This window comes from Mytilus edulis, chromosome 13, assembly GCF_963676685.1.
Source record: "Mytilus edulis chromosome 13, xbMytEdul2.2, whole genome shotgun sequence".
NCBI lineage: Eukaryota > Metazoa > Mollusca > Bivalvia > Mytilida > Mytilidae > Mytilus > Mytilus edulis.
The window spans coordinates 48,809,057-48,881,145 of NC_092356.1; the positions used below are offsets into that span (position 1 = coordinate 48,809,057).

The window sequence follows — 72,089 nt, forward strand, 5'->3', positions numbered from 1 at the left end:
AGTATGAAATAATATACGAGTGTGTACAGTAAATGTACCTGTGTGTCATGTTCTAAATTGCCGAGTCTTTAACTTTTGAAAGCCGTAAAATTTATCAACAGTCCGTAATAACTTTTCTTGGGATGTTTTCACTTAGACCACAAACACAGAGAGGTATTTGTTATTCACATGATTTTACTTCCGAAAACAATGTTACCAATTTATAGATAGTACTTTACAAGCAATATTTATACATCTGAAAAATGTCGCCGGTAATTTGAAGCGATAACGTCGAAATTGTCTGCCAGCGACGTCGTGCACTTTAGCGCTAACGTTGAGGTTACAAAGGGGTGACGCAATTTTTTAGGATTAATCGCGATTATCATGGAATCCAGCACGGTGACCTATATTTTTTATTTGAGATTTGGAGAAAGCATGACAAAATGCAGTTTATACAGAAAAATGATAAAAATGACATTTTCAGAAACAGTTTTTTTTTCATTTTTTTAGGTTTAGAAAAATACCACTTTGAGCATCTGGTCCGCAATGTCAAGCAAGACTTGAATAATTTTATAGTTATTCGTGTAGTGAATTATTTTTTTCTTTATTGCCACTTATCACAGCTTCAGATTGAACCCGATCTTAATAATTTACGACGAAGAATATCTGCTCCAAAAATTTTATAACATTGCCTAATTTTTTTACAAAATTGCACAAATCCCCAATTTTCAGCCTCAATTTTCTCGAAAACAAGCACGGTGACCTATGTTTTATTTTGTGTTTTATTTTATAACTCGCCAAGGCCTACAACATATTTCAAAATTATAAAAATGACATTATATCGAGAAACTGTATCGGATGCCCTTAAACTGTCCTACCATTTTCTTTAAAGCATTAGGGGATGGAAACTTGATATTTATTCTGGGTATAGGTCTGCATCATGGGGGTTGCAGAACCCAATGTCCGTGATACCAGGGTGTCATCTTGGCATAATTAGGGGGGCTCAAAGATGGGTGGGGTCAATTTTTTTTTTGTATTTCATCAATTTTCTGCTGTAAATAGAGTAGATGGTATTATATTTTCTTTTATGAATATTTAGAGACACATGTCAGCTTCAACTTGGAACTAATTTTATTTCAGTAGGGGGTCTCCTTGGCATAATTTTAGGGGGGTGAATTTTTATGGAACATTCCAGAACATCAATGTCAAATTAGTTCTAGAGACATTAAATGGTACATGATTGTATATAATTATGGAGGGAACACATTACAGTAAGGGTTGGACTTTGGAATATTCAAAATGGCCGCCGTTACCATGGAAACAGCAAAGATATGAAAAACTTCAAAATGCTTCAAAATTATTGAAACTTATAACAAATGTTGCCTAATGTATGTAGACTAAACTTTTGAGTTTGGAATTTTCAAAATGGCCGCCGTTGCCATGGAAACAGCAAAAATGTCCAAAAATTTCAAAATGCTTCAAAATTGATGAAACTTAAAACAAATGTTGCCTACCATATGTGAACATTACTTTTGACTTCAAAATTTCCAAATCCATTCGATTTAATGAAACTTTACACATAGGTAATTTGGCATCATTGATACCGCAGAACAAACGATTTGGGGTCCGTTTTGGTGACTTTTGTGTTAGCATCCTAACACAGGATTACTTGTTATGGCACCCTCAACGGAGTTGGGGTGACGTATTGTTATTCTACGTTTCTTTTTTTTTTCTTATTATTATTTTTATTATTTTTCTTCCACACATTTTGTCCAGGAGTTTTATGGAAATCCATTGGACCAAAGTTGAATGAACTCTTTTATATTGAGGACCCTTAGGTTAAGAGTTGCAGGCACCATGGAATGGTTCAAGATGGCTGCCGTTTCCATGGAAACAGAACAAATGTGAAAAAATCCAGTTTTTTGTTTTGGTGAACTGTTTGGATATGCTTTATCTCAGAATCATTATGTTTTAATAGAATGTAGGTGCCCAGTATATACAGGTGTTGGATGATTTTGGTGATCATTGGAACTACTATGTTGCCATGGAAACTACACCAAAAATTTCGAAATTCTCAAAATGCTCTAAACTTCAGGAAACTTCACAGTAACGATGAGCAACATTGGAAGATGTGGAATTTGGCGTTGGAATTTCCAAAATATCTGTTGTTACCTTGGAAACAATGCAAAAAGGTCAAAACTTTGAATTTTCACAGAACATTCCAGAACATCAATGTTAAATTTATTCTAGAGACATTAAATGGTATATGTTTATGGAGGGCAAAAAATTGCAGCGGGGGTTTGACTTTGGAATATTCAAAATGGCCGCAGTTACCATGGAAACAGCAAAAATATGAAAAACTTCAAAATGTTTCAAATTTAAGGAAACTTATAACAAATGTTGCCTAGCTTATGTAGACTTGACTTTTGAGTTTGGAATTTTCAAAATGGCCGCCGTTACCATGGAAACAGCAAAATTATCCAAAATTTCAAAATGCTTCAAACTTAATTAAACTTTGCAAAAATGTTACTAGACATCTGTAGATGCACTATTTGACTTTGGAATTTTCAAAATGGCTGCCGCTCACCTGGCAATGGGGGAAGGGTGCCATCCGTTATTGCTAGCAATTACAAATCTAGTTATGGCACCCTCAACGGAGTTGGGGTGACGTATTGTTATTCTACGTTTCTTTTTTTTCTTATTATTATTTTTCTTCTTGCAACAAATTTTGTCCAGGTGATTTCTCGAAATCCAATGGACCAATGTTGATGGAACTCTTCTATAGTAAGGACCCCCATGTGCAGAGTTGCAGTAAGCATGGAATGGTTCAAGATGGCTACCGTTTCCATGGAAACAGAACAAATGTGAAAAAATCGTGTTTTTTGTTTTGGTGAACTGTTTGGATATGCTTCAACTCAGAAACATTATATTTTAATACAATGTAGGTGCCCACTATATACAGGTGTTGGATGATTTTGACACTCATTGGAACTACTATGTTGCCATAGAAACTACACCAAAAATTTCAAAAATATCAAAATGCTCAAAACTTAATGAAACTTCACAGTAACGATGAGCAACATTGGAAGATGTGGAATTTGGCGTTGGAATTTTCAAAATATCTGTTGTTACCTTGGAAACAATGCAAAAAGGTCAAAACTTTGAATTTTCACAGAACATTCCAGAACATCAATGTTAAATTTATTCTAGAGACATTAAATGGTATATGATTATGGAGGGAAAAAATTGCAGCGGGGGTTTGACTTTGGAATATTAAAAATGGCCGCCGTTACCATGGAAACAGCAAAAATATGAAAAACTTCAAAATGCTTTAAATTTAATGAAACTTATAACAAATGTTGCCTAGCTTATGAAGACTTGACTTTTAAGTTTGGAATTTTCAAAATGGCCGCCGTTACCATGGAAACAACAAAAATATCCAAAATTTCAAAATGCTTCAAACTTAATGAAACTTTGCAAAAATGTTACTAGACATCTGTAGATGCAATATTTGACTTTGGAATTTTCAAACTGGCTGCCGCTCACCTGGCAATGGGGGAAGGGTGCCATCCGTTATTGCTAGCAATTACAAATCTAGTTATGGCACCCTCAACGGAGTTGGGGTGACGTATTGTTATTCATCGATTCTTTTTTTCCTTATTCTTCTTCCACACATTTTGTCCACGCAGTTTCTTGGAATTGAGTTGACCAATGTTGATGGAACTATAACACAATGTGCACCAGCATGTGCAGTTGTGCACCTGACTTTGGAATGGTCAAAATGGCTGACGTTTCCATGGAAACAGCAAAAATCCGAAAATATTCAAAGTGTTCCAAACTGGACGAAACTTCACTTAAATAGTAACAGGCATGGCTTGAGCTGCATTTTGATCTTGAAATTTTCAAAATGGCTACCGTTACCATGGAAACAGCTAAAATATCAAAAATTCTAACTCTGTCGTTATATGACCCAACTGGATGAAACTTAATGAAAATGTTACCCAGTATGCCAAGATGCCAAGACGATATTTGGAAACTCCAAAATGGCCGCCGTTGTCATGGAAACTGGGGACAAGTTTAACATTGACCCTATGGAAAAATGCATAAAATCAGCATTTTCTCAGAGAGTATTGCACCAAAGTAAATGAAACTGTATTGATATATAACATGACATGTGGCAATGAGATGTCTGCTTTTAGAATTTTGGAATTATCTACTGTAACCATGGTTGCAGCACAAATGTTCAAAATTTCCAAAAAAAAAATAAAGTGCTGCAAACTGCATGAAACTTTACAGGAATAGTAACTGACATGTCCAGAGTTTCATTTTGAAGTTGGAATTTCCAAAATGGCCACCGTAACCATGGAAACAGCAAAATTGTCCAAAATTTCAAAATGCTCCAAACTTAATGAAATTTAACAAAAATGATAACTTGCATGTGTAGATGCACTCTTTGACTTTGGAATTTTGAAATGGCTGCCGATCGCCTGGCAATGGGAGGACGAGGGTGCCATCCGTTATTGCTAGCAATTACAAATCTAGTTATGGCACCCTCAACGGAGTTGGGGTGACATATTGTTATTCTACGTTTCTTTTTGTTTTTTTTATTTTTATTATTATTTTTCTTCCACACATTTTTGTCCAGTCTGGAACTCTAATGTGAATGGACCCAAGAAGATGGAACTATAACATAATGTTAACCACCATATGAAGATTTGCTTTTTGGGGTTGGCATTTTCAAGATGGCTGCCGTTACCATGGAAACGGAACAAATGTGAAAAAATCCAGTTTTTTGTTTTGGTGAACTGTTTGGATATGCTTTATCTCAGAATCATTATATTTTGATACAATGTAGGTGCCCACTATATACAGGTGTTGGATGATTTTGGTGATCATTGGAACTACTGTGTTGCCATGGAAACTACACCAAAAATTTCGAAATTCTCAAAATGCTCCAAACTTCAGGAAACTTCACAGTAACGATGAGCAACATTGGAAGATGTGGAATTAGGCGTTGGAATTTCCAAAATATCTGTTGTTACCTTGGAAACAATGCAAAAAGGTCAAAACTTTGAATTTTCACAGAACATTCCAGAACATCAATGATAAATTTATTCTAGAGACATTAAATGGTATATGTTTATGGAGGGCAAAAAATTGCAGTGGGGGTTTGACTTTGGAATATTCAAAATGGCCGCCGTTACCATGGAAACAGCAAAAATATGAAAAACTTCAAAATGCTTCAAATTTAAGGAAACTTATAACAAATGTTGCCTAGCTTATGTAGACTTGACTTTTCAGTTTGGAATTTTCAAAATGGCCGCCGTTACCATGGAAACAGCAAAATTATCCAAAATTTCAAAATGCTTCAAACTTAAAGAAACTTTGCAAAAATGTTACTAAACATCTGTAGATGCACTATTTGACTTTGAAATTTTCAAAATGGCTGCCGCTCACCTGACAATGGGGGAAGGGTGCCATCCGTTATTGCTAGCAATTACAAATCTAGTTATGTCACCCGATCGACAATGTCGGGTGACATATTGCTTTTCCTCTGTTTCTTTGTTATTATTATTCTTCTTATTCTTCCAATGATTTTTGTCCGGCAGATTTTTTGGAGTCAATGGAACCAATCTAAGTGATAGTCAACTATAATGAGGAACACAAAATTTCGGGTTGCATTAGGTCATAGAACAATTAAAAATGGCTGTCGTTACCATGGAAACGGAACAAATGTGAAAAATTCCACTTTTTGGTTTTGGGGAATTATTTGGAGATGCTTTAACTTAGAATCATCATATTTTGATACAATGTAGGTGCCGGGCATATACTTGTTTTTGATGATTTTTGGCATTCATTGGAACTACTATGTTGCCATGGATACTACACCAAAAATTTCCAAAATATCAAAATGCTCCAAATTTAATGAAACTTCACAGTAATGATGAGCAACATTGGAAGATGTGGAATTTGGCGTTGGAATTTCAAAAATGTCTTGTGTTACCATGGAAACAAGGCAAAAATGGTCAAAACGCTTTAAAAACCTTAAAAAGTGGCATTTACTTCCTTAAAATGGTAGGTCAAATCCATTGAAACTCTTATGGTATGTTCCCTCCCATGTACCAATGGGGTATCTGCCATTAGAAATTTGGAATGGTCTGTGTTACCATAGAAACCAGCCAAAATGTCAAAAATTTCTAAAATTTCAAAATGCTCAAAAGGAAATGAAACTTAATATGATTGTTGACTGTCAAGTCTGCATGAGACTTTTGGAGTTGGAATTTCCAAAATGGCCACCGTTGCCATGGAAACTGCAGAACTGTCAATATTTTCAAAATGCTCCAAACTTAATGAAACTTAATATTATTGTCAACTGGCATGTATAAATGAGACTTTTGACTTTGGAATTTTCAAAATGGCTGCCGTTGACATGGAAACAGCAGAAATGTGAAACTTTTGACAATGCTCTTATTGTACTGAAAATTTACAGAAAGATATATCGCAATTTATAGATCTGCATTCACTGTTAAGTTGTTTTGAAATTGCTACCGCTTAGTGGCAATGGGGGGAAGGGTGACATCCGCTATTGCTTGCAATGGCAATTCTAGTTATTTTTATTATTCTTCCACACGTTTTGTCCATCGTGTTTCTAAGAATTGAGTGATCCAATGTTGTTGGAACTATAACATAATGAGGACCCCCATTTGAAGTTGTGCACCTTGCTATGGAATGGTAAAAGATGGCCGCCGTTTCCATGGAAACAGCACAAATGCGAAAAAAATCAAAGTGGTCCAATCTGGAAGAAACTCCACAGGAATGTTAACTGGCATGTGCTGATTTCCAGTTTGACTTTGGAATTTTCAAAATGGCTGCCGTTACCATGGAAACAGCTAAAATATCAAAAATTCTAACTCTTTCGTTATAACATCCAACTGGATGAAACTTTATGAAAATGTTCTCCAGTATGCCAAGATATCAAGACAATATTTGGATAGTTCAAAATGGCCGCCGTTGTCATGGAAACTGGGGCCAAGTTTTGCATTGACCCTATGGAAAAATGCATAAAATCAGCATTTTCTCAGAGAGTAGTGCACCAAAGTTAATGAAACTGTATTGATATATAACATGACATGTGGCAAAGAGATGTACGCTTTTAGAATTTTGGAATTATCTACTGTAACCATGGTTGCAGCACAAATGTTCAAAATTTCCAAAAAATTTAAAATGCTGCAAACTGGATGAAACTTTACAGGAATAGTAACTGACATGTAAGGAGTTGCATTTTGAAGTTGGAATTTCCAAAATGGCTGCCGTAACCATGGAAACAGCAAAATTGTCCAAAATTTCAAAATGCTCCAAACTTAATGAAATTTTACAAAAATGATGACTTGCATGTGTAGATGCACTCTTTGACTTTGAAATTTTTAAAATGGCTGCCGCTCACCTGGCAATGGGGGGACGAGGGTGCCATCCGTTATTGCTAGCAATTACAAATCTAGTTATGGCACCCTCAACGGAGTTGGGGTGACGTATTGTTATTCTACGTTTCTTTTTTTTCTTATTATTATTATTATTTTTCTTGCAACAAATTTTGTCCAGGTGATTTCTCAAAATCCAATGGACCAATGTTGATGGAACTCTACTATAGTAAGGACCCCCAGGTGCAGAGTTGCAGGAAGCATGGAATGGTTAAAGATGGCTACCGTTTCCATGGAAACAGAACAAATGTGAAAAAATCCAGTTTTTTGTTTTGGTGAACTGTTTGGATATGCTTTATCTCAGAATCATTATATTTTAATACAATGTAGGTGCCCACTATATACAGGTGTTGGATGATTTTGGTGATCATTGGAACTACTATGTTGCCATGGAAACTACACCAAAAATTTCGAAATTCTCAAAATGCTCCAAACTTCAGGAAACTTCACAGTAACGATGAGCAACATTGGAAGATGTGGAATTTGGCGTTGGAATTTCCAAAATATGTGTTGTTACCTTGGAAACAATGCAAAAAGGTCAAAACTTTGAATTTTCACAGAACATTCCAGAACATCAATGTTAAATTTATTCTAGAGACATTAAATGGTATATTATTATGGAGGGCAAAAAATGCAGCACTGGTTTGACTTTGGAATATTCAAAATGGCCGCCGTTACCATGGAAACAGCAAAAATATGAAAAACTTCAAAATGCTTCAAATTTAAGGAAACTTTTAACAAATGTTGCCTAGCTTATGTAGACTTGACTTTTGAGTTTGGAATTTTCTAAATGGCCGCCGCTCACCTGGCAATAGGGGAAGGGTGCCATCCGTTATTGCTAGCAATTACAAATCTAGTTATTATTATTTTTCTTGCAACAAATTTTGTCCAGGTGATTTCTCGAAATCCAATGGACCAATGTTGATGGAACTCTACTATAGTAAGGACCCCCAGGTGCAGAGTTGCAGGAAGCATGGAATGGTTCAAGATGGCTACCGTTTCCATGGAAACAGAACAAATGTGAAAAAATCCCGTTTTTTGTTTTGGTGAACTGTTTGGATATGCTTTATCTCAGAATCATTATATTTCACTACAATGTAGGTGCCCACTATATACAGGTGTTGGATGATTTTGGTGATCATTGGAACTACTATGTTGCCATGGAAACTACACCAAAAATTTCGAAATTCTCAAAATGCTCCAAACTTCAGGAAACTTCACAGTAACGATGAGCAACATTGGAAGATGTGGAATTTGGCGTTGGAATTTCCAAAATATCTGTTGTTACCTTGGAAACAATGCAAAAAGGTCAAAACTTTGAATTTTCACAGAACATTCCAGAACATCAATGTTAAATTTATTATAGAGACATTAAATGGTATATTATTATGGAAGGCAAAAAATGCAGCACATGTTTGACTTTGGAATATTCAAAATGGCCGCCGTTACCATGGAAACAGCAAAAATATGAAAAACTTCAAAATGCTTCAAATTTAAGGAAACTTATAACAAATGTTGCCTAGCTTATGTAGACTTGACTTTTGAGTTTGGAATTTTCTAAATGGCCGCCGCTCACCTGGCAATAGGGGAAGGGTGCCATCCGTTATTGCTAGCAATTACAAATCTAGTTATTATTATATTTATTCTTCCACACTTTTTTGTCCATTCTATTTCTCGTAATTGGCTTGAACAATATTGATGGAACTATACCATAATGTAGACCACCACATTCTATAGTGCAGTGGGGTATGGCACCATCAAGATGGCTGCCGTTGCCATGGAAACGACACAAATGTGAAAAATTTCTGTTTTTTGTTTTGGTGAACTGTTTGAATATGCTTAAACTCAGAATCATCATATTTTAATACAATGAAGGTGCCCACTATATACAGGTGTTGGATGATTTTGGCACTCATTGGACCTACTATGTTGCCTTGGAAACTAAACCAAAAATTTCAAAAATATCAAAATGCTCCAAACTTTATGAAACTTCACAGTTACGATGAGCAACATTGAAAGATGTGGAATTTGGCGTTGGAATTTCCAAAATATCTGTAGATACCATGGAAACAATGCAAAAAGGTCAAAACTTTGAATTTTCACAGAACATTCCAGAACATCAATGTTAAATGTAATCTAGAGACATTAAATGGTATATGATGGTATATATGATAATGGAGGGAAAAAATTGCAGCGGGGGTTTGACTTTGGAATATTCAAAATGGCTGCCGCTCGCCTGGCAATGGGGGAAGGGTGCCATCCGCTATTGCTTGCAATGGCAAATCTAGTTATTATTATTATACTTCCACCTAATTTTGTCCGCCCGCTTTCTCAGAGCCAAAAGTACCAATCCGAATGATGGTGCACTATAACAAGGAACCCTGACTTCCCAGAGTCTGTGCATCTTTGGAACTAAAAAATGGCTGCCATCACCATGGAAACGGAAAAATGGTGAAAAAATATAATTTTGGAGTTCCTTGAATTATTTGAGAATGTTTAAGCTTAAAATCTTTAATACAATGTAGGTGCCCACTATATACTGGTTTTGGATGATTTTGGCACATTTTTGAACTGCTATGTTGCCATGGAAACTACACCAAAAATTTCAAAAATATGGAAAAGCTCCAATTTTTTTGAAACTTTAGCATAACGATGAGCAACTTTGGTAGATGTGGAATTTGGCGTTGGAATTTCCAAAATGTCTGCCGTTTCCATGGAAACAATGCAAAAAGGTCAAAATGCTCCAAAAACTTCCGGGTTTGGTGAATAACTTTGGTATGCTTGAACTTAAAATCATCAATTTTTTATGCAATATGGTTGTCCACTATATACAGGTTTTGAATGATTTTGATAATCATTGGAACTAATATGTTACCATGGATACAGGAGCAAAAATTTCAGAATGCTTCAAAATTGATGAAACTTGATATGATTGTTAACTGTCAAGCCTAGATATGACTTTTGAAGTTGGAATTTCCAAAATGGCCACGGTTGCCATGGAAACTGCAAAAATGTCAAAAATTCTCAAAATGGTTTGAACTTAATGAAATTTGATATTATTGGTAACTGACAAGTTAAGATGAGACTTTTGACTTTGAAATTTTCAAAATAGCTTCCGTTGCCATGGAAACGGTATAAATGTGAAATACTTTAAAATGCTTTGAATATACTGAAAATTTACAAAAAGATGAATAGCCATGCATATTTGTGCATTTACTGTTAAACAAGTTTGAAATGGCTGCCGCTTAGTGGCAATAGGGGGAAGGGTGACATCCGCTATTGCTTGCAATGGCAATTCTAGTTATGGTTAATGTTTATTTGTCATACAATTTCAATAACCAATGACTGGTAAGATCGAAGTCATCATTCTTTTGAAACCGATCTTCCAAATAATTTAAATACAAGGAAAAAGTAAAATCACAAAAAAACTGAGCTCCGAGGAAAATTCAATCGTAAAGTCCCTAATCAAATAGCAAAATCAAATGACAAAACACATCAAACGAATGGACAACAACTGTCATATTCCTGACCTGGTACAGTCATTTTCAAATGTAGAAAATGGTAGATCGAACCTGGTTTTATAGCGCTAAACCTCTCACTTGTATGACAGTCGCATCAATTTCAAAACACTGTCGTTAATTTATATAAATTAAACTCTCATCTATATTTTGTCATTGTATAAGATAATTTCTCAGACTGTTGATGACGTTTTGACACTAAATTTGTGAGATGTGCACTGATTGATACTTTAGTCTGGAAGAACATGATTTATTCATTAGTTGTTTGTTGACGTTCAACTAGCTTTCAGTACTATTATATCGGTGATGTGTGTCCATTAAAGTTTCGTGTTAGTTGTTTGCATGTACATGTGCGTCGTTCCGATCTAATGAATTAAGTCCTTTGCAACTAATGTTTACAGTTTATTCTTATGTTGATGCATAAAAATTAGTTGTATTTCATTTTATCCTCACCACTGAGGACTCGAGGACTAATTATTGCTTCAGTTCACAAACGTTGGATTATTAAGAACCATAGATTTATCCAATCAAGCATAAACCAGGGATTTCTAAACTATACAAATCATTGTTTATTCCATTCGTTATCTTGACCGGCGTACAAAAAGGACGATGAGGGGTATACATTAAATGAGCAAATATTAATTCCAGTACATGTAACTGAATCTATTTTCTGTCATATGCAGTATAATCAGATTAATAAAGATGTTTGGAGTGTTACAATATTTCAGTCGATATGATGTAGTATTTATTCGATAAAATTTTGTTTTTATTTTTTCATTTTTTTTTATATGTAGGCTAACTATATAGTTTAAATAATTCCGCTTCAGCTACCAGTTATTTATGTACTTATTTCACAAACATACATAAATTAGATTACAACCTTGAATATTAGATATGAAGTTCACGATTAATAGTATCAGATTTTATCTGCCTATATAATACTATACTAGAACACACCCGCGAAATCGCGGGCATTCAGACGGTAGTTTAAAGTATATAAAGTGTTGTTGAAAGAATTTTGTAAAATATTGAATGACTGGAGAATTTCAGAAAAAGTATCTATCATAAGTCATATATAGGTTATTTGGGACAGGAAAATGCTTTTTTTTTTATCCTTCCTCCTTTATTTTCAAAATTCCCAATCAATTTCAATATGAACAGTTTTCATTTAATATGTTATGAACATTTAAGTAAGGAGCCTGTAATTCAGTGGTTGTCGTTTGTTTATGTGTTACATATTTGTTATTTTTCGTTCACTTTTTGTACATAAATAAGGCCGCTAGTTTTCTCGTTTGAAATGTTTTACATTGTCAGTTCGGGGCCTTTTGAAGCTGAGTATTCGGTATGGGCTTTGCTCGTTGGTGAAGGTCGTACGGTGACCTGCAGTCATATTGGTTTCTTGTGGAGAGTTGTCTCAACATGGCAATCATACCACATCTTCTTTATTTTGTAATCAATGAATTTTGTAAAAGATTTAATGACTGGAGAATTTCAGAAAAGGTATCAAAAGTTCACATGAATATTTTTAGCGCTTATCTGTATAATATGAACATTCATTACTATACAAATATAGTGTATTTACTTTCAATTCTAAGTTTACTAATCGATCCATGGTGGTCATTGATATAGTATACAGACCCTCTCTATTTAATAAACTCTTATTTATGTACTTATTTCACAAACATACGTAAATTAGATTACAACCTTGAATATTAGATATGAAGTTCACGATTTATAGTATCCGATTTTATCTGCCTATATAATATTGTGGAAGGGTGAAATTTAAATGGTTTGTATGTATAGAGTTTTAACTTTCAGAATTGTACTTTGATCTATATGATGTTATGTTTTTCTGTATAATAAAATATCCATTGGAACGTATTTATTGGATTTGTTTACTTATTTACAGAAAAGAATCTTATGTCAATAATAAAAGAATAAAGCATGCTGTTTTGTTTATCTTTATATGCTAATTAAGGTGATGACCTGAGTTCTGGTATGTGAACCCTTTAAATGCCTATTCATAGTACTGATGGTCAGTATTGGTCACTTTGTCTATTCTCATTGGTCAGTTATATCACATGTATATGTGTGGAGGGAAATCTTTTTGTTCTTTGAAATTCTTCTTATGGATTTACTCAGCATGAAGGCAGACATTTTGAACTATTCATACTAATTCATATTCTGATGTCCATTTGAGTCTTTATACTCAGCCACTGTGTTAATTTGTCACCATATTATTCATTTAGGTATTTATGATTACTCACATATATTTAATTGTCATTTTATTAGTAATTCTAGTGTATTTGAAATGAGTGATTGATTGACTGACGGCTAATACAGCTAAATTGATAAAATGGTTAAAAACAATAAAAAGTATTAAAAACGTTTATGAGTTAATATTTAAAACCATAAGATATTAATATAAACTATCTGAGTAGTATTTTTCATTAAACTAGTAAATATAAATTAAAAGTAAAGTTTCATGTACAAAATGTGTATTAGTGTAATTGTTCATTTTTGTGGCACAATAGTTATATTCGTTATTTTATATTCAGGAGTTACTATCATGATGATGTATTGTTGATTCCATCCCATGAGGGGATATTGTGTTTGACCTTCGCATCTAAGTGTGAGGTAAGCATTGAGTTGAGTTTTATATGTTTGCTATCAATGCTTATTATTTTGTTTGCTTATGCTTATTTTTAAATTGCTTTGCTTTTGCTTAACATTAGCTATTTAGTTTGTTTCGTGTAGAATCTAGTTTTTGCATGTAATTATATTTTTAAGACATTATAATAATTGAATAGTTTGTTAAATCAATAAGCAACTTAATTCAATTAGAGTACATTGATATTTTGTTAGAATAACAAAATAAGAGAAAGATTAAGAAATTTAATTGGAAATTCATTGAGTTCATATTGTACTCATGTTATCATTTTTGAACCATTGGTTATAATTTTATATTTAATTACAGGGTCTTTTGTTTACAACCTTTTCGTAACATAATAAAGAATCCAAAACCTGAGGAGTGTTTTATTTGTGTTTAAAGCCAAGAAAACCACTCGACAACAATAATATACTAGAACACACCCGATTTTTGGTTTTCTATCTATTCCAATATGAACAGTTTTCATTTAGTATGTTATGAACATTTAAGTAAGGAGCCTGTAATTCAGTGGTTGTCGTTTGTTTATGTGTAACATATTTGTCATTTTTCGTTCACTTTTTGTAGTTTCTCGTTTGAATTGTTTTACATTGTCAGTTCGGGGCCTTTTGAAGCTGAGTATTCGGTATGGGCTTTGCTCGTTGGTGAAGGTCGTACGGTGACCTGTAGTCATATTGGTTTCTTGTGGAGAGTTGTCTCATCATGTCAATCACACCACATCCTCTTTTTTTTGTAATCAATGAATTTTGTAAAAGATTTAATGACTGGAGAATTTCAGAAAAGGTATCAAAAGTTCACATGAATATTTTTAGCGCTTATCTGTATATTATGAACATTCATTACTATATAAATATAGTGTATTTACTTTCAATTCTAAGTTTACTAATCGATCCATGGTGGTCATTGATATAGTATACAGACCCTCTCTATTTAATAAACTCTTATTTATTTACTTATTTCACAAACATACATAAATTAGATTACAACCTTGAATATTAGATATGAAGTTCACGATTAATAGTATCAGATTTTATCTGCCTATATAATACTATACTAGAACACACCCGCGAAATCGCGGGCATTCAGAGCGTAGTTTAAAGTATGTAAAGTGTTGTTGGAAGAAATTTGTAAAATATTGAATGACTGGAGAATTTCAGAAAAAGAATCTATCATAAGTCATATATAGGTTATTTGGGACAGAAAAATGCTTTTTGTTTTTTTTTATCCCTCCTCCTTTTATTTTCAAAATTCCCAATTTTTGGTTTTCTATCAATTTCAATATGAACAGTTTCCATTTAGTATGTTATGAACATTTAAGTAAGGAGCCTGTAATTCAGTGGTTGTCGTTTGTTTATGTGTTACATATTTGTCATTTTTCGTTCACTTTTTGTACATAAATAAGGCCGCTAGTTTTCTCGTTTGAATTGTTTTACATTGTCAGTTCGGGGCCTGTTGAAGCTGAGTATTCGGTATGGGCTTTGCTCGTTGGTGAAGGTCGTACGATGACCTGTAGTCATATTGGTTCCTTGTGGAGAGTTGTCTCAACATGGCAATCATACCACATCTTCTTTTTTTTGTAATCAATGAATTTTGTAAAAGATTTAATGACTGGAGAATTTCAGAAAAGGTATCAAAAGTTTACATGAATATTTTTAGCGCTTATCTGTATATTATGAACATTCATTACTATATAAATATAGTGTATTTACTTTCAATTCTAAGTTTACTAATCGATCCATGGTGGTCATTGATATAGTATACAGACCCTCTCTATTTAATAAACTCTATGACCGCCGGGGATAGTAAACTTTGTATATGTATGTTCAAAGTATACAGAAAAACGCAAACCGGAAGTCTAATCTGACTTAAAATTTTGTCCAATGACGGGACAATATCCGGATGCCTTTTTTCTCGTTTTTCTCCCAAAATAACTCAATCTGAATAATCATATGAATGGATGACAAATGCGACTATGCACTGTACCTATAGGACACAGAGGTGTGTTGATAAATTTATTGTGGAAAGGAGAGAAGCGACACCAAAGATGAGGTCTTCTCGTTTAATAGTATAGAGAAAATTTTGTCCAATGACGGGCCTTTTTTCTCGTTTTTCTCCCAAAATAACTCAATCTGAATAATCATATGAATGGATGACAAATGCGACTATGCACTGTACCTATAGGACACAGAGGCATGTTGATTAATTTATTGTGGAAAGGAGAGAAGCGACACCAAAGATGAGATCTTCTCGTTTAATAGTATAGAGAAAATTTTGTGCAATGACGGGACAATATCCTGATGCCTTTTTTCTCGTTTTTCTCCAAAATAACTCAATCTGAATAATCATATGAATGGATGACAAATGCGACTATGCACTGTACCTATAGGACACAGAGGCGTGTTGACTAATTTGTGGAAAGGAGAGAAGCGACACCAAAAATGAGGTCTTCTCGTTTAATAGTATAGAGAAAATTTTGTCCAATGACGGGACAATATCCTGATGCTTTTTTTCTCGTTTTTCTCCCAAAATAACTCAATCTGAATAATCATATAAATGAATGACAAATGCGACTATGCACTGTACCTATAGGACACAGAGGCGTGTTGATTAATGTATTGTGGAAAGGAGAGAAGCTACACCAAAAATGAGGTCTTTTCGTTTAATAGTATAGATACACACACTATAACGTTTTTGATTAAGACTCAAAGTAATTCGTCAGATCGTCTTTGATTCCTGTTACTTTTCCGAGCTTTTTCTGTAGCATAAGAAATTACATATCATATTTGGGTTTACTTCAGTTTGAGCGAATTTTGCTATAGCTGTAGCACTTTGAATATGAAAATACTTCAAAATCTGTTTCTGTGGTGTCTTCTTTAATGCCTGGCGCAAATGATTAAATATTCGGAATACGGTAAAGCATCACGTTCGAGTTTCGTATTGGTTGAGCATTTTTTTTTGTTTGTTTTGTTCACACATCGTTGTCAATATAAAGGAACTGATGCGACTGTCATACAAGTGAGAGGTTTAGCTAGCTATAAACCAAGGTTCAATCCATCATTTTCTATACGAGAAAATGCTTGTACCAGTTCAGGAATATGACAGTTGTTGTCCATTCATTTGATGTGTTTTATCAATTGATTTTTCCATTATATTACGGACTTTCGTTTTGAATTTTCCTCGGAGTTCAGTATTTTTGTGATTTACTGTTTTCATCAGAGACAACTACATGTGTGTATCGTAAAAGAGGACATTGTATCTAATAATAACGATAAAGGTCATATTAAGATCAAATAAACATAAGGTTGGTACCTATAAATACGTTTAAACCCGCCGCATTTGTTTGCACCTGTCCTAAGTCTGGAATCTGATGTTCAGCAGTTATCTTTTGTTGATGTGGTTCATAAGTGTTTCTCGTTTCTCGTTTTTGTAAAATATATACCATGTTATTACGAGTAAGAATTATTCAACAAACGAATCCGAAGGATGAGTTTGATTAAATATGTTAATGAGTAAGACACTGGTGTATATAATTTGTAACATAAATATAATGATTGAAAGCTTGAACTAATATAATAAATTGATCACGTTACCTCTTTTATCCAATGAGATGAAAGCTCGCGCAAGTCAGTTTTGCGGCCCGTGTTTGATTGTATAATGCTTGAATGATATGTCAAATACAAGTGGAGGTGTTAATTTTAACAACAGTATTTTTATGGTCCTTTATTGCTTGCTGTTGGATGTGAGCTAAGGTTCCGTGTTGGAGACCGTACTTTGACCTATAATAGTTTACCTCTACAAATTTTGACTTGGATTGAGAGTTGTCTCATTGTCACTCATACCACATCTTCTTATATCTAATTATTGAACAGTACTATATTGAAATTGAAAAATAATTAATAACAACATTACAACCTCAAATTATCAACAACGTTGCAAATAATTATGCTAATTTATGTAAATACATATTAATTGTAATAGTTATAGAACAAATATGAGTATTATATACCAATAAAACACAAGTCGCAAAAAAAAGAACATATAATGAAAGAAAACAAAAAAGGATCATATAATGAAAAGAAAAGAAAAAAGGAACATATTATGAAAGGAAACAAAAATGGAAAAAAAATAATGAAAGGAAACAAAAAAAGGAAGATTTAATGAAAGGAAACAACAAAAGGAAGATATAATGTAAGGAAACAAAAAAGGAACACATAATGAAAGGAAACAAAAAAGGAACATGCATATTATCAAAGGAAACAAAAAAGGAACATATTATGAAAGGAAACAAAAAAGGAACATATTATGAAAGGAAACAAAAAAGGAACATATTATCAAAGGAAACAAAAAAGGAACATATAATGAAAGGAAACAAAAAAGGAACATATTATCAAAGGAAACAAAAAAGGAAGATATAATGTAAGGAAACAAAAAAGGAACACATAATGAAAGGAAACAAAAAAGGAACATATTATCAAAGGAAACAAAAAAGGAACATATTATCAAAGGAAACAAAAAAGGAACAAATAATGAAAGGAAACAAAAAAGGAACATATTATCAAAGGAAACAAAAAAGGAACATATTATGAAAGGAAACAAAAAAGAAACATATTATGAAAGGAAACAAAAAAGGAACATATAATGAAAGGAAACAAAAAAGGAACATATTATCAAAGGAAACAAAAAAGGAACATATAATGAAAGGAAACAAAAAAGGAACATATAATGTAAGGAAACAAAAAAGGAACACATAATGAAAGGAAACAAAAAAGGAACATATTATCAAAGGAAACAAAAAAGGAACATATTATCAAAGGAAACAAAAAAAGGAACAGAATATGAAAGGAAGGAAACAAAAAAGGAACATATAATGAAAGGAAACAAAAAAGGAACATATAATGAAAGGAAACAAAAAAGGAACATATTATCAAAGGAAACAAAAAAGGAACATATAATGAAAGGAAACAAAAAAGGAACATATTATCAAAGGAAACAAAAAAGGAACATATAATGAAATGAAACAAAAAAGGAACATATCATCAAAGGAAACAAAAAAGGAACATATAATGAAAGGAAACAAAAAAGGAACATATTATCAAAGGAAACAAAAAAGGAACATATAATGAAAGGAAACAAAAAAGGAACATATTATCAAAGGAAACAAAAAAGGAACATATAATGAAAGGAAACAAAAAAGGAACATATAATGTAAGGAGACAAAAAAGGAACATATAATGAAAGGGTAAAAAAGACAACAACAGGTAACCAAACAATACACAGAACTTACAAGATTGAATAACACGAACCCTACATGTGATATTTATAATAAATTATATTTTGTCATTTTGCTATAGATTTTTTTTTATTATGGTTAATGTTTATTTGTCAAACAATTTCAATAACCAATGACTGGTAAGATCGAAGTCATCATTCTTTTGAAACCGATCTTCCGAATAATTTAAATACAAGGAAAAACTAAAATCACAAAAAATCTGAACTCCGAGGAAAATTCAATCGTAAAGTCCCTAATCAAATTGAAAAATCAAATGACAAAACACATCAAACGAATGGACAACAACTGTCATATTCCTGACCTGGTACAGGCATTTTCAAATGTAGAAAATGGTAGATCGAACCTGGTTTTATAGCGCTCAACCTCTCACTTGTATGACAGTCGCATCAATTTCAAAACACTGTCGTTAATTTATATAAATTAAACTCTCATCTATATTTTGTCACTGTATAAGATAATTTCTCAGACTGTTGATGACGTTTTGACACTAAATTTGTGAGATGTGCACTGATTGATATTTTAGTCTGGAAGAACATGATTTATTCATTAGTTGTTTGTTGACGTTCAACTAGCTTTCAGTACTATTATATCGGTGATGTGTGTCCATTAAAGTTTCGTGTTAGTTGTTTGCATGTGCGTCACTCCGATCTAATGAATTAAGTCCTTTGCAACTAATGTTTACAGTTTATTCTTATGTTGATGCAAAAAATTAGTTGTATTTCATTTTATCCTCACCACTGAGGACTCGAGGACTAATTATTGCTTCAGTTCACAAATGTTGAATTATTGAGAACCATAGATTTATCCAATCAAGCATAAACCAGGGATTTCTAAACTATACAAAATTAATAATTGTTTATTCCATTCGTTATCTTGACCGACGTACAAAAAGGTCGATGAGGGGTATACATTAAATGAGCAAATATTAATTCCAGTACATGTAACTGAATCTATTTTCTGTCATATGCTGGAAAGGTATTCAGTGAACGTGTGTAGGTAAAGAAAACATACACATTTGTTTCATGTTAAATGAAATCGACATTACGTAAAATATGACTGAAACACAAATAACATTTTTTTTTATCTCCTTTGATATAAACCTTGAGGGATTTCAAACGACATTATTTACACGTTAGAAACTTAACATATAAATGGTAATTTATGCACTTTGATGCATAAGATAATCATATTTCTTTGATTGCTGTACGTTTCAAGGACAAAATTAATGCCGAATGTTATTACATGTAGTTTGCCTTAAAATATATTACATTCTAAGCAATTGATGTGATTAACAAATAACGTATATACACGTAATAACACAAATATCGCGCCACATCGTACCGTATATGAGAGTTTCATAATTATGAGACCGTTTCAAAATTTCTTGTTTTTGCTACTTGTAGAAATCTATCAAGTTTTAAGAATAACCTTGAACTTAATGCATAGTTTTCAGAAAATTTTCGCTTTAGTTGTGAAAATGAAGATTTTAATCACAAAAGTCAATTTCAAATTAGCCATTAGACATTAAAACTGAAAATCGAAGTAATTTGTGAAATAGTTATATGCACAGAAATGGTTATGGTTACTCCAAAGAATTATGATATATTGATGGAGGTGATACATTTCTATTTTGTTGAGAATATCTGCAATATTTCATGCATTTCTTATAAATTTGTTTCAGTTAATTAATGTGGTAGGTTTCTTAAGGAGGCTCGCGGGTACAAAAATTTTATCAAAAAAAATAAACATTTGTTTTTCATTACAATTTTTTTTGAATACACTATTACTTATTACTTTATGATATGGTACAAAAATGAACCGAACAAAACCGATTTGGTTTGGCCCCAGAAGACTTTGAAAATGTTTATATCATTGAAAAAGCTCCAAATTATCTCCCTTTGGTGCAAAAATGCCATTTTTTGGCATTAAAATTGAAATATCTTTTTTAACTCATCAGTGACCTATATTTTTTATTATTGTTTTTAAATAAGCTGTACATAAACTAAATAATTGTAAAATTTAAGCGATTTCTGTAATTAGGTTATTTTTTTATTTCGATATTACCTCTATTTCTCCTATTAGTTCAACAGAAAAAAAGGACATTAACAAAAGTGTATGCTTCTTTCGAAGGCAGATTGTGAGCTTAAATGAACGGAGACCCCATATTTTTATTTCATTTTTCTATTAAGGTAGATCACAAGTATATTTTTTTTGAGACAGAATTTTTTCATAATTTGCCAAAATGAAGATTTTACTATGCTCTTTTCAAAAATTTAATAAAAAGTATGGGTCACCGTGCTATTTTTCAAGCTATGGGTCGTTGAAAATTGCCAAAATTTGGTTAGTTGGTTCATGAAAAAACACATTAAAGTTCATTTATAAAAAATATAGCGAAATCCTATATTAAAAAAAATAATTGATTTATACCCGCGAGCCCCCTTAACATTAAGTCCGATCACATGACATAAAAGGCACAATATGTCTCGTGATCTGCAGAATTTACATATTCATCAATTTGTTTCAGTAAATGTTGTAGCTATTTCAAGATTAGATACGATCACATGATCTAAAAGGCAAAATATGTTTAGCTGGCAGACAAGAAGTTTTGTTATTTATTAACGTTCAAGGTGAAAAATGAATTAGGGTCAGGATGGGGTTTACAGAATAAAGAATAATGGGGAAAAAATAGAGAAAAATTGGCATAATAAATGAGAAAATATCACCAAAATAATTGTCATTCCAAATAAAGTAGACGCTGCATATGTAGAAAAGAGAACGATCAGGGAAATATTCAGAGAAATGAGATACATATTTAAAGACAAGAAAAAGATAAAGAATTCTCCTTCTAGACCCTCATAAATGTCTTTCAATGTCATAAAAAGATGTAAATATGTATGTATTAAATGGTTTTTGCATACATTATATCTTTTTTACCTTGGTGGGCAAGAAAATATTAATAAGGATCACATCATACACACGACAACAATCACTTACGGTGCAGTTGGCTGCAAATCATCGTTTCATAAGTATTACATTGACATGCACTTTATCTTTAATTGTGTCATCAAATCTAAGAAGGCATAAAATGAACATCGAAATAATAGTCAATTGTTTTACGTCTTTTTAAAACACTTTAACTAACTTGAAATCGGAATCACGTTTTGTAAGACATATATTAATATTTAACAGTACGGACGTTTACTTAACAATTTTTAAGACACGTTTAAACATATTTAAAACTGGATACTTATCATTAATGAAAATGCAAAAGCACGGCGGCTATACAAATAAAGGTGCCGAATTTGAGAACTCTGATTATAATGTGTTTACAATTACAAACGACCATAACAACAAACATTCAGTGGATAATAATATTAACCACCGTTGTGAGATGCCGGCTAGTGACGTCACAAAGCAAACTGACGGTATAGTTTATAAAAGCGTCAATAATGGAAACAGTCATGTTGTTATGTCAGAAGGCAAATTCGTAGAAAAAGCTGAAGAAAAGAAAGTGGAGATTGATGATGGGAATTCACGTCGTCTTAATTACAAAATCTCTGAAAGTCCACCGATTCATCTGGCTTTGTTCTTTGCTATGCAGGTAAGGTACTATTTGGTTTAATATTCAAAGAATGAATGAACCGCGTTGAAGATACATGTATCGACGCTTATTGTGTCAAGGCAGATTTGAAGTCATATCGGAATTGGAGAATCATGCATATAGACACTAGACATAAGACGTATATACAGTAAAACAAATATTATAACTGTCAAAATGTAACACGACGGGTGTCACATGTTTAGCAGGATCTACTTACCCTTTCGAAGCACCTGTTATCCTTTCGGCGGATTTTGGTTGGTTGGTGTTTGTCAGTCTTTAGTTGTGTATGATGTTGTGTTTTGTTCACTGTTGATTGTCTTTTGATCGTTACGGTATTTAATTTTTTTCAATGGCAAAGTCAGTTCGTTTTCGACCTATGAGTTTGGTTATCCCATTGGTATCTTTCTCCTCTCTCTTTCATAACCTTTTCCCCCTATTCATATGCAATACTAGCTAAAAAAAAAAAACACTAAAAAACCCCAAAAAAACCCAGAACAATTGGAATATCCCTGAACCGTGTAAAAGGCCTACGACCTCCATGCTATCATGGAATTATCGACGGTCGTTATCTAGGCGAAATTGGAGTTATATGTTATACTGCGGTTGTGTCATACATCTACTAGCTTAAGGGATGTTTCTCTATCAAATTGTGTACTATATTTTTTTTATCTTCTGTGAATTTGACAAAGGAATATTATCTTAAAAAAAAAGCCACGTATAGATATATACAAAATTAGATCAACATCAGAAAAATATACGTTTAGGTATGAGGCTTAGAAACTGGGTCGGAGCGAGGTTTCATGAACTGTTTCGTGACGTATACAAAACAAAGTTGAAATTTTCTGACAGTGACCTAACATTGTTTTGATACTGCAGCTAGAGTTAATATTATTAATAATATAAATGTTAACACATAAATTAAACGAATTTCTCCTCCCTAAACGAACCCCACATTTTAAAGAAAACATCAGAGACACGAAATCGACATTGCACGATACGACATTGAACTTTATTACTATATTTTGAAGATAAGAACAACTTACAGGAAGTGGTTTTATAGATGCATGCATTATAAACCACTTTATTTTACTTGTCATTGCAATAAATCGTTTGATAAAATAGTGGTAACAGCAATAAACCGATATTTTGATAAAAGCTCAATAGAAAGTTATCTTTTATTGTGAATAAAAGTAAAAAAAATAATTCGCAATTGATGATGAACAAAGAGCCAACCGGGATATCATTGGAGTCTATGAAACAATGTAAAACTGAAAAACAAATGTAAATAATTCAAGCGATTAATGTACATGTATTAAACAACAAACACATAATATATTACAACAAACTACAATCACTGTACTGCAAGCTCCTCAATTGTGAGAGGCACATGAAGAGAGTGGCTGGGTTAAACCATGTTTACGGGTGTGTACCCCCTCTGACATTGGACAGTGATGGAACAGCACAAAAAATAACTTATTTATAAACAAATATTAAAAAATCAATTGAAACAGGCTTGACTCAGGAAAGGTTTAAAGACTTCAGGAAAACAGAAAATGATCTTTATTCCCACATCACAAGAAAGATTACGTTAAAGGATACATTACAGTCATGACATGACTTTGAGTGTCTTCTATCATAGTTTCTTAAAAACAGACTAGTCGTACCCAAAACTAAGAAGTAAATATGCATACTGTAATAAATATATTGTCTTTATCAGAATGTATTGCTGGCCCTACCATGGTGTTTATCGATGGCCATTTTAGTAGCAGACTTTGTTTGTGCCGAAGACGATTATAATTTTAAAGCCATGCTCCTGTCCACAACTCTTCTAATGTCAGGATTGACCACCCTTGTTCAAGTAACTGTGGGTATAAGGTAATTGTTATTTAATAGTAGTTATAGTAGTAGTAGTACTAGTAGTACTGGTAGTAGTAGTAGTAGTAGTAATAGTCGTAGTCGTAGTAGTAGTAGTAGTAGTAATAGTAGTAGTAGTAGTAATAGTAGTAGTCGTAGTAGTAGTAGTAGTAGTAGTAATACAAGTAGTCGTAGTAATAGTCGTAGTCGTAGTAGTAGTAGTAGTCGTAGTCGTAGTAGTAGTAGTAGTAGTAGTAGTAATAGTAGTAGTCGTAGTCGTAGTAGTAGTAGTAGTAATGGTAGTAGTAGTAGTAGTAGTAGTAGTAGTAGTAGTAGTAATAGTAGTAGTCGTAGTAATAGTCGTAGTCGTAGTAGTAGTAGTAGTAGTAGTAGTAGTAGTAGTAGTAGTAGTAGTAGTAGTAGTAGTAGTAGTAGTAGTAGTAGTAGTAGTAGTAGTAGTAATAATAATAATAATAATAGTAGTAGTAGTAGTAGTAGTAGTAGCAGTAGTAGTAGAGTTGTAGTAGCAGTATTTGATGATTTTAATCCAATGTTCAAGAATATTTCCAAGCGAGATAACCCAAGAAATTTGATAAAAGCTCTGATAGTTTTAAATTGCTCACCGAAATATGATTTTATTATGACACATGATATCTCGTATGTGTATTTAAATTAAGTCTTCATAATTTTGGTAAATTGACATAACCTCGGTTTGGAATGTATCTGTGTTTTATTTTTCTGTTCTTCTGCCTAACTTTTTTATTGCGGTGTAAAATTTTTCAAAAGATGTTGCTTAGTTTTTTTTGTATATGATATCATACAGTCTATACGCTTTTGAAACTGACCCTGTTTAACCGAACACTTTTCTTTGTACGAGTAATCTCCCCAAACACTGTTTTTCTTGTTATCAGATCTCCTCCGCAACCGTAAAAGAAAGCGACAAATTTATTTTTCCAAATTGCTCGTTATATCCTCAGGATGTTAGGTTTTATTTTGACCGAAGCTTTACGGAGACTCCATATGAGAGTTATTTCCCCTTTTATATTGAAATAAATGAAATACATTTGTAACTGGAAAACCATAAGTGATGGAGGCCTAGGGTCTTTTGATTTGAGGTCCTTGGTCCAAAAAAATGAAAATGAGGTCAAGGTCAAAGGTCAAGGTCATGTTCAAAAGTTTTGATTTTGGCTTGTTATCTTTTATTTTCAGAAATCATGCAAGATATCGACAAGATATTTTCAGACAATTGTTAGTTGCGACATGTCGTAACACATAAATTTTACTTAAAAGGGTACGTAACATTTAATGCGAGTTTTCTCCCCTTTTATATCTAATATTAGTTGTATGGTAATATAACTCATTAACAATATGAAGTAGAGGCCTAGAGTCTTTTGATTTGAGATCATTGGTTGATGATCTTGGAATTGAGCTCAAGGTCATAGGTAAATTCAACGTTCTAGATTTTGACCTTTGCTCTTTCCTCTTATGTATACATGATAAAGCCATGGGACTTTTTGCAAAAGGTTGCAAGCAAAGTGACCTTGAAAAAGCCAACCGGAAGTGACCTTTTGTAAACCGGAAGTAGCCATTTTTTGTACTAATTTAATGTAAAAGTATACAGAACCATCTATTTTTGGAATGAGAGTTAAGTAAACTAACAAAACATACCGGAAGTAACATCTTTTATTCCGGAAGTAAAAAATTATCTCCCTTATTTATATCTTTATGTATATAGAAACCATATATTTTTGGAATCAGCGTCAATAAGCTGTCATTTGACGCTAAAATGACATTTAAAACCGAATTTTAATATTTTCATGTAAAAAAGATCTGTACTGGTGGAAAGACCATCAATGGTTCTCTGAACAATTGGTTTTTAATTCTATTGTTCTTTTTTTTTTATCGAAATGTATCATGGCCACGGTATATCAAATTCCTAAACAAACACGTCATTTTGATACATTTTTCTGTATCAAATATCTTCAAAAGCAATAGAACTTTCAATAACAATGACCACTTTTAATTTCTTGAAATAATGAAAGTGGGCAAAGCAGAAACTATAATAAAGTCAACCTTTCTATTATGTCGATCCATTTAATTTGTATACTGTACATACGACATCTGTCGAACGGAGGTTTGGAGTTTGCATTTCAGATGCAGTTGACAACAGAAAACATTGATTAAAAATATGTTTTTCTTGATAATTAGATTGTTTCATCATTTTTTAATCTTATCTGCTATTGAAAAATTAACTGCGACGAAAAATGGAATTTTCATCAATTTTTAAAAGCATCAACCCATAGTCAAAGGTACAATACCCACGATAGAAACATAGGGGAAAAATAAAAAAATAAAAATGAATGTTATTTTCAAATGGCCATTGACAACAGTAAATGCTGACTTAAAATATTTTTTTTGAAGAATCTTATTTGAAAATCCTTTTTAAAGTTCACTTGCTATGGATATTTTTTTTATCACGTTTCAGGTTTAAAAGATATATTAAAAATTATAACAGGGTATAAGTGTTTCCCGTTTACATCGATGATAACTATTTATAGGATTTATCAATGACATAGCACGTGTACTAATTAATGTGAAAAATTTAAATGTCCTTCATTCACGGCTGGTAATCTACACACGCAGAACATTTGGTTCTGCAATGAAAACCGTGAGAGGATTTTCCGGTTGTGCTTGAGTGGAACAATTGTCACCGCTTCGAAAGGTATATACATTTCTAAATCGCAATGTTCTTATTCGACTAGTCAAAATATTGAAAATCGGAGAATGCTATGCTGTGGTGAATACTTAAACGAAGAGATACATGTATCATTTAGTGATGTACGTGGAGTTAAACTCCTACAAAATCAGTTGCCGCACGACAATTTGCCTAAAAAAGTTACATTTTAATTCTAAAATGGTTCTAATTACACACCCTCAAGTTCAAATTTACTTTTTTTTCGGTCAATGGGTATGAATGTCGTTTTGGGCGGTGTGTACGCTGTCAGGTGTTGATCGACATCTTAATAAATATAAAAACCTCATATTTTCATTCTGACCTGCGTGAGGGGATCGGTTCTGATTGAGGACATCGTGAATGCGTGAGGGGACGTGTAATCATAATATAATATCCAAACTATGAGTCTTTGAAAGTTGCCTAAATGTGGTCAGATTGTTCATGAGAAAACACATTTGTGTGCATGAACAAAATTAATTAGATAGAATTTTGAAATACATTGTGGGAAGATAGGTTTTACGAACAGTAAAAGGAAAACAATTGTCAACGATTTGTATCTAGCTACAAATAAAAGTGACGCTCAGATGAAAAAAGTTCGAAAGCCAAGACAAGTACATTGAGGACCAAAAGTTCCAAAAAGTTGTGCCTAATACGGCTAGGGTTTCTGCCTAGAATAAGAACATCCTGGTTATTTCGAATAATTCATAATTTTTTGCAACCAGTGATGTTTTATAAAATGACTATATAATAGATATACATGATAAAATCGAAGTGGTGACTAACTACACAATAAAAACGGTTACATAAAACTATCTAAACCAGCACAAAAATTATCACAGCCGAGTTAGCCAAAACCATAAACGCACAAAGTGACGTAATATATGAATTACTTAAACAATATCCCAAAAATAGGATAGACAGAATTCAGGATTAGATTTGCAAGACTGATATAACATTTATCAATAACAATGAAAATTACAATATAAATTATTATCACATTGTGGACTGGTAGTAAACCATTCCGATTATTTGCCCAAATCCACGAATTTGGACACATATTTGAAATTTATTGGGTAGACTTTTATTCATAAAAAGAAACATGGTCATTTATGGTTATTTCAAAATTATATCTCATAATTTTTATTTATGCACACAAATGTTTTTTTCATAAACAATCTAACCATATTAAGGCAACTTTCAACGACTGATAGCTTGTATATAAAGATATGATTTCAAGTCCCCTCACGCATTCACGATGTTCTCAATCAGAACCAATCCCCTCACGAATGACAAATTGAAAATATGAGGTTTTTAGATTTATAAAGATGTCGATCAACACCGGACAGCGTCCACGACGCCCAAAACGACTTTCATACCCATTGACCGAAAAAAAAAAGAGTAAATTTGAACTTGTAGGTCTGTTAATAGAACCATTTCAAAATCAAAATGTCACTCTTTTTGGCAAATTATCGTGGGACAACTGATTTTGTAGGAGTTCAACTCCACGTACAACAGTAAATGATACATGTATATCTTCGTTCAAGTATTCACCACAGCATAGCATTCTCCGATTTTCAATATTTTGATCATTCGAATAAGAAAATTGCGATTTAGAAATGTATATACCTTTCGAAGCGGTGACAATTGCTCCACTCAAGCACAACCGGAAAATCCTCTCACGGTTTTCATTGCAGAACCAAATGTTCTGCGTGTGTAGATTACCAGCCGTGTCATTCTTGTATATGAATGTCATTCAAATATTTCTTGTGTTTATTTAGTTCCTTGCATAAACGTGCCTCCATAATGAAATGTTTAATGTCATTATAATGTATACATATAAGAATATCAAATTGATCAAATAGAAGTATGGCTAATTGTTCTATGTATTTATTTCCCTCGAAGAGTAATATATATGGTAAAGTTAAAGAAATCAAGTAGAAGTTAAACATCAGACCTTAAATAACATTCCTTGTTAAAGTTAAGTATCCCTGCAGCATAATTATCCCTAGAACAGAAATGTTGTTCATGCCTATGCAAAGTTATTGGCGCAAATTTTATATTTATTTTCAATATTGACTGGGCTAGCTTTTTGTGATCATTTGAAGTTATGTCGAACGAAAACATGAACCAAATAGTGAGAATCAGTAATTAGAGATCGAGCTAACAAATAGCTCTTCTTCCGGTTTATCATGATTTTAATATGGAATATTCTACCTATTTGAATGACATAAAATAATACTTAAATTTTCTATAGTAAGCATTCTGAAGTCATTTATAATTTTTCCAATTGCGACATAATGATGTTTGAATAAACAGGGACAAATTCATGAAGCTGTAATTGTGCTTATGTTACATGATTTAAAGAATTCAAATTTGAAGCGAAAAACAATAATCCAGCTGAACGCTTTGTAATAGGGATACCACTCATTACAGAGGTAAGACATTTTTTGTTGTTGTATTTTGAAAGTAAACATACCACTGTAGTCATGACACATCTTACATAGATTCTTATTGACGCACATATGTTATTCAAAGTATTTGTTTAAATCACTTGTGTACGGTTGTTGCCAAAAATGTACAACTGTCCACTTGTTGCCAAAAATTTACAACTGTCCACTTACTTTGAATAAAAAAAAGGTGTTGAAATATGAAACGATCATACGAATTAAAAGGGTTGCATATAAAACATAACAAACATTGTGCCTACTTTTTTTTTTCAGGTTACCAGTTTATCAAGGTCCAACGACTGCCTACATTATTCCTTTGCTAGCCTTAAAAGAATTACCAGAATGGTCATGTCCAGAGATGCACTCAAAAATAAGCACAGGGTTAAATATGACGTTTCCAGGTATTTAGAATATAAAAACTAAGCCAAAAGTTTAGCCAAACATTTCATGGAAGTGGTCTCATTTGCCATCATGACAGATCTCTTCATTGTTAGTATACATCAACGCAGAATTGATATAGATGTAAAGCAATTCATGGGAAAGCGTCTCAACACGTAAATGCCGTATGTGAACTTTATAAAAGGTTACTCACAAGGTGAACGCGTCTGGCGTACTAAACTATAAGTATCGTTGGTCCTTTTGTCAGATTTAATAGGGTGGTAAAGGGTTATTTTCGTTCAACGTGTTTTGGCAATTTTATTTCACGTGCAGCCGTGAAAAAAGATTCTTTATTCACCGTGTTTCGTGAAATCGGTAAAAAGATCAACGTGCAAGAAATTCGTTCATCGTGAAATGGCAATTTTATTTCGCCTTCTTCCGTGCAGATAGCCCCCCCTTTTACGCCCCTCATTTAATAATCCAAATTAGTGGAGGAAAATGAGAAAATATTTGAATATATAATAAATACATTTGCAAATGCACAAAGTCCACTTTATTTCCTATTTAGGTAATCTGACCACTTTGAACGGAACAGAATCAACGATGAATTACAGAGAGACCGTTATTCTTCCAAGAATACGTGTGGTAAATAATTATCAAACCTTATAAAATACGAGTTATCTGATTGTCAAGTTGTAGATTTTTGTATTTTGTTGACCCTTAAGAAAATTTATTTTATTTTTCATATAAAACTATCAAAGTTGATTCACCTTTTGTTTTATAATAATGTGATTATATTTAGTAACAAAGTTGTGATACTGAAGGTTTATAACGTATTCATTCAAAGAGATATTATCTATAATTTTCGCCCTTTTCCCACGAATATTATTCAAATTTTCTATACTTTAAGTGCATGCTTAGTATTGACCTTATGTCTTGCTTTTTTTTTAAGTTATAGTTATTGACCAAGCAAGTCGGTATATGCCATTTAATCTGCACAGCACGAGATGACCCAATAACCCGAACGACGTAGGAGTTCGGGTTATTGGGTCATCTCGTGCTGTGCAGATTAAATTACATATACCGATTTGATTGGCCAATAACTGTTTTAACACATGACGCAATCAATTTACGTGAACGTTTTAGAAATGTGGACGTTATTCCGCAATCCACTGATCCTAGGAAAGTTTCTTGTAGGGGAAATACGACTTTGGTAAGTTTAAAATTAATATTTTTTTTGATATTTAGACTCATTCTAAAATACGATTTAATGGTGTATTTATTTTTATCGTTTCCGTTAAATTTATTCCCAATTTTTATTTAATTGGTGACGATTAAGACTTTGACAAATTGTGTACTTTCAAATTGGTGTATGAAAAGAAAAATAATTGCAAGGGTTATTGAGTTTAAATTAGATTAATTGCTTTTGAATTTCTTTCCCTCAATGATATGCCTAGAGAAAAAAAGAACCGAGGAAGATGTTATATTACCTAAATTTTAAATGTTAAATAAACAGAAAATACATTTCTCTATTATAACATTTACCCCCCCCCCCCCCCCCCAAAACCAATTTCCTTTTTATCTACTGTATTACTTTTTAAGACACGTCCATCTAAATAAAGTCTGATTGATCTCCAGCTAATCAGCTAATCCTCGTTTTGAAACTAACTTAAATATGATCCTCATTAAATTCGATCCAAAAATAGTCCTTTTATAGGAATAGCTATCCAAAAAGTCGTTATAATTCCATTGAGTCTGAAACTTATCCAAATCAGATTTCTTTTATTCGGATATTCTAAGATACATTTCTTTTTTGGCAGAAATTACCAAAAATTGTTTTAACTATCTTTCTAACTTTAAAACACTGATTTAGATTTACGTTGTACACAAAATATAATAAAATAGTTTATGTCCCAGCTTAGATAAAGAAAAAAAAAAGAGAAACCTTTCGTTTTCCTATTTTGAAACTACGATGTTTGTACGAAGTTCAACTTTGTCGTAATTTCAAGGCAGATAGCGGATTCGGGGGTGGGGGCGAACAGGTCTTTAACCCTTGGATTGGACAAAGTATCGTGTTTTAGCTTATTTAAAATCGTCAATTTTGTCTTTAGTCTCGCTACACTCGGTGATATTTTTTTTAATTTGATAGAATAACGCCCCTTTTAATATCCAGGAACCGCCCCTTAAGATAAAAATAGATTTGAACTGTGCATTATATCTGAGGTAGTTAATGCACACCTTTGCTGTGCATTATCCAGATTATAACACAGTAAGAACAAAGAGATTTAACTCTTGCCATGTGTTAAGAATATGTTAACGCCATATATATCTCATTTATTATGGTAAACTGTATAATATATAATTTTTTTTCGGGTCATGTTTAGAAAGATTAACTATCTATGATCTACAAAACATGCACACTTTTCAAATTTAATACACGTAATAATTTTATTCGCGCAATTTTCCTTGAATCATATTAATATAAAATTAACTTTTGAAACAGATTTCTATTTCTATTTATAGACGATGGGATGTTTAGCATTGGCTGGGTTTATACACATGCTAACAGGGATGTTTGGTTTGGTTGGCATGGTCATGAAATTTGTAGGACCAATAACAGTTATTCCAACAGTATTACTCATTGGTCTTAATGCATTTAAAGTCACAACGAAATTTTGTCAGGTGCACTGGGGAATAGCTGCTGTGTAAGTCTACGTCTAAATAAATTTCATGTAAATTGTATCTGAACGCGTCTGATATAAAACGAGACTTTATTTGAAGAAGGTGGGCTTTACATATCACATAAAAGAGGGACGAAAAGTACCAGAGGGACAGTCCAACTCATAAAATAAACTGACAACGCCATGGTTAAAAATAAAAAAGACAAACAGAAAAATAATAGTACACATGACACAACATAGAAAACTAAAGAATAAGCAACAAGAACCCCACCAAAACTGAGGTGATCTCAGGTGCTCCGGAAGCGTAAGCAGATCCGGCTCCACATGAAAGTGGATACAAGTCACAGAGACCTCTTGTATTGATCACCAATAATAAAAGACAACATAACGTTTGAAAGCGTAATACATAGATAATTTACTAAAAAAATATGAAAACGGCACATTATAAATTTCATGCGTCTGACGTACTTTTCTCGATTTACCATTATCTGGAACGCTTTATTCCGAATATTTGAAAGCGGGAGTTGACATGCTATAAACCTTTCTAAAACATTATTCAATAACTTTTTTTTTTTTTTTTTATCATATTCAGAACTGGATGTACATCTCTGATTCTTTCATTATACCTAGACGGTAAAAGAATGCCAGTACCAGTCTGGACACCAACAAGGAAATGGCACATTGTAAGGTACCCCTTGCAACAAGTATTATCTGTAAGTTTATTAAGATTATTACCTAGTCTTAAGCTTATTACTCTACTAGAACAGTTATGTTTTCTGGTCTGTGCGTCCGTCCGTCCGTCCGTCCGTCCGTCCGTCCGTCCGTCCGTCCGTCCGTCCGTCCTGCTTCAGGTTAAAGTTTTTGGTCGAGGAAGTTTTTGATGAAGTTGAAGTCCAATCAACTATAAACTTAGTAAACATGTTCCTTATCAGACGGAAACCCAGTTGAAATAGAACAAAAGAATCGAAGCTCTTTGTTAGAGAAGGCGATAAATGCTTACTGTAATGTTTACTAATAGTAACACAAATTTTAAAAGTTAAAACAAACAAATAAAACGACAATTTTCTTCTCAATTACGATGTGTTTTATTTTAAAAACACCATTTGCATAAGTTTTCAATTTATCTATTACAGTAATACAGAACAATTAGATATTAAGTCGACGACATGGGTATCTATCAAGTTGGATGAAGAAAATGCATAACCTCCGATATTTTTTTTTTACCACGGACGGAGAACATATCAATCTATTAGTTCAGTAATTTTCGTGTCTGCCCTTCCTTTTTGTGACTAAAGAAAAAATTCAAAAAATGGGTAACATTTGTATCGCAAAGAGAAAATCAAGTGCACCTTTTTAAATTAGGGTGTGTTTGAGGTGTATATTTTGTCCTTAAAACGTACAAAGCAAGAGTATTTGATATATCATCTCACTTCAGATTCTATCATTTTTATATATCAAAGGTACAGGTTGACTTTATAACATAAAAAATCACAGTACGAAAAGATGAAATATATGGGTCAAGTGAAATACCTATCTAATGAATCACAAAAACAGAGTAGGTGTGTTCGAATAGCTATTTTTCTTACTAAAAGTACTTGACGACAGTTAAGTCTTTTAAGTTGGGTGATGAAAATGCATATCGTCGAAAAAATATAATTTTGTGTGTGTGATAACTAGGGTTTATAATCTTCACAACCACTGAAAATGTTTAGTGTGCCCTTCCACGAAATATTTAATTAGAATTTTTTTAAATGTAAAAGAATTTTCGAAAATTCCACCTGACAACCGATCAGACAATAGTTTTAAGTTGAAACAATGCAGACAAGATCATTAACTGATGATCATTAGCTAGTAGATACATTTGTCTTTTAAAATACAACTGACATATAAGGATCGTAATGGTGCTATGTGGATAAATTTATCGGTTTTCAAGAGCAAAATTGGCAGCGCGTCATCCCTGCAATGGCTTCCATTTCTACGATTGTGAAAATGATCTGGCTTAATGGGGAGATAATTTTGACGTAGTAGAATCCTGACTGCTATGATATGATCTTTCTAATATAAATGTAAAAAAATAGAGATTTTATCCCATTTCCACGGTCCACTGAACATAGAAAACGATAGTGAGGATGGGGCATCCATCCGTGTACTTGAGACACATTCTTGTTTATATCTACATGGCTAGTTTTTATTATAAAACTTATGCACATATAATTTTTTCTCAAGAAAGTTCTTCAATGTGTCCAAATTTAGAAGAAATGTACTTTTTTTAATTCTTTAATTCCCGTAAACAAGTTGCCAATATGTTTTAAGTATGCAGTGAACTAAGCGTGACCTTTCTCGAAAAAATCCGGTCATCGCAACACTCATGGATCTGTAATTGAAATAAACTATTTGATTGTACATATTATACACGTGCTCAATATCCATGCTTCTTTGTTGATTGTTTACTGTAAGGTGACAGTTGGTAAACAACGGCTTCAAAAGACGACAATTAGTTAGCTGCCATATTTTCACATCATAACAGACCCGAGAGAATATCTTTTTTTCGATTATACGATATGTATGCGTAAAATATGATAAAATCGTGCACAGAAGACTAACTTTATACATGCATTTATGACATATACATGGTTCAAGAATTACATAAACATTATTTTTCACCAGTCACTCGTTTCATATGACTCTAACTGTTGGCGGGGTTTGTGTTGGTCAGTCTTTAATTGTCAGCTTTTTCTTTTATCTCTGACTTATTTAACACTCACGCCATAACGACAAGACGAAAAAGAAGAAGAGGTATAACACAATTTATCGCTATTTCCTAAAGATTTTACTGACTGATAATTTCCCTTCTCAGCGGAGTCGAGTGATATGAAAAATTATCGCCAGAAAGTTAGGCTCGTGCGTTGTCCATGAAATGAACAATGTCTTCAAGAGTAAAAAAGCGATAAACTGATTATCATTGGTCATCTCAACACTATTGCTTTTCTCACTTTCGCCGTTCCGGCTCAAGCGAGAAAATCAATCTCGTTGGGATGACAAACGATAATCTATAAAGTTAAAAAAACCCGGACAATTCCTTGGTTAAAAGAAATAAAAAAACCGTATATAAAATAGTCTGCAAAACACATAACTGCTGATATCTGTTTAAAAAAACAAGAAAAATTTCAAGTGAACCGGAAGTGTAAGCATTTCATGGTGCACTTGGAGGTACCTGTCGTTTTTTTGTAACTTGCAACCAAAATAAAATCTTAGGGAGACTGATTCTTTTGTTTCCGAATCCCTATATTTCTGTTGCTAGTATATTTGTTATTGGTGCGCTCTTGAAAAATGTGTTTACTCTATGAATGTACATACATCAGTTCATTAGTTTACTAGTTAAAATTGTTGAACAATTGTCTTTTCGGGTCCTTTTATAGCTTACTGTGCACAATTGGTTTTGTTCATTGTTGAAGACCCGTAACTGTTTACTTCTACGTCGTTTTATCTCTGGAGAGTTGTCTCATTGACAGTCATACCATGACTTTTTAATTTTGCATATTTGACTAAATATAGGACATGTTTCTCATATGATGTGTTGTATGAGCAATTCTCTTATGTAATATAGGAAAGAAGACTATTCGTATATTGACATCTATAGGAAAATATCTTGTTAGGTCTTTTTGTCATTTCAATACATAGATGAAAGCCGAAAATAAATCTGAAATGAGGCAGTGTTTGACAAATGCACACAAAGTACTTTCACCTGATGTAATTACAATCATGTCTGATATCTGAAAGACTAAATAATTAATTTTAATAATAGTATTTCTGATACATCTTGTTGTTGCAGTATCGTGAAGATATGTAACATTTCGTTTTCAAATGTATATATATTAAATTATTCAGAAAAATGAAGTAAGGTTTTCAAGAAATATGTAAATAACGGTGGGAAATTTTTGTAAACGAATATTGTAATCTTATGATACAAACTATAAACAAGTAATATTCCATTATTTTTACATTTTATGAAATGTTTTTTTTTTAGATTTTGATCTCCATCCTAATTGGATGGACCCTTTCTGCAATTTTCACTGTGACGAATGTACTTCCGGATGACAAAGATAATGCGCAGTATTTGGCAAGAACAGATTCCAGATCACACGTTATTACATCTACACCTTGGTTTTACTTGCCATATCCAGGTATTTGGTATTCAACACGCAAGAATATTTTCTGATAACTCTTTTTGGATAAATTTTGAATTTTTTCAAATAAGAGAACCGATTTATATTAATATGTTAATCAGCTATAAAGAACTGTACATTGCACAGGTCGTAAGTCACATTATATAATAAATACATGGCGTCGCACGTTGCGTCGTGGCTTCGTACGTGGCGTCGTACAACCAATTGCAAGTTTTTATTTATAATCATTACAGAGAAACCTCAACATTGAGATAACACAGTCCCACTAAACTGAGTTTAAAGCATGTACTCTGTACAGGTAAACAATGTCTGCCGATGTAATATAAATTTGAAGATTGAGAAAGACACTTTTGGTTAAATCATTTAGATATTGCAAAATTAAGGTTTGACCGAGGTTTGTTGTATTTTCCAGGAGGAATTACAATTATCTTGTATTGTATTGCAGTTAAATTTTTTTTTTATTTTTTTTAACTTTTAACCAGTATGTCAATATATTCCTTCACCAGTATCAGACATTAAGTCGTTATTATGCAATTCACAATATATTTTCTTTTAAATACAAAGACAATTGTTAGAATGTAGATTGGCATGGTCAGTGCAAAAATGAAAAACAAGAATGCAAAAACTTACAATAGCACAATAACGTAATGAAGGGATGTATAAGTACAGAGCCACGTCATATGTATCAAAGAAACTCAAAAAGGCATATAGCCAAAGCACATAAGCAAAAATGAAAGACAAGAATTCATAAATTATCATAGAACAATAACACAATGACGGGATGTATAAGTACAGAGCCACGTCATATGTATCAAAGAAACACAAAAAAGGCATATAGCCAAAGCACATTAGCAAAAATGAAAGACAAGAATACAAAAGTTATCATAGTACAATAACACAATGACGGGATGTATAATAAGTACAGAGCCACGTCATATGTATCAAAGAAACACACATAAAAGGCATATAGAAAAAACACATTAGCAAAACTGAAAGCCAAGGTACAAAATTGTATTTCATCAGCGACCTTAAATTTGCATTCGTCCCTGCATATTATCTAACTGCAATGACTTTCTAATATCCTCTTTTTACTACAATACCAAACGTTCCGTATGATTCACATATATAGCCATCATAAGAACACTAGCTGTCAAAATCATATTCACCGATTTGACTCAAATTCTGATATTTAATTTATAACATACACATTTTCAACTTATAATAAGTCTTGAAATAAACAGGTAACAGTACCTATACTAGATAAAACATATCAGAACTTCTTGTGTATTTTAGTCTAGACGCCATCTTATTAACAATCGAAATGACCCTACAAACTACCAACGGTCACATAACACGATATAAACATTAACAGAAATATAAATAGATATGGTCCTCGTCCAAATAGGGTTTTCTTTGTCTTTTTGATTTCATGTTTTAGGTTAAAATAAGTTGATTTTCGATTTTACCTGGTTAAGAAAGATTTTTTGTGGATCGAATCAAACGATTTACCTTTGTTTCACTTTTAATGTTGACATTCGTTTCTTTTAACAATCGAAATCGCATCAATCATGTGTTATCCAGTTCTAGCTAAGGGGTTATATTGAAGTTTACATGAATACGGATTAAATGAGGTAGAATTATTCACTTGCAAGTGAATAATTCATCATCGATAATTCCTAGCTTATTTTTACAAAATTAAATCATTCTGGCTGCTGAAAGCGAATTATTATTTAATTATTTTACTTTCATTAAGGATTGTCGTTATAACAATATGTGTGTTTCCATTAATTAAGCAACATATTTTTTTTCCAGGCCAGTTTGGGCCAATGGATTTCTCAGGTGGTATATTCATGGCATTTTTTACGGCAACTTTATACTCGATAACGGATTCAATTGCTGATTACCATGCATGCGCCAAAATGGCTCGAGTCCCGCCTCCACCGATCCATGCAATAAACAGAGGTTTAATGTTTGAAGGTTGCCTAAGCATGATTTCCGGTTTCTTTGGCGCCGGACACGCTACATCTACGTATGGTGGTCATATAGGATCTATTGGAATCACAAAGGTAATCCGGTAAATAGCAACATTCAAAATTACCATTTTGAAACATCATAATTAGTGTTTCAATTATGCAAAGTCAAAGTGTGTTCTTAGATATGTGGAATAGTTGACAATGATATAGCCAATAAGATGCATTTCTATCAATTATGAGGACTATCTGTATTTTGTTCAATGAAAAATATGAATTATCAGAAGGTTTAAGTTTTTTAAATTCTTTTCTGTTTTTGCTCACGTAAGGCTGAATATGGTCTTGAACTACATCTTTATCATACAATTTCAAAGTTCTTATACTTTGGTTCTTAAATGGACCTTTTACTAAAAACTTACTTCCTTTTTGAAATAAGTCTTTTCATAAGAGTACTTTCTTTGGTCTAGAATTGTCATAATACGAGTATTTGGTGCATTTTTCCGACCTAACTAAAAGCTTGAGGAAATCCATGGCCGCAACTTTGGATCCAAAATGTTCTGTAATCAAACGTTGCAATGCTGATATTGAACACGTTCTAGATCGTGGGTGTCGGTCAAAGTAAATTATGCGATAAACTGTTTAAAATTATTGATAAATTTACCAAAACTGATGTTAATACACAAATAGTGCATACTTATAGGAGTCCATAATTCGTCATTTTTAATGGGCTGTACCAAAATGAAGTTAATTTGTGTCAGTAGTGATATCGCAAATGTTTCTATGTGAAATTTGTAAATGTTTGGCCTGATTTAAAAAAAAAAACCATCAAAAGTTATGCCCAATTTGAACCCTTCGTGAACTTTCTCCTTTCCCCTAAGAACACTTTAAGGTAGATACCAACGATAGTTATTTGACTGAAATTTCCTTTATTTGGATTCTTTTAACACTCTCATTACCAATTTGTTGCAAAAGCATTGGAAACATTGTTATCATTTATCATGGACCAAATGAATAAGACGCAATCGCAGATATCAATATGATAAAAACGAAAAGTTAGAATACGCCAATAAATCATCAACTTATCAAATACGAACCAAATAAAGAAAAAAGATAATTATAGATTATCGTTGATCATCCCAACGAGATTGGATTTCTCGCTTGAGCCGGGACGGCGGAAGCAAGAAAAGCAATCGAGTTGAGATAACCAATGTTATTGTGTTTATTGCTAATTTGCCTATGACGACGTTGTCAATTTCAAGTTAATTTCATTAGCAACGCCATGTGCCACGTGCCTCCTTAGTTTCTAGCGATATTTTTCTATGAAAAATTATCACAAAAAAAGATCAAAAGAAAAATGCACAAAATTGCGGTAATCATTTATATTTCAGAAAAAATGGGAACTATAGTCTGATATAGATAAACGTTACTGACCTTTTTTTTTATTTTTTTACTTTATCAGGTTGCAAGTAGACTTGTTTTTGGATTGTTTCCTTGTATATTGATCCTTTTTGCAATCATCGGAAAACTTGCAGCTGTCTTCATTACCATTCCGTATCCGGTCCTAGGAGGTGTTCAAATTATAGGTTTTGGAATGTTTATTGGGCTTGTGATGTCTAATCTCCAATACATTGACATACACTCAACAAGAAATCTGGCAATCATAGGAATTTCAACACTTTTGGGATTAATGCTACCGTTTTGGGCAAAAGGCAATGCGGATGCCATTGATACAGGTAAAAGTATACACCCATCAAAACATTCACCTTCTTTGATAAATAATTAGTAAACAGTATTTCAATCAAGAAGAACTTTATTTACAGTGTAACTTGCCTAATCCGACAAACAGGGGGATGATAAAAAAAAATTGTCGGATAAAGTAGGATGTTCGAATACTAAATACTCAGGTGTCGGATTAGGCAGGTTACACTTTAAAAATGTAAAATTATTGTTAAATTTTTTTTTAATGACTGACTTTTATTGAACTTGTATCGATAAGACGCAAATAAGGATCACTAAATTTATAAAGAACCTAAAATTAAGCTCAATATATATCATACAACAACAGTAATTTTGTATGAAGACTTATTTTTCTTTTAGGTTCACCTGGATTTGACAGCTTTATACGTGTCGTTTTATCGAACCCATCACTTGTTGGAGGGGTTTCTGCATGTTTTCTGGACAATACTGTACGAGGTAAATGTATTTTCTAGATTGACAAACAGGCCATGTATTCATTAAACAAAAAGACACCCGTCAATTTTTCTTTATCATTACTTCCCTTTTTATAATTTTTACGCAGTTATTAATTCCAGTTTATTTTGGTTATTTTTATGTGAAATATCATTAATTCAGCAGCAATTTTTATTATCAGCTTGATATTTTTTTTTATTGGTCAAATCTAGTCTGCTTTTCATAAGGATTTAGAAGGAGTGACCAGAAAAGAGAAGATAAGTGTGCAAAATTGTAGAAAAGAGATTAATTAGCATGGCCAAAAAAATATAGAATAGTGAAAAATGGTACCAAAAAAAAACTAATAATCTAAACACAAAGGAAGTAGACCATTAATTGATGGCCTATTGCTTTCTATGTTAAATTCCTAAATTTCAAGCAGGCACATATTTATTGTCCAAGTACAACTAAAGTGACAAAAGTCGATGACAAATAAAACCTTACAGTGGCTTGTACGTGAAAAATGAACATAATTTGAATAACATATAAGAGAGAACTATTTCCCTGAACTTCTATAAAATGATCGGTAAAAATGTATATTTCAATTATCATCAGTCATTCAGCCTTCATTTGATACCAAACTTGTTACAATCATGTGTAGAAAATATTTTGTGTTAAATATATATATTATACCTTCTGGTATTTGCTTTCTGACCGGGTCCAAAAAAGAAGTGTTACCTTTATCCCTGCCACTCCATCAACATCATCGTGTTTTTGTTCATTGATGATCACCTCTCTACATCAAAAGTATCAAACATTTATCTTATTCCATATTTCAATATATAATTTATACAGGGACGAGAAAGGAAAGAGGATTATTAGCATGGGGACAAGCAGCGACTGGTGCTGCAGATAAATCAGTCTCACCTGATTACGAAGAAGGTTATGAAATATATGAAATCCAGAGCTGGTCTGCAAGAGTAAACAACTTGTCTTTCACAAAATATATTCCATTTTTTCCAATGTATGATATCAAAAATTTAAGATGCACTTGTTGTAAAAAGAATACTAAATATGAACCATAACATATCGTGTTCTTCATTGGTTATACACAGCATATGTACTTTTGCATGTTTTATGTATTATAGTATACTTGATATTTTTGTCTGTTTAATTTCTCTTCTCTGAAGGACCAAAACCGTCTCTCAATATCCGTTATGAAACCATATAGATACTGGATGTGTTGCAGTTATCAACTACGCTTGTAGGTAGTGAAAAGGAGAAAAGGCTAACAATATGCAGGAAGCGCAAATGAAAAAAATATATTCTAGATTGCTATTATGGTGAATAGTTTTATTTCTCTATGGAAAATATAGATTGTGTCATCTACTGATCTGCTTAGTAATATCATATTTGAACTGTATCATGATTAACACATATCAAGTATAGCAACCACATATATTTTGTGCAAATACAGCTTCCGAAACGGGATTTACCCAAACTATTTTTACCCAAAAAAGAGAACATAATGACTGACAAACAAGTTTTGCACCTGTCCAATGCAGGAGCCGCTGGCCATTGTAAGTCTTGTGTGATTAAAAATTAATAATCAAACCTGATACTACACCTTGCTATATTTATATTTATGGTAAAAATGTAGTAAACCTGATATTTGCAGATTATGAAAATCCGAAACAGTATAAAAAAAAATAGGGAGTAAGTGGTCTCGTCTGAGTTGTGTTACATTTCGATTTGGCGGGTACTCTTTCAGCTTGCTTTGCAGTTTGGGTATTGCTAATTGTTTAAAGCGTGTGGTCAAACATGACAAAAAAGAAAAAGATTTATTATGAATTAAAAAAGGAGCAGGTCCATAAAACCTGAAAAAGCAAGTCGTCGCCTAACTTCACCAGCCAACTGGAAATCAACTGTCACCTTAAGTTGGTAACATCTACGTCATTGGATCTGTGTTCTCCAATTGTCATTAGTTGCAGATATCCTCATTCTATATTTATTCTACCTGCGATAATAATAGGTGGTATTTAACTGATAATTTAGACAAACTTCTGCAAATTAAATGATTTGATTCTGCCAATTACAGCCTTATTCCTTATATTAATATTTTTATTTTAAAAAGTTAAATAACAGAAATACTGAACTCCACAAAAATCAAATACACAAACACATCAAACAAATGGACAACAACTGTCATATTCCTGACTTGGGACAGGTATTTTTTATGTAGAAAATGGTGGATTGATAGCTAGTTTAACCTCCCACTTGTATGATAGTCGCATCAAGTTCCATTATATTGACAACGATGCGTAAACAAATCAAACAGAAACAATAGGTTAAAATATCAATAATACAGCAGTCAACATTGTGCTAAAATCATAATCACTAAAAAAAACCATACAAACATGTTACAAAGAAGACCAAGCATATAGATAAATATTAAAGACGAGAATTCACAAATATTCACTCTTCATTATGAAATAGTCGAACAAAATCGACAAATGAATAATGTCTGTAACGATGTTGATATTCATTACTCCTTGACAGCACACTAAACTGTAGAATTAAAAAAATATACATGCAAAATATCTTCAGGAATTATCTATACTATTGCATTAGAAAATTAGAGAAAACTAACGGCCATATTCATGCATAAGATAATAAACGAAAAAAGTGTGATTTACAGCAACAAACGTCAACCACTAAATGTTGTCATAATAAAGAAATTATTAATAACTGTCAACCATGTGGGAGGTTAACTATAAAACTAGGTTTTATCTACCATTTTCTTCTGAAAATGTCTGTGCCATGTCAGAAATAGGACATTTAATTTTTCTATTCGTTCCGTTGGTTAATAAAGTCGAGAATGTTTTTATCGTTACGTTTTATGGACTTAAACTTTTTTTTAAATTTGCTGTATAATTTTTAATTTTGTTTATACTTTTTTTTGGTGACATTTTCCAAGAAATTTATACACAGGACTTAATTGTAGCTCTGTCTATCTTATCAATTACAATTAATTCACACATTTTCCCTGTTTTTCGTGAAAACAGTTATAACGTGACTAGCTGAACCTTGCCTCCGGACGCGGAATTTCCTCGCTGTGTTCAGATCCATTTGTGGCCTTGGATTGTTTTTTTCTGCTCTTTGATATGGTTGTTGTCTCAATGATTCATTTCCTGTTTCCATCCTCAATTTTTATTTTGAACAAATCTTCAAAGATACAGGCCTTCTTCAACAAGTGCAATGTTTATTCTTTAAAAATATTTAGTTGGCAATACATATTGTTAATGTGAAATAATGATAGAAGTGCAAGTATGTAACAGTAAATAATGGTCAGTTTATACGCATACAGAATATATATTTTTTAGTGTATGAAACTTATATTTTTTGTTTAATATAGCTTAAGCATACTAGTAGTTATTATAGTTTAAAAAATGATAAGTAAAATTATATTTTACAAGAAAAATATTATAAACTATCGAATGAGTATGTTAGGTTTTGTTTTTATTCATTTTTTTTTTATATATTTGAATTATTGACTTGTTACTAATGAATGTTCACATTTGTATATATAATATATTTACTATAATATACTTGCAAACGTGCTTCTGTATGATTGCGCATATTAAATTGTGTATGTCATAGTTGCGAAGTTAAATGTTTAACTTATAAATTATCTGTTTAATTTGATTTCATAAGAAAAGATATTAGTACATGACAAAATGTGTCAACATTCATCATGTTCATTCTCAACAAATAAATGTGTACAACTGCAAATAGTTAAATAGATGTATATTTACATTAAAAAGCTTATATTACAAATTGATGTTATTACTTGATGGATTGATGTTATCTGTCCTTAACCTTCGGTGTTTGGTTGATAATTGTTTCAATAGCTGTCGAAGTAAATATATTTTAGCAACAATTAAACAGAGAAGGATTAAAGTATTTAAAATATTCAGTTGTGTAGAGGTATGTAAATGCAAATGCACAAACATTTCCAAGTTTAACATTATTTACTGGTATATAGTTGAAACAATTCATAAAAAAATTAGTTAGATCGAGTTGAACTTCTCACTGACAATGTTTCTGGTGCCTTGTTCTACTGCTGTAACAACGATTTCGGTGCCTCTGAAAGAAATCCGTACAGTGATTGGTCTATTTTTCCCTTTCTTAGTGTCTGGGATTTTCAAAACGAGGGAACCTAAACGTTTGACGCCATCACCAAATGTATAAAGAGGATTATGATCTCGGGAAACATATATATCAACTGATGCTTCTTCGTCAGAACCATAAGTAGGTAGAAATGTACGTTCAAAAGAATTATGTTCCAATGATATCATGGCCCCCTTTTTCACTATTGTTTGAAAACTGTCTGTACACTTAGCTATGCCTTCATAATATCCTAGACATCGTTGTGGATGGATCTGTGAATCAAATGGAATGTTGCCTGCAATTCCGTATGTTCTCGCACAGACCCTTTCGGTGATTATTTCAGGAGTATGACCGAATATGACTGCCCCTTTCACAACAGACAGAACAGCTTCATGTGGTCTGAAAACATTCAACGTTGGAAATATTGATCTGATTCCTTCATATAGCAATGCTGATTCTGAGAAACCACCAACCATGAGTATTGTCCTCAATCCTTTCATTTCAGGTTCGTCAGCAATTTTCTGACACTGTCAATGATTGCATTCAAAGGTTTCTGAAACAGATCTTTCATTATCTGTGTTGGAAAAACAAGCTTATCTCTTACTTTTTTAACACCTAACTCCAATTGGAAGTCTAAACCTGTTTTAGATTTGTACTGCTCAAACAGCTCACCGGGACACTGGATTCTTACTTTATCTTCATCATTTTCGCCAAAGACTTTCTTTCGTCCTTCAAATCTTCTCATAAGTTCAAGGCTGTTATGCACACAAGACTTTTCAAACATATGCCAGACTTCCTTGCCAAATATTTCGACTATTAAATCCTGAAACTGCTTATCAACCTCTGTTCCACCCCATGGACCTCCTGTAGGAGGAAACAACTCGATAAGCTTGTTACCCTCTTCAATCGTGTAACCTGTAATATCAACCGTGCCACCTGCAAAAAATAAAAATATCACATTCTATTCAGATAATACCTAAATGCGCAACATACAGATCATTTGTTATTATCAATTAATTAAAATTCTTAGAAGGAATTTTATCGCTTTTTGTAGGAATTAACACAGAACTTTATGAACGAATGTTGCTTAAGGTTTGGTCTACATCGTCTACAATTAATTATCAAAAGCCAGTCGCCCTGATTATTTATTAAGCGTAAATTTGTTCATTAGTGAAGTTGCTAATCACGTTATATATAGACAAAGTTTACCTCCACAATCTAATACAAGAAATTTTTCACCAGGATCAAGAGATGACATGCTATAATCTTCCCCATCAGTTTTCTTCTGTATAATTATATCCCTACAGTATATTGCTGCTGCCTCAGGCTCATAAGCCAACGATTATAGTGTATCGTCAATTCCTGCCTGCAAAAGGAAACAGCATGCTACATTTATTAGTAATAGCAAAGCTAAGAAATATGTAACAACATAAGGATATACAGTTTTAAGTCCAAATAGGCCACACGCTTGTTACCTATCATTAATTTTCTGCCCAATAATTATGTTGTTAAACGACACTAGTTGTTAAACTCATGCTCACCAATTTTACTCAAATTTTCATATTTGATTTATAACATACTAAAACATGTATCTAAATTACCATGGGCATAAAAATGTACAATTAACAATGAACGGACTCAATAATTTATATCAACATTTCGTCATTAGTTTAGTCCAGACGTAATCGAATTAATCATCGAGACTGCCGACGGTCATATAAACCGATATAGGTATTATGTCTTAGATGCATGATTTTTGTTTATTAGTTGTTCGTGGCTTTGGACTAGCTGTCAATAACAACGAGTACTCTCAGATCAGTACATTGTACGTATCGTCTTTGTTTTTGTTAGATTTATTTCTATTTGTATCCATCTGATGGGATAAGCCTTTTTCAACTGATTTTCAAAGTCCTTTCTTATGTTGTATATTTACACCACTGTCCCAGATTAAGGGTGCGGGGGATTGGATCAGTATGTATGTATCTGTCCCAAGCCAGGAGCGTTTGTCAATGTGTTACATATTTGTTTTTCGTTCATTTTACTACATGAAGTAGACCTTTATATTTCTCGTTTAAATTGTTTCAATTTGTCATTTCGGGCATAGTTCACTATGCGGTATGGGATTTTCTCATTGTTGAAAGCCGCCCGGTGACATATACTTGTTAACTTCTGTGTCAATTGGTTTCTTGTGGAGAGTTGTCACATTGGCAATCATACAACTTCTTTTTTTATATAATTATTAATAGAAAAATATGGCGACCACGAGCAAAAGGATTTTCCTATGTCTATTATATTACATGGCACAACGTATAGACTAAAATAAAGTTAATCATCTATACCTGTATAAGAATGACTTTTTTTTGTGGATCGAACTACTCAACACAATGGTTCACACTTGTTTCACTGTCAATACTGATATTATCTTTTAAATAACAGATCATAAATCAAGGTTTAAATTGCGTACGACCGATGCGCATTACAAAAAGAGTCAAATTTAGTTCGACGTAGATATCACAGTGACCATAGAATTAATTTAAGTTTACCTGATTAGCTGCCAGTCTCATGAACGCTTTAGCCTCATCCGACCAGATAGCAGGCACAGTAATCACCCAATGAATATCTTTCATCTCAACAAAATTCACCTTTTCTTTTAAAGCTTTTAGGAAGTCATTCTTCAGAAAGTTCAGACATTCTGAAACAACTGTTAAAGATGGTAATTTTTTCCCATTCACATCTTTAAGTTTTTGATGTCTAGATATTTTTCCAGTAACCTGTAGTGACAATCGTCAATATTATCAATTCAACATACATTTTATTGGTGAATGTAAAAATGTAAAAATATATTATCTAAGTGTACGCTAGTCTAAAAGTTTACAAAACAAATACTCAATGTATTTGACAAAGGTTGAAAATCAATAAATGATAAAAAGAACAACTTGATGGTTGAACCACGGTATCATAATGCAAAAGTCTATATATATATTTGTTGAATGTACGCTTTCTTCATTTTCGAATGTTTTCTCGCTTGGTGATATATTGCAAAGGAAACACATCTGTACATTAATAAAATTACCACACCGCTTTTTAATCGTCTACAATCAAGTTACCTACAAGGTTAAAAGAACCAATGGTAGATGCACATTTAATCTTCATGTCCAAGATTTTGAGCTTAATTACCACATGTATTAAGTGTCATTGACGAATTATCAAGTCATCATATTCATAAAATCTCAAAACATACTTAGACTATAATTTCATACGACATGCATCACATGGCCTCTCAACTAAAATGCTGAAGGTTCCCTATGTATAAAGGGTACATTTGATACTGTGAATATTTAAAAAACGATAATACGTTATGGTTATCTTCATATAAAAATCATGTTAAGTAAATCATGTTAAGTAAATCATGTTAAGTAAATCATGTCTTTTCTTTCCATATTTGATAGCAATTGATATTTCCCATCTTAATAGATTTCCTAATTCTTAATTTATCTTGCATTAGAGTTCGTTATATTTGTGTTTCTTTATGACTCTCATAGTAAAACAAAGCTGTAAATCAGACTTGGGAAATATAAAGTGTTATATATATAAAAAAAGAAGTATGATTTCCAATGAGACAACTCTCCACAAGAGACCAACATAACACAGAAATTAACAATTATAGGTCATCGTACGGCCTTCAACAATAATTTGTTCATAGTTTTTTTATATATATATTTCATTATTTAAATATGTACCAGCTCTCTTTGTTGATGCCCAAACTGTTTCGTATCGTCACTGAGCAGTGCCATTTTGAATCTCTTAAAATATTTCCATCCAGTTGATTGTTCTTCGTCAACCAATTCCGCATATTTGTTTTCTGCTTCATACCCAAAACTATGAAATTTATCTTCAGGAGTAAATAAAGCTACTGTTGGTATCTTCTCTGTTGCTTGGCCATCAAAATTTTTCCAGCCCCCTTTTGTTTTAATGTTTGTGTGATTTTCCTTATATTCCTTTCGAAATGAATAGGCCCAACCAGAGTACGTCGTTCCAAAATCGATGGCGACTACTACCAACACATTTTCTTTCGAATTTTTTCCTCTTTCCATGTCCATTAATGTTCTGCAAAACTACAAAAATTTTGAATGGGAAAAATGAGTCGTAAAAAATGTCAACGCCTATGTATCTGGTTAATAACTATAAACTATTTGTGCTAAAAAGTGTTTTGACACTTTTGTTAATACAGCAGATTCTTGAACTAAGCCTGTTTTTGGGGAGATAATTGATAATCGAAGATGATTCGTATTGCTTACCTACTACCTTAGATATATGATCCCCATGTTTCATCTCATAGAAACACCCCTGGGGTATAATATTAGTTGCATGGTATGTAAGTGACCTAATACGATATATAAATATGTAAATGATACGAAAGATACAATATATATATATATCGGGCTAGAGAGTATTAGGTCACTAGCACACCGTGTAACGTATTTATCTTGCTGACTAGCTTCACATGTGGTATTTCGACTAGCGGTCTATCAATGTGACCAAGTCTTCAATACTTAGTATTACGATCCTACTTCCATCTGTCTAAACAGAAAACAAATGCCAACATAAAAAACATTTTTGCTTTATATTTATTTTATTACATGTATCAATTTCTTTGTCTAATGTATCCTTTCAGATTTCTTTTTTGTTTTGAAAGGGAATAACTCCGTTATGCCAACGATTACAAATTGTCATTTTTATGCTTTATAAACTTATTTCAAACTTTCATCATCAATTTCTTCGTCTGTTGAATCCTTTCAAATTTTTCCTCAACACCGTGTTGTTTTTATAAACGGCTGTGGCATCTTTTTTTGTTTTAAAAGAGAAGTAAATCCTTAATAATAATGATATGGTTACTAATAATAAAAAATAACCATGTATGGTAACAACCCTATATTTTTTAGGACACCTTATATCAAATATACATAGTCTGAGAGGTTTTGCTAGGTTTAAGATCAGGTATAATCCACCATTTTATACATGAGAAAATGCCCGTACCAAGTCAGGAATACAACAGCTGGTATTCATTCGTTTGATGTGTTTAAGCTTTCAATTACGAACTTTTCGTGTTGAATTTTCCTCGGAATTTTCGACATAAATTCGTTCTATTGTCTGAATTGGGATTGTTTACTGATGTAGCAACACACAATTATGAATATGTAAAACATCCGTGAGCGTGACCCAATTGTCTATATATAATTTTACGGCTACCATGATATTAAGGTTTATTAGAATGATACCGTGTCAGGCATGAACCCTAATTTCCAGGTAAGGCATATTATAAATGCAGGGTATCCATATATTAAATTTCAAAATGATTTGAATAATAAAAGAAAATAGAAATACCGAAAGTTCCGATATATAACACAACCCATACACTATAAAAATGAACAATAAAGAAAACGAAAACGAAATAAAAATATACACAGGTATGGTATATGTGTAAACACTAAATCTATTCCTCTTTTAAGGTTTCATGTTAATCTGTTAAGTCGTGAATATTATTTTCTTCAAACCAAACTGTGAAAATTGAAACAGGAACATTTGTTAGATAAATCTTCTGAATACTGTTTATATATGTATACACTATCTATATCCTTACCGGCCATTTATGTCATCATGTTGCTATACCAACAAAAGGTGTATTCCAGGAAGTATTTCATAAATGTATTTATAGATTTCATTTGAATGAAGAAAAAAATACCAAAACTAAAAATAGGCCTTTTATATCAATGAAGGCGCTAGAATAAAAATAAAGTGATTTGGAGGTTCATTTTATCGTTTTGTTGCATGAAATAAAATAAAAAAGACGATTTGCAACTTTATTCAATATAGTTATCATTGAATTTTTATTACCAAATAATTTATACATGTATTCATGTTACCGTAATTAAGTAAATAAAACTCATCATAGATACCAGGACTAAATTTTGTATATACACCAGACGCGCGTTTCGTCTACGAAAGACTCATCAGTGACGCTCATATCCAAAAAAGTTAAAAAGGCCAAATAAAGTACGAAGTTGAAGAGCATTGAGGACCAAAATTCCTAAAAATTTTCCCAAATACAGCTAAGGTAATCTATGTCTGAGGTAGAAAAGCCTTAGTATTTCAAAAATTCAAAATTTTGTTAACAGGTAATTTATAAATATAACCATATCAATGATAATTCATGTCAGCACAAAAAAGTGCTGACTACTGGGCTGGTGATACCCTCGGGGAAATAAATCTCCACCAGCAGTGTCATCGACCCAGTGGTTGTAAAAAGTAAGTAAGTTAGTAATGACTTTATTCAAAGAGGGTGACTCAACATGCTCAATTAGCTTTCGCTAATCTACCTTGAGGCCCTCAATTATGTAGGCATATGCATGGTTATTTTGTTTTGGGTGTTAGTTTGATGTTCAAAGCAACCAACTTGATATGTTGATAGAGGTGAATAATTATTTAAAGTAAAAAACACAAAAAAAAAAAAAAAAACACTTAAAAAGTCCATTTGAAACATATGTTAAACTTGGGGTAATTTGCTAATTTGCATAGCGGCCATTTTGCCTTATCATGACGGCAGCCATTACAATAGGATTATAATAGCCCATTAAATAAAAATGTCTATATGCCAATATACCTATGTCGAATGAACAATTTGTTCGCATATAGGTGAATTGCACATGTTTTAGGCTTCTGTCCGTGTACAAATGGATATTTTCTTGTGTACAATTTGGAAATTAGTATGGCGTTCATTATCACTGGACTAGTATATATTTGTTTAGGGGCCAGCTGAAGGACGCCTCCGGGTGCGGGAAATTCTCGCTACATTGAAGACCTGTTGGTGACCCTCTGCTGTTGTTTTTTATTTGGTCGGGTTGTTGTCTCTTTGACACATTCCCCATTTCCATTCTCAATTTTATTGTCTACTCAAATTTTTCGGCCTTTTTAGTTTAAAAATCGGAAACGTAACCATAGTATAATTGCTATATAGGATCATAAAAAAATGACAGAAAATCGTAAAATAGCAAGATTCAAAACAGAAATACATATGCAAGAACATATTGTTCATGATTTGTTTGCATATAGGGAAACACCTTGTAGGTTGAATTTTAAAGTTAAATAACTTTTAACTTCCTTCTTTCTTAAGTTTTCGGCCAAATTCTTTAAAAAAATGATGATTTCAACCTTCCCATTTCGTAAAAAGTCAAATTTTAAGCATTTCCCCTTAGAATTACACAGCATTTTTGTAAATATCCGCCAAAGGAAGTTTTTATAGATACATTAGTTTTAGATACATGACGGAAAAGGACTGGATTATCCGCAAATCTAAAATAAATTATATTTTCAATCTTAAACTAATTAAAGTAATTTGATCAAAAGGGACAAAGTCACGTGGTGCAAATCATTTGTATAAAGTACATTTGATTTTGCCATATGAACAGATGACGTAATATGACACAGTTAGTTAAAGACTTATCTTATATGCATAAACATTGTATGTCATCTTCTGTAGTCACTTTTAATACTTTTAACACTATCACAGTTAATAAATTTGAGATGAGCAACATAACGGCTGTTACATGTCTGCTTACTCTTCCGGAGCACCTAAGATCAACCCAGTTATGTATGTGCCTGTCAAAAGTCAGGAGCTTGTAATTCAGTGGTTGTCGTTTGTTTATGTGTTACCTATTTGTTTTTCGTTCTTTTTTGTACATAAATAAGGCGTACTGACTATGCGGTATGGGCTTTGCATATTGTTGAAGGCCGTATGGTGACCTACAGTTGTTAATTTTTATGTCATTTTGGTCTCTTGTGGAGAGTTGTCTCATCACACCACATCTTCTTTTTATATAATTAATGGGGTCGTATTGCTCAATTCATAAATACATTGAATGCTCCTATAGAGAAACAATTGACAAAACATAAGTGTAAGGCCCTGCTAACGGCTGCACTAGTGCTGCATGTCCTAACAAACATTTAATTCAGAACAACGCAACGTAATAAGTGCACTACTCAGTCATTGTCGATATAACAAAACTATGATGTTATTACATTGTTTAACAGTACGAATTAATGTGTTAAATGTCTAAATTGTAGAATGTTATTTAAGGAATGACTGTAATATTTTTTCTGTCTATGAAGAAATAACATAAAAAATTTGGTGCACACTGAATAACGCGCGTAGCGGGTTATTTAACAGTGTACACCACATTTTTTTTTATGTTATTTCGAATAGACAGAAAAAAAATACTACAGTCATTTCTTATAATTTAGTTCTAAATTCCATTTTAAACCGTAGAAAAACATGAAAAAACGTTGATGACGTCACGGTCACATGACTAAATTATGTCTATGGGCTCATATAACAAAATAACGTCAGCCAATCAGAAGACGCGTTACATCCAAAATTAAATTATATCAAATTACAGTAGAACTATCTTAATAACTTATAATTAAGAAATAATTCCTTCATGTCATACTCTATGCTCATTTTAATATGGATAGGCATCATATTTGTCGATATTTTACACTGAACGTTAGCGAGGTGTAATATGTGGTCAAATATAATGCCTACCCATGTTAAAATGAGCATAGAGCATGACATGAAGGAATTATTTCGATTCTAATAGGACAAATACAGTATCTTTATAGGTTGAAGCGTACGAAAATACCGTAAAAATCTTTGGCTATTCCCGTTTCCTCCTAGAGGAGTCTGTACATTACATTTCAAATTTGATAAGTTTAAAAACTACGATCAGGGAAAATACATGTTGTTTTAAAAAAATATATAATAAAAGTTTATGTTAGCTGCTTAAATGTATATATTTTAAAGGATAACGATGGAAATATCGTTAATATAAACAGTAAGTGCGCGCGCATGTGTCAAACATATTTTGTGCTCATTATAACACGGCTTTGTTTACAAAGCGTAATAAGGACGTCATATTAGAATATGTATTTAACAATGCTAATGTTGTAGCAATATTACAATTAAGAAGTTAAATAAAAAAAAATGTCAATGTATTCATGAGGAAAGCCTTCAATTATGCCTTTAATTTACCGACAACTTAACCTCTGTGGTGTTCAACATTTCAACTAGTACAGGACAAAAACAAACAGACATAACCGGTTATTTCCTAACCAAACTCGTAATATATATTAGATGAAAATAATCACCAATCGGTGTCCTCTTTATCATGTTATAAATATAGACCAGGATTTAATTATCAATGATGTTGTGATCAACTATGAAATGCTCAATTCACAGGAAATATTATTTGATTTTTATTAGCTTGAGCATATGAATTCTTTCCCCGATAGAGAGTTGCTGCTTACAAGGAAGCTTTTGGGTACAAAATCACGCAATTAGAACCACTTGGACTATTAAGATTTGTATTAATAAGTTTCGATATACATGAATATGTATTAAAACTTAAGTTTCACTAAAGATGTACCACTAAAAGTAGTTTTTATGTGTAGGTAAAATGACTTCTTAAATAAAATGAAAAATCTTTTTGTCTACTAACCATCATAGTTAAAACTACCTGACATTGAGGACAAACCCGTTTTAATTATTGGAAATTAAATGTTGACTAGTTATATAATGTTTCTCTATTATCTCCCGTTAACCATGCATCCAAGAACTTGAGTGCTGTTCTCTTTGATGTTTTGTTAATTGTAATATTAAATAGCGATTGGAATATCTAAATGTATGTAAATTGAAAAAAAAATCAATACCTTTAAACCAGTTAAAATTAAGACCATTTAATAGAACTGTTAATACTCTACGGATGATGTTTTTCTTTCCCTAAAGAAATGGCAGAAGGATTACGGAATTGCTTGAATAAATTATTTCAAAACTTGAAGAAACTGGAGTTAAAAATAACATTTAGAAATATTTGTTTATTGATGATAAATCGAACCGTGCAATGTTGAAGTTGATAATTTTCATATCGATAAAGAAAAAAAGTTTACATATTTAGCGTTGAATTGTTGTATCAAGAAGCAATTCAAATAAATACAAATACAAAATAATGGTCAAACTTGTGACTGATGGTTTCTTTTGTAGACGCAACGCTCAACGTCAAACCCAAATAGAAAATTTCAATTTGGGTATTTATGATGAGTTCCATTAAATAAACTCATCATAGATACCAGGACTAAATTTAGTATATACGCCAGACGCGTGTTTCGTCTAAAAAATACTTATCAGCGACGCTCGAATCCAAAAATGTTAAAAAGGCCAAATAAAGTACAAAATTGAAGAGCTAGAGAACCAAAATTCCTGAAAGTTTTGCCAAATACAGCTAAGGTAATCTATGTCTGAGGTAGAAGCTTAAAGCTAGTTTAACCTCTCACTTGTACGACGGTAGTGTACATTTCCTTTATATTGACAATGTGTGAACAAAACAAACAAAAAAACAGTTTGAATAGATAATGTATCTTATGATCTTAAAGTAAAGAGTATATAGTTATCAAAGGTACCAGGATTATAATTTAGTACGCCAGAGGCGCGTTTCGTCTACATAAGACTCATCAGTGAGAAGAGGATACACAATATAACAGATTTAATACACAAATAAGAATGTGAAAGCGAAATCCACTTATTCTACATTCATTTCGTTAAACAACACATACACACATCAAAGATACGTTAACTAGATATACACATTAGACTTCTGATTGTGCCACTATATGTAGATCTTATAATTTGTTTTCTTAATGTAGATAATTACAATAAATACAATTATAATTTAGTCAGTTATAAAAATGATGTGATAATTTATTTAGGAACTGTTAAGATCGTTTACATATGAACGCCTATAATATAAATTGATTATTTTCCAATTTTGATTATAAGCATATGTATATGCCAACATGGAACACAATTGAACCCATATTTTGACTGTTTTATTTATTATGTGTGTGTAGTTCACGCATCATTGTAAATATAACGGAATTTGATGACACTGTCGTACAAGGCGAGAGTTTTAGCGATATAACACCAGGTTTAATCCACATTTTTCTACATTTGAAAATGTCTGTACCACGTCAGGAATATGACAGTTGTTATCCATTTGTTTTTGATGTGTTTTGACATTTGATTTTGCCATGATTGGGGACTTTCCTATTTGATTTTTCTCTGAGTTCAGTATTTTTGTGATTTTACTTTTGACCAATTGTCCAGTATTCAGTTTGTTTTAGGGTCACTGTCTTGTAAATGTTAAAACAAACATTAATCATATGTATGCTGTTCATGTAATGCTAATTAAAGCATTGCAATTACTGGTACAAATCCAAATTGAACTTGTTTATTACAGTTTATTCTGTCTGTGATGGGCGATTGACAATAGCGTGTTAAACGTGAACTTGAACTATTATCTAAACACCTCTTTTGGCAATTTGTCCTCGCATTTTCTTAGATAGCTAATATTTGTTATTTTAGCATATGGTAATATATCAATTCAATTTTGAGAGCGTTGATTAAAAAAATTGAAAGACAAAAGGATACTGCTTTGTTGCAAACTTGATATATATTTATGTTATTCCTGTGATGTTAATTAAAACTGAAATCATTTGTACAGATCCAAATATAACTTGATGATTCTGTCTGTGATTGGCGATTCACAATAGAGTATTGAACCTGAACTTGAACTATTATCAAAACACATATTTTGCCAACTTTTTTCTCATGTACTTAGATAGTTTATCTTTAAGGATGTATTCTTTTGACTTTTCAGTCTCGTTCAATCTCGTTCTTGAATTTTTTCCAAAACATGTGAAAAGTGGAAAATATCAATGAATTTTAAAAATATTATAAACAAACATAAATCTGTGAAAAAATTGTGTATTTACAATGAATGTTTTTTGCGTAATCCAGTTTTCAAATTTTACGACCAATCAAGTCAGTATTTTTAGCCAAAATTTTGAGAAAATGGGTGAGGGATACAAAAAATTATTTTACAAGAATCATGTACATCCCATATCATTTTGGTCTTTTCTAATTTCTTAGTTATGTTTTTTTTCATTCATTTACAACAAAAAAGTTGAAATAATATGCATTTTGTTCTGAAAACTGAGAAAAATCACAAAAATACAAAATTGACAGCATGGTAAATTTTACACAAAACAGCATCAAAATATGATAAAACTTTCTTATATTAACACTTACCTATTGTTTTTGTAAGTAAAATTTATTCAGATTGGTTCACTTCATCTTTACAGAAAGTATGAGAAAAAGTTTAATTGTGGAACTGTGATTTTTTTCATGACAATGGCCCAAAAATAGGTCAAAATCGATGAAAAATGGGAAAATCATCAAAATTGGGCATTTTCAAAGGGATGTAGAAAAAAAAGAAGTGCACCACCATATGATTTTTTCTTCACCAATTATTTTGTTAAAGTCTTATAAACCCAAAAATCAGGTTAAGAAAAAAAGTTTAATTCTGGAAATTTTTGGCTCTTCAGAGGTGTACATCCTTAATGTTTGTTATGACAGTGATCTACAGATTTTCAGAAAATATGATGAATGATTTATTGCATTATTTCAAGGGAGATAATTTCGTATTTAAGAATTGTTTAAAAGAACATAACACTTTCGTGTTGCTTTGTCTTTTAGTTTTCTATGTTGTGTCTTCTATACTATTATTCGTCTATTTGTCTTTTTATTTTCCAGCCATGATGTTGTAAGTTTATTTTTAATCTATGCAGTTGACTGTCCCTCTGGTATCTTTCGTCCCTCTTTTAAATGGACAAATAAGTTTTGGTCAGATATGCTGTAGGTATATTTAATCCTGTTAATCAAAGTAATAGACATACACCCTCTCATAAGAATAAGAATTAAATGCCAAATAAACCCGTGTTTCTCCATTTGGTCACCTACTTGTTTAAATCTAACAACAAGAGTTGTGAAAGAATAATCTGCAGTAAAATAATAATGAAGGCTTATTTCATTATATTCAAATGAGTGATGGATGACGCCTTTGTGAAAAAAAAGCTACAAAAAAAAACAGTCATGACCGGTTTTCCCCGACCAAACTTATAATATCTGAATGTTAGAAAATTATCAACCACCAATGTTTTTTTTTTATATTCAAATAGAGAACAGTATACATTAAATGAATTTCTTATGAAATGTAAAATTGCCATGAATATTTTATGTAGACGAAACATGAAAAGCCTTTTTTTATTTAATGGGTTTTATATTAAACACCTCTTTATCATTTTGATTAGTATAAGTATATCTTGAAATAGATGGAGGAAAATACAACGGACTTCATATAACAGTTTGAATATGTAATCTTAATTTTTGTAAAAAAAAAAGAATAGGACACAAACTCCATTTTCTACTGAAATTTAATTGTTTGACGGCATACCTGTGAAATATATATTCGTGATGTAGATTGATTTCTTTGTTTACAATTGTGAAGAAAAGTATACGTATATGCCAGACTGGTATTCATGATTTATGTCCTGTAATTATTCTCTATGGCAATGTCAAATAAAATTGAGAATGGAAATGGAGAATGTGTTAAAGAAATAACAACCCGACCATAGAGCAGACAACAGCCGAATGCCACCAATGGGTCTTCAATGTAGCTAGAATCTCCCCCACCGGAGGCGTACTGCAACTGGCCCATCAACAAATGATTATGTATACTAATTCAGTGATTATGTACGTCATACCAAGTTCCGAACTATACACAAGTATCCACTGTATATATTTAAGTATTGATCTTTCTTTATTTTGTTTATGACATATTATCCAAAAAATAAAATTACAAAAATACCGAAAAATTATGTTGCAAACTTGATATATATTTATGTTATTCATGTGATGTTAATTAAAACTGAAATTATTTGTACAGATCCAAATATAACTTGATGATTCTGTCTGTGATTGGCGATTCACAATAGAGTATTGAACTTGAACTATTATAAAAACACATATTTTGACAACATTTTCTCTCGATTACTTAATATATAGTTTATCTTTAATATTTGTTATGACAGTGATCTACAGATTTTCAGAAAATATGATGAATGATTTATTGCATTATTTCAAGGGAGATAATTTCGTATTTAAGAATTGTTTAAAAGAACATAACGTTTTTATATTATCTCCCGTTAATCAGGCATCCAAGAACTTGATTGCAGTTTGTTCTCGTTGAGGTTTTGTTCATTGTTATATTAAATAGCAATTGCAATCAGTTGGTAATATCTAAATGTATGTAAATAAAACAAAATCAATACCTTTGAACCAGTTAAAATTGATACCATTTAAGAGAACTGCTAATACTCTGCGGATGATGTTTTTCTTTCCCTAAAGAAATGGCAGAAGGATTAGCGAATTGCTTGAATAAATTATTTCAAAACTTGAATGAACTGGAATTAACAATAACATTTAGAAATATTTTTTTTATTGATAATATATTGAACCGTGCAATGTTGAAGTTGATAATTTTCATATCGATAAAGAAAAATAGTTTACATATAAGGCGATGGATTGTTGTATCAAGAAGCAATTATACAAAATAATGGTCAAACTTGTGACTGATGGTTTCTTTTGTAGATAGAAATAGAAAATTTAAATTTGGGTATTTATGATGAGTTCCATAAAATAAACTCATCATATACACCAGGACTAAATTTAGTATATACACCAGACGCGCGTTTCGTCTACAAAAGACTTATCAGCATGATCAGTGACGCTCGAATCCCAAAATGTTAATAAAGCCAAATAAAGTACAAAGTTGAAGAACTAGAGGACCAAAATTCCTAAAAGTTTTGCCAAATACAGCTAAGGTAATCTATGCCTGAGGTAGAATCTTAAAGCTAGTTTAACCTCTCACTTGTACGACGATAGTGTACATTTCCTTTATATTGACAATGTGTGAACAAAACAAACAAAAATATAGTTTGAATAGATAATGTATCATACCTGTTAACAAAAGTTTAAATTTTTCGAAAAGTAAGGATTTTCTTATTCCAGGCATAGATTTCCTTAGCCGTATTTGGCACAACTTTTTGGTATTTTGGATCCTCAATGCTCTTCAACTTTGTAATTGTTTGGCTTTATAAATATTTTGATATGAGCGTCACTGATGAGTCTTATGTAGACGAAACGCACGTCTGGCGTACTAAATTATAATCCTGGTACCTTTGATAACTATTTACACCACTGGGTCGATGCCACTGCTTGTGGACGTTTCGTCCCCGAGAGTATCACCAGCCCAGTAGTCAACACTTCGGTGTTGACATGAATATCAATAATGTGGTCATTTTTTTTTCTTCATTTTTTTAAATTTCCTGTTAACTAAAGTTTAAATTTTTCGAAAAACTAAGGATTTTCTTATTCCAGGCATAGATTTCCTTAGCCGTATTTGGCACAACTTTTTGGAATTTTGGATCCTCAATGCTCTTCAAATTTGTAATTGTTTGGCTTTATAAATATTTTGATATGAGCGTCACTGATGAGTCTTATGTAGACGAAACGCGCGTCTGGCGTACTAAATTATAATCCTGGTACCTTTGATAACTATATATGCTCTTAAAGTAGAGAGAAGAGGATACACAATATAACAGATTTATTACACAGATAAGAATGTGAAAGTGAAGTCCACTTATTCTACATTCATTTCTTTAAACAACACATACACACATCAAAGATAACTTAACTAGATATACACATTAGAGTTCTGATTGTGCCACTATATGCAGAGCTTATAATTTGTTTTCTTAATGTAGATAATTACAATAAATACAATTATAATTTGAACAGTTATTAAAATGATGTGAGAATTTATTTAGGAAACTGTTAAGATCGTTTACATATGAACGCCTATAATATACATTGATTTTTTTTCCAATTTTGATTATAAGCATATGTATATGCCTACATGGAACACAATTGAACCCATAATTGACTGTTTTATTTATTATGTGTGTTTAGTTATCGCATCATTGTAAATATAACGGAATTTGATGACACTGTCGTACAAAGTGAGAGGTTTAGCGATATAAAACCAGGTTTAATCCACATTTTCTACATTTGAAAATGTCTGTACCACGTCATGAATATGACAGTTGTTATCCATTTGTTTTTGATGTGTTTTGCCATTTGATTTTGCCATGATTGGGGACTTTCTTATTTGATTTTTCTCTGAGTTCAGTATATTTGTGATTTTATTTTTGACCAAATGTCCAGTATTCAGTTTGTTTTAGGGTCACTGTCTTGTAAATGTTAAAACAAACATTAATTATATGTATGCTGTTTATGTAATGCTAATTAAAGCATTGCAATTACTGGTACAGATCCAAATTTAACTTCTTTTACAGTTTATTCTGTCTGTGATGGGCGATTGACAATAGAGTGTTGAACGTGAACTTGAACTATTATCTAAACACCTCTTTTGGCAATTTGTCCTCGCATTTTCTTAGATAGCTAATATTTGTTATTTTAGCATATGGTAATATATCAATTCAATTTTGAGAGCGTTGATTAAACAAATTGAAAGACAAAAGCAGACTTCTTTGTTGCAAACTTGATATATATTTATGTTATTCTTGTGATGTTAATTAAAACTGAAATTAATTGTACAGATCCAAATATAACTTGATGATTCTGTCTGTGATTGGCGATTGACCATAGAGTATTGAACCTGAACTTGAACTATTATAAAAACACATATTTTGACAACATTTTCTCTCGATTACTTATATAGTTTATCTTTAATGTTTGTTATGACAGTGATCTACAGATTTTCAGAAAATATGATGAATGATTTATTGCATCATTTCAAGGGAGATTATTTCGTACTTAAGGATGTCTGCTTGTCATGTTTTTGAATTGTTGTCAGATTTTTGGAATCCTCTGGTTTTATACATTTGAATGCCTTAAATAAATTTCCCCATGAACCCCCATTTTTTTTTTATAAATCTTTAACATGTATAATTATAAGTCATTTGTAAAAGTCTCATAAAATTTTATCTATTTTCTAATAGTATTTGATAACTTTAACTGGTCAATGATAATGCTATGAAAAATCAAGAGAGAACATTTTCCCGCCAAAATTCCAATAGCTAATATCTCGAAAACAAGCACATTGACCCATATATTTTTTTTGCTTTTTTGATTCCTCAATTTATTCCCTATCCATATATACTAGTTTTATAAAAAGTTATTTATTTTGAAACTGAGCAGCGAACATCCTTAAGAATTGTTTAAAAGAACATAACACTTTCGTGTTGCTTAGTCTTTTAGTTTTCTATGTTGTGTCTTCTATACTATTATTGGTCTGTTTGTCTTTTTATTTTCTAGCCATGATGTTGTGAGTTTATTTTCAATCTATGCAGTTGACTGTCCCTCTGGTATGTTTTGTCCTCTTTTAAACGGACAAATACGTTTTGGTTAGATATGCTGTAGGTATGTTTACTCTTGTTAATCAAAAATAGTAATAGACATACACCCTCTCATAAGAAAATAATTTAATGCCAAATAAACCTGTGTTTCTCCATTTGGTCACCTACTTGTTTGAATCTTACAACAAGAGTTGTGAAAGAATAATCTTCAGTAAAATAAAAATGAAGGCTTACTTCATTATATTCCAATAAGTGAAAGATGATACAAAAGGGTTATTTAAACTCATTGGTCGATTACAAACAATAAAAACGCCTTTGTAAATGCCAAATAAACTTGTTTAACTCCATTTGGTTACCTACTTGTTTGAGTCTAACAACAATAGTTGTGAAAGACGGATGATACCAAAAGGTTATTTAAACTCATAGGTCTGTTACAATGACAAAACCTTTGTAAATGCCAAATAAACTTGTTTAACTCCATTTGGTTGCCTACTTGTTTGAATCTAACAACAATAGTTGTGAAAGACGGATGATACAAAAGGTTATTTAAACTCATAGGTCTGTTACAATGACAAAGCCTTCGTAAATGCCAAATAAACTTGTTTAACTCCATTTGGTTACCTACTTATTTGAATCTAACAACAAGAGTTGTGAAAGAATAATCTGCATAGAATAATAATGAAGGCTTATTTCATTATATTCAAATGAGTGATGGATGACGCCTTTGTGAAAAAAAACCTACAAAAACAGTCATAACCGGTTATTCCCCGACCAAACTTAAAATATCTGAAAGTTAGAAAATTATCAACCACCAATGTTTTTTTGATATTCAAATAGAAAACAGTATACAATCAATAAATTTCTTAAGAAATGTAAACTTACCATGCATATTTTATGTACCTATGTATACGAAACACGAAAAACCTTTTTTTTTATTTAATGGGTTTTAAATAAAACACCTCTTCAACATATGATTAGTATAAGTATATCATAATCTTGAAATAGATGGGGGAAAATACAACGGACTTCATATTACAGTTTGAATATGTAATCTTAATTTTTGTAAAAATAAAAAGATTAGAACACAAACTCCACTTTCTACTGTTCTTCATCATCTTTTAGAAATAATCAATCAGCGATATTGGATATACACATAAGAGTTCCCATTTTATCAATATATGCAAAACTTATAAAAAAAAGTTCACAATTTAGACAATCAGTTACACTTTATTTGGCTTTTGTTACATAATTAATAAAATTTATGTTTAAAAGTTATGTACAAATTCTTACTCCCGCACTTAATTAAGGAACTTAAGCAATATCCTAATTTATTTATTTGACGGCATACCTGTGAAATATATATTCATGATGTAGATTAATTACTTTGGTTACAATTGAGAAGAAAAGTATACATATATGCCAGACTGGTATTCATGATTTATGTCCTGTAATTATTCACTTTGGCAATGTAAAATAAAATTGAGACTGAAAATGGGGAATGTGTTAAAGAGATAAAAACCCGACCATAGAGCAAACAATAGCCGAATGCCACCAATGGGTCTTCAATTTAGCGAGAAACTCCCGCACCGGAGGCGTACTGCTACTGGCCCATCAACAAATAATTATCTATACTAATTCAGTGATTATGTACGTCACACCAAACCCCGGATTATACACAAGTATGCACAGTATATATTTAAGTATTGATCTTTCTTTATTTTGTTTATGACATATTATCCAAAAAATAAAATAGCAAAAATACCGAACTCGAAAGAAAATAAAAAATGGAAAGTCATTTGTCAAAGGAAAAAATCAAAAGATTAAACTCATCAAACGACTGGAAAACCACAGAATTGAAATCTTTAAACATATAAATTATCTAATTGATTATTCTTCCTATAATGGTCGATTGACATTAACTCCTGATTTGAATTAACTTACATGTAATAATTGTTTGATTAATGTCCTGATGCTTATTCCAAACTTATAATTGAATGATGAACGCATAAAATTAGTATGTTTTGGAATCTTTGTCAAATTGTCGGAATCCTCTGGTTATATCCATTTGAGTGCCTAAAAAAAGTTGCCCATTGACCGCCATTTTTCTTTCTAAAAAATCTTTCACGTGTATAATTATAAGCCATCTGTAAAAGTCTTATAAAATCTGTGTTATTTTTTAATAGTTTTTCAGAACTTAAACTTGTCCTGATAAAGCTATGAAAAAAATAAGATTTTCCCGCTAAAATTTCAATGGCTATTATCTCGAAAACAAGCACATTGACCTATAAGCGGTATTCTTTGTTACATATCTTTACAGTTTTCTATTGATACGTAACAACTAAAACTCATAATCGAACAACAAGAGTTAGAAAGAATTTTTGCTATTATAAGAAAAAATAGCGATAAATGTATTCCTTTATAAAGCTAGGCGGAAGATAACAAGGGGTATTCATACTCATGAGTCGATGATGACAAGCTTTCAAAACCATGGCAAACCATTAATATCTCCAAATATGCTTCAGTATTTACGATTACAATGCATTTGTTGAATTGTTGAGGGGCGAAAGATACCAGAGAAACAATCAAATTCATAAATCGAAAATAACTGACCACGTGATTGCTTAAAATGAAAAAGACAAACAGACAAATAATAGTACATATGAAACGGTATAAGTTGCATGTTGTTTGAATGTTTTAGTCAGTCTCGTTGAAGGTAAGTGATATATACGTACAGAGTTTTAATTGCTTATTTCAAATTATTGTCATATCATTTTTCTGTTCAGCATGCTTATAAAATGTTTTCATAGTAACGGAACTATGAACAACTGTCATACAAATGGGAGGTTTAGCAAGCTAAAAAACCAGGTTTGACCCACCCTTTTTCTTCTGAAGATGTCTTTTTATTTTAAGAATACAAAAGATGTTTTTCACTAGCTCCTTTGATTGATAGCGTTTGAAGATTTTGCTTCTCTTTATGGACTTCCTTTTTTTTTATTTGCATAACAAGAAAACAAATTAAAAAAATTACAAGATAAGGGTAATATTCATCTTATACATTTTATAATGGTATGATACTAATCCGTAACGGTAGATATAACGTTTCATTATCACTTGATACAGACATAATCTTTCTGGTCAGTTTAATTGATGTCTTGAGCTCGCATGTTAGCTACTGCTGTTAGTCCTTTGTTAAAGTATGTATCATTTTCCATCTGCTTAGTTTCAATTTTGTTACCTATACTGACATCAGACTCGGACTTCTTTTAAATTGCGTTTTACTGTGCATATAGTCGTGTGCTCGTTTAATAATCTACATTGTATAGGAAGAGGGTTGTGGTCTCACTTAAATTTATGTGAGACCACAACCCTCTTCCTATACAATGTAGATTATTAAACGAGCACACGACTATATGCACAGTAAAACGCAATTTAAAAGAAGTCAGAGTCTGATGTCAGTATAGGTAACAAAATTAACTAAAAGATATGTATGAAAGAAAATTATCAACCACCAATGAATTTTTTTCTATTCAAATAGAGACTAGTATATAATGACTGTATTTCTTAGGAAATGTAAAATTACCATGAATATTTTATCTGATTTGTGCTGATGTAGACGAAACACGAACAGCCTTTTATATTTAATGGGTTTTATATAAAACACCTCTTCAACATTTTGATTAGTATAAGTATATCATAAACCTGACATAGATGGAGGAAAATACGAAGAACTTTATATAACAGTTTGAATATGTTATCTTAGTTTTTGTAAAAAAACAAAAAGATAAGAAAACAAACTTCACTTTATGTGGTCATTTTTACAAATTTCCTGTTAAAAACAATTCTACTGAAATTCATCCCCTTGTAGAAGAACAATCATCAAAGATGTTAGATATACAAGTTAGAGTCCCCATTTTATCACTACATGCAAAGCTTATAAAAATGTTCACAATTTAGACAATCAATTACAATATATTTGGCTTTTGCTACATCCTTGATAAGATTGTAAATAGTTATGTACAAATTCTCACTCGCGAACTTATTTTATTTTCCTAATTAAATTTTTGACGACACACCTGTGAAATGTATATCCATGATGTACAATGTAGATTGAATTCTTTGTTTACCATTGTGAAGAAAAGTATACGAGACTGGTAGTCAGTATTTATGTGCTGTAATCATTTTTTTTTTTGGCAATGTTAAAAACATTAATAATATATATATGAATATGTGTTGTTCTTTTTTTTAATTCTTCATGACGTATTATCCAAAAAGTAAAATTGCAAAAATACCGAACTCTAAGGAAAATTAAAAACGGAAAGTCATTTGTCAAATGGAAAAATCAAAAAATTAAACTTATCAAACGACTGGAAATCCAAAGCATTGAAATTTTTAAACACATAAATTATCTAATTGATTATTCTTCCTATAATGGTCGATTGACATTAACTCCTGATTTGAACTTTAATTATTATCTAAGCACCTCTTTATCCTTTATATTCTCGCATATGTTTTTTTTTTAACTTAATTTTTTTTTAAAGTTTATGTACTCATTCGTTCCCAAAAGATGGCAAATCTATAATATAATCTATCTTTAATGTGTGATATATTCCTTTAAAGTGATCTACAGATTTCGAGAAAATTAACTTAATAATTGTTTGATTAATGTCCTGATGCTTATTTGAAAACTTACAATTGAATGATGAACGGATAAAATTAGTAATTATAAGATATGCTTAGACAATATTCAAAATAAGGATATTCGCTAGTCAAGTTTTGGAATCTTTGTCAAATTTTCGGAATCCTCTGGTTATTTGATATAGGAAGATGTGGTATGAGTGCCAATGGGACAACTATCCATCCAAATAACAATTTCTAAAAGTAAACCATTATAAGTCAATGTACGGCCTTCAACACGAAGCCGTAGCTCTCACCGAACAAAAAGCTATAAAGGACCTCAAAAGTACTAGTGTCAATCCATTTGAATGCCTAAAAAAGGTTGCCCATTGACCGTCATTTTTCTTTCTAAAAATCTTTCACATGTATAATTATAAGACATCTGTAAAAGTCTTATAAAATCTGTTTTATTTTTTAATGGCTTTTTAGAACTTAAACTTGTCCATGATAAAGCTATGAAAAATCAAGAGAGAACATTTTAATACAATTAATACATTTGATTGTTTTACGCTGTGCACTATTATTCCCCATGTGCACTTTAAAGATCAGTTTCACCTTCTTATTAAACGGAGCGTTTTTATATAAAAATACATATTTCTTGTTTTTGGTTATAATAATGCTTATATCATGTATATATATTGTGAAGAACCACACTGATTCTATCAGAAAATATAAGGACGATGATATTATCAAAATGCTGGACGTTTTGATCGACAATATATTTAAAAGTATTGATATTTCAACAGACAGTCGGTATTCTAATTGGTACAAATTGTGCACCACTATGGCAAATTTGTTTTTGTATTAGTATGAATCAGCGTTCAATCGGAACCTTCTAAAAGAGAAAAAGAAAAAGCAACTTGCGAAATTCTTATTCTACTTTCAGATATACTTATGATGTCCGTTTGCTGAATAACCCATATTTCAATCAGAACGGTGATCTCATACATTCCAGTGATCTTGTAATTAAGGAGGCTACTGATACTAGAAGGACTGCTTCATACTCTGACATCGTCCTCAATATTGACATAGATGGACGATCTCACACAAAAAGCTATTACAAATGGGACGATTTCAACTTCCCAATTATCAATTTCCCATTTCTCAGCAGTAACATACTCTCTGATCCAGCGTCAGTTGATTACATATATCAGTTGATACGTAAAGCTCGTGCATTTTCACACCATACGAAATTCATATACAGGAGTGTGCTTCTTACACAGAAACTGCTCCAACAAAGTTATGAGAAGGAAACATTTAAAATGACACTCCGACATTTTATGGACATCATCACGAATTAGTTGATCCCTACGATGTGTCTGCGTCTAAACTATCTTAGGACATTTTTACCACGTCTTAGGTTGAGGTTTACCATTTATGACGTTTGGTCTTTTATGTACCCAACGTGACCTATTCCCAAATAAGACTGTTTTGCTATATTGTTAATTCGCATTGCTATAAGACGTGTGTCGGTATTTGTACATCTATCGTTCATGTATTTAGTTATGATGTTTTATTTTTAATTCTACTAATTATATATCTATTATCTTTGAATAATGATTTTAACATTAAATAATAATGAAATAATGTACATTTGATGTCAAATAATTATTTGTAAATAGTATTTAAAAAAAAGGGAACTTGTCTCAATTTTTTTAAAGCCTTAAACTGTTATTGATATAATGATGTTTCGTGGATTTTACCATTTCATCATACATTTTTTATATCAATTCTAAACTGGTAAGTGCAACTGAACACATTGGAAATATTCCTAATTGTTTGGATCTGGTAATTCCTGAATCATATACGTCATTTATAAGTCACTACCACATAGATAAATAGAACCGTGGTGTAGTTGTTAGCGCATCGGACTGCTAACACAAAGATTCCTGGTTCGATCCCCGTTCCAGGAGCCTAAATTGTCGGCTCTCTCTTGACACCATTTGCGAGTACGGTCATGGGGAAACGATGATAGTCCGTCGGAAGGTGAAGATAAATGGCTGAACCGTGTTAAGAGAGAGAGAGAGAGAGAGAGAGAGAGAGAGAGAGAGAGAGAGAGAGAGAGAGAGAGAGAGAGAGAGAGAGAGAGAGAGAGAGAGAGAGAGAGAGAGAGCAATATATATTGCACGTAAAAGACACCCTTGTAGATTGCGAAACAGAGTAGGCTAATGACACTACATGGTAGCACTCGTACCAGCAAAGTGGAAAGGGATTAATATCAGTTGCAATAACTTGGTTCCCAATCCACTATAAATAAATATATTTAAACTAAAAAGGTTTATTCGTTTTTGCCAATCTGCTTCGTCCATATACTTTTTCTGTATCTTTGTTGATATGTTTGCTGGTTTTTATAGTGATTAAAATTATAACACAATAAAATTGAGAATGGAAATAGGGAATGTGTCCAAGAGACAACAACCCGACCAAATAAAAAACAACAGCAGAGGGTCACCAACAGGTCTTCAATGTAGCGAGAAATTTCCGCACTCGGAGGCGTCCCTCAGCTGGCCCCTAAACAAATATATACTAGTCCAGTGATAATGAACGCCATACTAATTTCCAAATTGTACACAAGAAACTAAAATTAAAATAATACAAGACGAACAAAGGCCAGAGGCTCCTGACTTGGGACAGGCGCAAAAATGCGGCGGGGTTAAACATGTTTGTGAGATCTCAACCATCATCCCCCTATACCTCTAACCAATGTAGAAAAGTAAACGCATAACAATACGCACATTAAAATTCAGTTCAAGAGAAGTCCGAGTCTGATGTCAGAAGATGTAACCAAAGAAAATAAACAAAATGACAATAATACATAAATAACAACAGACTACTAGCAGTTAACTGACATGCCAGCTCCAGACTTCAATTAAACTGACTGAAAGATTATGATTTCATCATATGAACATCAGGCACAATCCTTCCCGTTAGGGGTTTAGTATCATACCATCATAACATATATGAGAAGAACATAACTCGTGTCATGCAAACAACTGTTTTTAGAATAAATGTGTTTAGTTCCGATGCAAAGACCTTATCAGTGACTCAATATTAACGCCAAAATATGCAATCTTTAATGACTTGACAACAGTATCGTAATTATATCCCTTCTTAATAAGTCTATTCAAAGGTTTTGCAAGTTTCTGAGGTGAATACTGACACCTTTGTGCTTTATAAAGAATATTTCCATAAAAAATTGGATGTGAAATACCTGAACGTATTAGAAGTCTGCATGTTGAGCTATATTTACGAATGATGTCTTTATACCGATGATAAAATTTAGTAAATGTTTTGACTAGTTTGTGATATCGAAAACCCTGGTGTAATAATTTTTCAGTAATACATAAATTTCTCTCGTTAAAATCTAAAACATTGTTACATACAGGGGCGAATCGTACAAGTTGAGATATATAAACACCGTAAGATGGTGACAAGGGAACGTCACCATCTAAAAACGGATAATTAACGATAGGAAATGAAAAATCATCCCTTTTATCATAAATTTTAGTATTCAGCTTTCCATTAGTGATATAGATATCAAGATCGAGAATAGGGCAATGTTTATTGTTAGTATTAGCTTTATTTAAAGTAAGTTCAACAGGATAAATTTCATTAATATACATACTGAAGTCGTCATTATTGAGAGCCAAAATATCATCCAAATATCTAAAAGTATTATTAAATTTGTTTATCAGATGTTGTTTCGATGGGTCTTTGCTTATTTTTGTCATAAATTGTAACTCATAACAATACAAAAACAGGTCCCCATTTGAATTCCGATAATCTGACGATATACGGAATTCCCAAAGCGAACAAAAATGTTATCTAGTAAAAATTCAAGGGCATATATAGTATCAAAGCATGTCCAATTAACATAGTTTTTTTGTTTATTGCTACTAAAAAATGACCTAAAAGAGTTTGAACATATATATTCACATTCTGATTTTTTGAATGCCCATTTAATTAGGTGTGTGAATTTTTTCTTAATGAGAATGTGAGGCAATGTGGTATACAGGGTAGAAAAATCAAAACTTTGAACAGATTCAAAATCACCAATATAAGCATGCAATTTATCAAGTACTTCCAACGAGTTCTTGACACTCCAAAAGTAATTTATTCCACTAATTTCGAAGGCCTTATTTGAACAATTTATTATCAGGTTTTTAATTGTACCAAGTGTGCTGGTAAGAAGAATAAACAATTTAGTAGTTGAAAAATGGCTTGAAGACGAAATAAATCTATATTTGTAAGGGGTTTTGTGTAGCTTCGGAAGCCAATACATAGTTGGGACTTTCATTGTATTTGGCTCTGCTTGTAAAGCGGTGGCTAAAAGTTTATGTTTGTTACAGATTTCGTTTTCTGAAAATGGAGTCAGTTGGAATGTTGGTGAATTGGTGATTTCCTTTTTCAGAACCTCAATGTAAAATTTACGTCAAACAATAATAATATTATTAGCAGCTTTATCGGCCGGGACAAAAACAAATACCTTGGCTAGTTCTTTTAGTTTATGTTTGATACGATAAATAGGTTTATTGTGGTTATTGTTAATGGTAAAATGTTCTTTAAAATGTTGAATACGTATATCAACTATCTTCATTACTGAATTAAAAAAAGAGTTCAAAGATTTTTTTGTCAGCTTTTTCCCGTTTTATCCATTTCATACAGTAAGTATGGAGTGAGTTGTTGATGATATTACGACACTCATTCCAATTAATAATTGACGGGGGACGATATTTAGGTCCTTTACTGAGGAATGATTTTAACTCTCGGTCTTGAACGATGTTAAGATCTCCTGTTATAACATGGGAAATGGGTCCATAAATATATTCGGAATTACTGCAATTACATGAAGTAGGTGTATTTTCAGTGATATTAACATCTTTACACAATTGACTATAATTAAACA

At 32.0% G+C, this 72,089-nt stretch overlaps 3 protein-coding genes across 3 annotated transcripts; 1 reads left to right on the forward strand and 2 right to left on the reverse strand.

The window, feature by feature from the left end:
• Positions 1 to 21,897: 21,897 nt before the first annotated feature.
• Positions 21,898 to 42,432, forward strand: LOC139502115 (solute carrier family 23 member 1-like). Its single transcript, XM_071291481.1, has 11 exons — positions 21,898 to 22,534; positions 24,252 to 24,409; positions 29,843 to 29,970; positions 30,516 to 30,592; positions 32,471 to 32,652; positions 33,221 to 33,341; positions 36,656 to 36,812; positions 38,628 to 38,881; positions 40,245 to 40,518; positions 40,883 to 40,978; positions 41,810 to 42,432. Exons 1-11 carry the CDS (start codon positions 22,190 to 22,192, stop codon positions 42,037 to 42,039), a joined length of 2,022 nt encoding a protein of 673 aa, XP_071147582.1. The 5' UTR covers positions 21,898 to 22,189; the 3' UTR covers positions 42,040 to 42,432.
• Positions 42,433 to 44,966: 2,534 nt separating this feature from the next.
• Positions 44,967 to 50,807, reverse strand: LOC139500373 (heat shock 70 kDa protein 12A-like). The gene is made up of 5 exons (XM_071289116.1): positions 50,766 to 50,807; positions 48,865 to 49,239; positions 47,668 to 47,895; positions 46,334 to 46,466; positions 44,967 to 46,060 (listed from the first exon to the last, which is right to left on the reverse strand). Exons 2-5 carry the CDS (start codon positions 49,222 to 49,224, stop codon positions 45,621 to 45,623), a joined length of 1,161 nt encoding a protein of 386 aa, XP_071145217.1. The 5' UTR covers positions 49,225 to 49,239; positions 50,766 to 50,807; the 3' UTR covers positions 44,967 to 45,620.
• LOC139500372 (heat shock 70 kDa protein 12B-like) lies at positions 45,025 to 45,600 on the reverse strand. Its single transcript, XM_071289115.1, has one exon. It carries the CDS (start codon positions 45,598 to 45,600, stop codon positions 45,025 to 45,027), a length of 576 nt encoding a protein of 191 aa, XP_071145216.1.
• Positions 50,808 to 72,089: the final 21,282 nt, after the last annotated feature.

Coding starts and splice junctions, on each gene's coding strand:
- LOC139502115 (XM_071291481.1), top strand. CDS start 22,190: ATGAAAATGCAAAAGCACGGCGGCTATACAAATAAAGGTGCCGAATTT. Junction 22,535..24,251: donor CTTTGTTCTTTGCTATGCAG/GTAAGGTACTAT, acceptor TGTCTTTATCAG/AATGTATTGCTGGCCCTACC. Junction 33,342..36,655: donor CCTTGCAACAAGTATTATCT/GTAAGTTTATTA, acceptor TTTTTTTTTTAG/ATTTTGATCTCCATCCTAAT.
- LOC139500372 (XM_071289115.1), bottom strand. CDS start 45,600: ATGGTTGGTGGTTTCTCAGAATCAGCATTGCTATATGAAGGAATCAGA.
- LOC139500373 (XM_071289116.1), bottom strand. CDS start 49,224: ATGGACATGGAAAGAGGAAAAAATTCGAAAGAAAATGTGTTGGTAGTA. Junction 47,896..48,864: donor GGCATCAACAAAGAGAGCTG/GTACATATTTAA, acceptor TTGTCACTACAG/GTTACTGGAAAAATATCTAG. Junction 46,061..46,333: donor TCTTGTATTAGATTGTGGAG/GTAAACTTTGTC, acceptor TATTTTTTGCAG/GTGGCACGGTTGATATTACA.